Source organism: Equus caballus, chromosome 16, assembly GCF_041296265.1.
Source record: "Equus caballus isolate H_3958 breed thoroughbred chromosome 16, TB-T2T, whole genome shotgun sequence".
Classification (NCBI taxonomy): domain Eukaryota; kingdom Metazoa; phylum Chordata; class Mammalia; order Perissodactyla; family Equidae; genus Equus; species Equus caballus.
Genome location: NC_091699.1, coordinates 2611585 through 2679362, shown reverse-complemented (window position 1 = coordinate 2679362; position 67778 = coordinate 2611585).

The window sequence follows — 67778 nt, the reverse complement described above, 5'->3', positions numbered from 1 at the left end:
CCGCCATGGCTGGCAGGTGATCCCGGACTGTCCCCCAGGTGGTTCTGGCATAGCCAGCAGTTGATATTGGCCTGTCTGGCAGGTGGTTCCAGCGAGTCGAACAGGTGGCTCCGGCGTTCTTGGCAGGTGGTTCCGGTCTGTCCGGTAGGTGTTTCCGGCGTGTCTGGCACCTGCTTCCGGCACGTCTGAGAGGTGGTTCCGACATGCATGGCAGGTGATTCCGGAGTGTCCGCCAGGTGGTTCTGGCATACCCGGCAGGTGATTTTGGCGTGTGCGGCAGGGGTTTCTGGCAAGTCGAGCAGGTGGCTCCGGCATGCTCGGCAGGTGCTTCCGGCGTCTCCGGCACTTGGTTCTGGTGTGTCTGAGAGCTGGTTCCGGCATGTCTGGCAGATGATTCCGGAGTGTCCGCCAAGCGTTTCTGGCATACCCAGCAGGTGATTTTGGCGTGTCAGGGAGGTGGTACCGGTGAGTCGAGCAGGTGGTTCCGGCGTGCTCAGCAGGTGGTTCCGGCGGTTCTGGCAGGTGGTATCCGTCTGTTCGGGGTGTGGTTCCAGCATCTCATGAACACGTTTCTGGCACGTCTGAGATGTGGTTCCAGCCGGCCCGACAGGTGTTTCCGCAGTGTCCGCCAAGCGGTTCTGGCGTAGTTGGCAGGTGATTTTGGCATGACCGGCAGGTGGTTCCAGCAAGCCTGGCAGGTGATTCCAAAGTGTTCACCAACTGGTTGTGGCGTAGCCGGCAGGTGATTTTTGCGTGATCGGCAGGTGGTTCTGGCGAGTCGAGCAGGTGGTTCCGGCGTGCTCGGCTGGTGCTTCCGGGGTCATTGGCACGGGGTTCTGGCATGTCTGAGAGGTGGTTCCTGCATGCCCGGCAAGTGATTCCGGAGTGTTCGCCAAGTGGTTCTGGCATAGTCGGCAGGTGATTTTGGCATGTCCGGCAGGTGGTTCAGGCGAGTTGAGCAGGTGGTTCCAACGTGCTTGGCAGGTGCTTCCGGCGTCTCCGGCACGTGTTTCTGGCACATCTGACAGGTGGTTCCGGCATGCCCGAAAGGTGATTCCGGTCTGTCCGGTAGGTGGTTCCAGCCTGCACGGCATGTGGTTCTGGTACGTCTCAGAGGTGGTTGCGCATGCCCAACAGGTGATTCCGGACTGTCCGCCACATGGTTCTGGCACGTCTGAGAGGTGGTTCCGGCATGCCCGGCAGGTCATCCCAGAGAGTCCTCCAAGTGGTTCTGGCATAACACGCAGGTGATTTTGGCGTGTCTGGCAGGTTGTTCCGTTGTGCTTGGCAGGTGGTTCAGGCTTGGCCGGCAGGTGGTTCCAGACTGTCCAGGACGTGTTTCCAGCTTCTCCGGCAGGTGGTTCTGGTACGTCTGAGAGGTGGTTCCGCCATGGCTGGCAGGTGATTCCGGACCGTCCCCCAGGTGGTTCTGGCATATCCAGCAGTTGATATTGGCCTGTCCGGCAGGTGGTTCCAGCGAGTCGAACAGGTGGCTCCGGCGTGCTCGGCAGGTGGTTCCGGTCTGTCCGGTAGCTGATTCCGGCGTGTCCGGCACGTGCTTCCGGCACGTCTGAGAGGTGGTTCCGGCATGCGCGACAGGTGATTTCGGAGTGTCCGCCAGGTGGTTCTGGTGTACCCGGCAGGTGATTTTGGCGCGTCCGGCAGGTGTTTCTGGCAAGTCGAGCAGGTGGCTCCGGCATGCTCGGCAGGTGCTTCCGGCGTCTCCGGCACGTGGTTCTGGTGTGTCTGAGAGCTGGTTCCGGCATGTCCGGCAGATGATTCCGGAGTGTCCGCCAAGTGGTTCTGGCATACCCGGCTGGTGATTTGGGCATGTCAGGTAGGTGGTTCCGGCGAGTCGAGCAGGTGGCTCCGGCGTGCTCGGCAGGTTGTTCAGACGGGTCTGGCAGGTGTTTTCCGTCTGTTCGGGGTGTGGTTCCAGCATCTCATGCACATGGTTCTGGCACGTCTGAGATGTGGTTCCGGCCGGCCCGACAGGTGTTTCCACAGTGTCCGCCAAGTGGTACTGGCGTAGTTGGCAGGTGATTTTGGCATGACCGGCAGGTGGTTCCAGCAAGCCCAGCAGGTGATTCCGAAGTGTTCCCCAACTGGTTGTGGCGTAGCCGGCAGGTGATTTTTGCGTGTCCGGCAGGTGGTTCTGGCGAGTCGAGCAGGTGGTTCCGGCGTGCTCGGCAGGTGCTTCCGGGGTCATTGGCACGTGGTTCTGGCATATCTGAGAGGTGGTTCTGGCATGCCCGGCAGGTGATTCCGGAGTGTTCGCCAAGTGTTTCCGGCATAGCCGGCAGGTGATTTTGCATGTCCAGCGGTCGTTCCGGCGGGTCGAGCCGGTGGTTCCGGCGTGTCCGGCAGGTGGTTGCGGTCTGTCCGGCAGGTGGTTCTGTGGTGTCCGGCACGAGGTTCAGTCTGAGAGGCTGTGCCGGCATGCCCCTCACGTGATTCCGGCTTGTCCCCGAAGTGGTGCTGGTGTAGCGGGCAGGTGATTTTGGCGTGTCCGGCAGGTGGTTCAGGCGAGTTGAGCAGGTGGTTGCGACGTGCTCGGCAGGTGCTTCCGGCGTCTCCGGCACGTGTTTCTGGCACATCTGACTGGTGGTTCCGGCATGCCCAAAAGCTGATTCCGGTCTGTCCGGTAGGTGGTTCCGGCGTGCACGGCACGTGGTTCTGGTACGTGTCAGAGGTGGTTGCGTATGCCCAACAGGTGATTCCGGACTGTCCGCCGCGTGCTTCTGGCACGTCTGAGAGGTGGTTCCAACATGCCCGGCAGGTCATTTCGGAGAGTCGTCCAAGTGGTTCTGGCGTAGCCCGCAGGTGATTTTGGCGTGTCCGGCAGGTGGTTCCGCCGTGCTCGGCAGGTGGTTCAGGCATGGCCGTCACGTGGTTCCAGTCTGTACAGGACGTGTTTCCAGCTTCTCCGGCAGGTGGTTCTGGTACGTCTGAGAGGTGGTTCCGCCATGGCTGGCAGGTGATCCCGGACTGTCCCCCAGGTGGTTCTGGCATAGCCAGCAGTTGATATTGGCCTGTCCGGCAGGTGGTTCCAGCGAGTCGAACAGGTGGCTCCGGCGTTCTTGGCAGGTGGTTCCGGTCTGTCCGGTAGGTGTTTCCGGCGTTTCTGGCACGTCCTTCCGGCACGTCTGAGAGGTGGTTCCGACATGCACGGCACGTGATTCCGTAGTGTCCGCCAGGTGGTTCTGGCATACCCGGCAGGTGATTTTGGCGTGTCCGGCAGGTGTTTCTGGCGAGTCGAGCAGGTGGCTCCGGCATGGTCGGCAGGTGCTTCCGGCGTCTCCGGCACTTGGTTCTGGTGTGTCTGAGAGCTGGTTCCGGCATGTCCGGCAGATGATTCCGGAGTGTCCGCCAAGTGGTTCTGGCATACCCAGCAGGTGATTTTGGCGTGTCAGGGAGGTGGTACCGGTGAGTCGAGCACGTGGTTCCGGCGTGCTCAGCAGGTGGTTCAGGCGGTTCTGGCAGGTGGTATCCGTCTGTTCGGGGTGTGGTTCCAGCATCTCATGAACACGTTTCTGGCACGTCTGAGATGTGGTTCCAGCCGGCCCGACAGGTGTTTCTGCAGTGTCCGCCAAGCGGTTCTGGCGTAGTTGGCAGCTGTTTTTGGCATGACTGACACGTGGTTCCAGCAAGCCCGGCAGGTGATTCCGAAGTGTTCCCCAACTGGTTGTGGCGTAGCCGGCAGGTGATTTTTGCGTGTCCGGCAGGTGGTTCTGGCGAGTCGAGCAGGTGGTTCCGGCGTGCTCGGCAGGTGCTTCCGGGGTCATTGGCACGTGGTTCTGGCATATCTGAGAGGTGGCTCCGGCATGCCCGGCAGGTGATTCCGGAGTGTTCGCCAAGTGTTTCCGGCGTAGCCGGCAGGTGATTTTGCATGTCCAGCGGTCATTCCGGCGGGTCGAGCCGGTGGTTCCGGCGTGTCCGGCAGGTGGTTCCGGTCTGTCCGGCAGGTGGTTCTGTGGTGTCCGGCACGAGGTTCAGTCTGAGAGGCTGTGCCGGCATGCCCCTCACGTGATTCCGGCTTGTCCCCGAAGTGGTGCTGGTGTAGCGGGCAGGTGATTTTGGCGTGTCCGGCAGGTGTTTCTGGCGAGTCGAGCAGGCGGCTCCGGCATGCTCGGCAGGTGCTTCCGGCGTCTCCGGCACGTGGTTCTGGTGTGTCTGAGAGCTGGTTCTGGCATGTCCGGCAGATGATTCCGGAGTGTCCGCCAAGTGGTTCTGGCATACCCAGCAGGTGATTTTGGCGTGTCAGGGAGGTGGACCGGTGAGTCAAGCAGGTGGTTCCGGCGTGCTCAGCAGGTGGTTCAGGCGGTTCTGGCAGGTGGTATCCGTCTGTTCGGGGTGTGGTTCCAGCATCTCATGAACACGTTTCTGGCACGTCTGAGATGTGGTTCCAGCCGGCCCGACAGGTGTTTCCGCAGTGTCCGCCAAGCCGTTCTGGCGTAGTTGGCAGGTGATTTTGGCATGACCGTCAGGTGGTTCCAGCAAGCCTGGCAGGTGATTCCAAAGTGTTCACCAACTGGTTGTGGCGTAGCCGGCAGGTGATTTTTGCGTGATCGGCAGGTGGTTCTGGCGAGTCGAGCAGGTGGTTCCGGCGTGCTCGGATGGTGCTTCCGGGGTCATTGGCACGGGGTTCTGGCATGTCTGAGAGGTGGTTCCTGCATGCCCGGCAAGTGATTCCGGAGTGTTCGCCAAGTGGTTCTGGCATAGTCGGCAGGTGATTGTGGCATGTCCGGCAGGTGGTTGAGGCGAGTTGAGCAGGTGGTTCCAACGTGCTTGGCAGGTGCTTCCGGTGTCTCCGGCACGTGTTTCTGGCACATCTGACAGGTGGTTCCGGCATGCCCGAAAGGTGGTTCCGGTTTGTCCGGTAGGTGGTTCCAGCCTGCACGGCATGTGGTTCTGGTACGTCTCAGAGGTGGTTGCGCATGCCCAACAGGTGATTCCGGACTGTCCGCCACATGGTTCTGCCACGTCTGACAGGTGGTTCCGGCATGCCCGGCAGGTCATCCCAGAGAGTCCTCCAAGTGGTTCTGGCATAACACGCATGTGATTTTGGCGTGTCTGGCAGGTTGTTCCGTTGTGCTTGGCAGGTGGTTCAGGATTGGCTGGCAGGTGGTTCCAGACTGTCCAGGACGTGTTTCCAGCTTCTCCGGCAGGTGGTTCTGGTACGTCTGAGAGGTGGTTCCGCCATGGCTGGCAGGTGATTCCGGACCGTCCCCCAGGTGGTTCTGGCATAGCCAGCAGTTGATATTGGCCTGTCCGGCAGGTGGTTCCAGCGAGTCGAACAGGTGGCTCCGGCGTGCTCGGCAGGTGGTTCCGGTCTGTCCGGTAGGTGATTCCGGCGTGTCCGGCACGTGCTTCCGGCACGTCTGAGAGGTGGTTCCGGCATGCGCGACAGGAGGTTTCGGAGTGTCCGCCAGGTGGTTCTGGCGTACCCGGCAGGTGATTTTGGCGTGTCCGGCAGGTGTTTCTGGCGAGTCGAGCAGGTGGCTCCGGCATGCTTGGCAGGTGCTTCTGGCGTCTCCGGCACGTGGTTCTGGTGTGTCTGAGAGCTGGTTCCGGCATGTCCGGCAGATGATTCCGGAGTGTCCGCCAAGTGGTTCTGGCATACCCGGCTGGTGATTTGGGCATGTCAGGTAGGTGGTTCCGGCGAGTCGAGCAGGTGGCTCCGGCGTGCTCGGCAGGTTGTTCAGACGGGTCTGGCAGGTGTTTTCCGTCTGTTCGGGGTGTGGTTCCAGCATCTCATGCACATGGTTCTGGCACGTCTGAGATGTGGTTCCGGCCGGCCCGACAGGTGTTTCCACAGTGTCCGCCAAGTGGTACTGGCGTAGTTGGCAGTTGATTTTGGCATGACCAGCAGGTGGTTCCAGCAAGCCCGGCAGGTGATTCCGAAGTGTTCCCCAACTGGTTGTGGCGTAGCCGGCAGGTGATTTTTGCGTGTCCGGCAGGTGGTTCTGGCGAGTCGAGCAGGTGGTTCCGGCGTGCTGGCAGGTGCTTCCGGGGTCATTGGCACATGGTTCTGGCATATCTGAGAGGTGGTTCCGGCATGCCCGGCAGGTGATTCCGGAGTGTTCGCCAAGTGTTTCCGGCGTAGCCGGCAGGTGATTTTGCATCTCCAGCGGTCGTTCCGGTGGGTCGAGCCGGTGGTTCCGGCGTGTCCGGCAGGTGGTTCGGGTCTGTCCGGCAGGTGGTTCTGTGGTGTCCGGCACGAGGTTCAGTCTGAGAGGCTGTGCCGGCATGCCCCTCACGTGATTCCGGCTTGTCCCCGAAGTGGTGCTGGTGTAGCGGGCAGGTGATTTTGTCGTGTCCGGCAGGTGGTTCAGGCGAGTTGAGCAGGTGGTTGCGACGTGCTCGGCAGGTGCTTCCGGCGTCTCCGGCACGTGTTTCTGGCACATCTGACTGGTGGTTCCGGCATGCCCAAATGTCGATTCCGGGCTGTCCGGTAGGTGGTTCCGGCATGCACGGCACGTGGTTCTGGTACGTGTCAGAGGTGGTTGCGTATGCCCAACAGGTGATTCCGGACTGTCCGCCACGTGCTTCTGGCACGTCTGAGAGGTGGTTCCAACATGCCCGGCAGGTCATTTCAGAGAGTCGTCCAAGTGGTTCTGGCGTAGCCCGCAGGTGATTTTGGTGTGTCCGGCAGGTGGTTCCGCCGTGCTCGGCAGGTGGTTCAGGCATGGCCGTCACGTGGTTCCAGTCTGTCCAGGACGTGTTTCCAGCTTCTCCGGCAGGTGGTTCTGGTACGTTTGAGAGGTGGTTCCGCCATGGCTGGCAGGTGATCCCGGACTGTCCCCCAGGTGGTTCTGGCATAGCCAGCAGTTGATATTGGCCTGTCCGGCAGGTGGTTCCAGCGAGTCGAACAGGTGGCTCCGGCGTTCTTGCCAGGTGGTTCCGGTCTGTCCGGTAGGTGTTTCCGGCGTGTCTGGCGCGTGCTTCCGGCACGTCTGAGAGGTGGTTTCGGCATGCGCGGCAGGTGATCCCGTAGTGTCCGCCAGGTGGTTCTGTCATACCCGGCAGGTGATTTTGGCGTGACAGGGAGGTGGTACCGGTGAGTCGAGCAGGTGGTTCCGGCGTGCTCAGCAGGTGGTTCAGGCGGTTCTGGCAGGTGGTATCCGTCTGTTCAGGGTGTGGTTCCATCATCTCATGAACACGTTTCTGGCACGTCTGAGATGTTGTTCCAGCCGGCCCGACAGGTGATTCCGCAGTGTCCGCCAAGCGGTTCTGGCGTAGTTGGCAGGTGATTTTGGCATGGCTGGCAGGTGGTTCCAGCAAGCCTAGCTGGTGATTCCAAAGTGTTCACAAACTGGTTGTGGCGTAGCCGGCAGGTGATTTTTGCGTGATCGGCAGGTGGTTCTGGCGAGTCGAGCAGGTGGTTCCGGCGTGCTCGGCTGGTGCTTCCGGGGTCATTGGCACGGGGTTCTGGCATGTCTGAGAGGTGGTTCCTGCATGCCCGGCAAGTGATTCCGGAGTGTTCGCCAAGTGGTTCTGGCATAGTCGGCAGGTGATTTTGGCATGTCCGGCAGGTGGTTCAGGCGAGTTGAGCAGGTGGTTCCAACGTGCTTGGCAGGTGCTTCCGGCGTCTCCGGCACGTGTTTCTGGCGCATCTGACATGTGGTTACGGCATGCCCGAAAGGTGATTCCGGTCTGTCCGGTAGGTGGTTCCAGCCTGCACGGCATGTGGTTCTGGTACGTCTCAGAGGTGGTTGCGCATGCCCAACAGGTGATTCCGGACTGTCCGCCACATGGTTCTGGCACGTCTGAGAGGTGGTTCCGGCATGCCCGGCAGGTCATCCCAGAGAGTCCTCCAAGTGGTTCTGGCATAACACGCAGGTGATTTTGGCGTGTCTGGCAGGTTGTTCCGTTGTGCTTGGCAGGTGGTTCAGGCTTGGCCGGCAGGTGGTTCCAGACTGTCCAGGACGTGTTTCCAGCTTCTCCGGCAGGTGGTTCTGGTACGTCTGAGAGGTGGTTCCGCCATGGCTGGCAGGTGATTCCGGACCGTCCCCCAGGTGGTTCTGGCATAGCCAGCAGTTGATATTGGCCTGTCCGGCAGGTGGTTCCAGCGAGTCGAACAGGTGGCTCCGGCGTGCTCGGCAGGTGGTTCCGGTCTGTCCGGTAGCTGATTCCGGGGTGTCCGGCACGTGCTTCCGGCACGTCTGAGAGGTGGTTCCGGCATTCGCGACAGGTGATTCCGGAGTGTCCGCCAGGTGGTTCTGGCGTACCCGGCAGGTGATTTTGGCGTGTCCGGCAGGTGTTTCTGGCGAGTCGAGCAGGTGGCTCCGGCATGCTCGGCAGGTGCTTCCGGCGTCTCCGGCACGTGGTTCTGGTGTGTCTGAGAGCTGGTTCCGGCATGTCCGGCAGATGATTCCGGAGTGTCCGCCAAGTGGTTCTGGCATACCCGGCTGGTGATTTGGGCATGTCAGGTAGGTGGTTCCGGCGAGCCGAGCAGGTGGCTCCGGCGTGCTCGGCAGGTTGTTCAGACGGGTCTGACAGGTGTTTTCCGTCTGTTCAGGGTGTGGTTGCAGCATCTCATGCACATGGTTCTGGCACGTCTGAGATGTGGTTCCGGCCGGCCCGACAGGTGTTTCCACAGTGTCCGCCAAGTGGTACTGGCGTAGTTGGCAGGTGATTTTGGCATGACCGGCAGGTGGTTCCAGCAAGCCCGGCAGGTGATTCCGAAGTGTTCCCCAACTGGTTGTGGCGTAGCCGGCAGGTGATTTTTGCGTGTCCGGCAGGTGGTTCTGGCGAGTCGAGCAGGTGGTTCCGGCGTGCTCGGCAGGTGCTTCCGGGGTCATTGGCACGTGGTTCTGGCATATCTGAGAGGTGGTTCCGGCATGCCCGGCAGGTGATTCCGGAGTGTTCGCCAAGTGTTTCCGGCATAGCTGGCAGGTGATTTTGCATGTCCAGCGGTCGTTCCGGCGGGTCGAGCCGGTGGTTCCGGCGTGTCCAGCAGGTGGTTCCGGTCTGTCCGGCAGGTGGTTCTGTGGTGTCCGGCACGAGCTTCAGTCTGAGAGGCTGTGCCGGCATGCCCCTCACGTGATTCCGGCTTGTCCCCGAAGTGGTGCTGGTGTAGCGGGCAGGTGATTTTGGCGTGTCCGGCAGGTGGTTCAGGCGAGTTGAGAAGGTGGTCGCGACGTGCTCGGCAGGTGGTTCCGTCGTCTCCGGCACGTGTTTCTGGCACATCTGACTGGTGGTTCCGGCATGCCCAAAAGTGCATTCCGGTCTGTCCGGTAGGTGGTTCCGGCGTGCACGGCACGTGGTTCTGGTCCGTGTCAGAGGTGGTTGCATATGCCCAACAGGTGATTCCGGACTGTCCGCCACGTGCTTCTGGCACGTCTGAGAGGTGGTTCCAACATGCCCGGCAGGTCATTTAGGAGAGTCGTCCAAGTGGTTCTGGCGTAGCCCGCAGGTGATTTTGAGGTGTCCGGCAGGTGGTTCCACCGTGCTCGGCAGGTGGCTCAGGCATGGCCGTCACGTGGTTCCAGTCTGTCCAGGACGTGTTTCCAGCTTCTCTGGCAGGTGGTTCTGGTACGTCTGAGAGGTGGTTCCGCCATGGCTGGCAGGTGATCCCGGACTGTCCCCCAGGTGGTTCTGGCATAGCCAGCAGTTGATATTGGCCTGTCCGGCAGGTGGTTCCAGCGAGTCGAACAGGTGGCTCCGGCGTTCTTGGCAGGTGGTTCCGGTCTGTCCGGTAGGTGTTTCCTGCGTGTCTGGCACCTTCTTCCGGCACGTCTGAGAGGTGGTTCCGACATGCATGGCAGGTGATTCCGGAGTGTCCGCCAGGTGGTTCTGGCATACCCGGCAGGTGATTTTGGCGTGTGCGGCAGGTGTTTCTGGCGAGTCGAGCAGGTGTCTCCGGCATGCTCGGCAGGTGCTTCCGGCGTCTCCGGCACTTGGATCTGGTGTGTCTGAGAGCTGGTTCCGGCATGTCCGGCAGATGATTCCGGAGTGTCCGCCAAGTGGTTCTGGCATACCCAGCAGGTGATTTTGGCGTGTCAGGGAGGTGGTACCGGTGAGTCGAGCAGGTGGTTCCGGCGTGCTCAGCAGGTGGTTCAGGCGGTTCTGGCAGGTGGTATCCGTCTGTTCGGGGTGTGGTTCCAGCATCTCATGAACACGTTTCTGGCACCTCTGAGATGTGGTTCCAGCCGGCCCGACAGGTGTTTCCGCAGTGTCCGCCAAGCGGTTCTGGCGTAGTTGGCAGTTGATTTTGGCATGACCGGCAGGTGGTTCCAGCAAGCCCGGCAGGTGATTCCGAAGTGTTCCCCAACTGGTTGTGGCGTAGCCGGCAGGTGATTTTTGCGTGATCGGCAGGTGGTTCTGGCGAGTCGAGCAGGTGGTTCCGGCGTGCTCGGCTGGTGCTTACGGGGTCATTGGCACGGGGTTCTGGCATGTCTGAGAGGTGGTTCCTGCATGCCCGGCAAGTGATTCCGGAGTGTTCGCCAAGTGGTTCTGGCATAGTCGGCAGGTGATTTTGGCATGTCCGGCAGGTGGTTCAGGCGAGTTGAGCAGGTGGTTCCAACGTGCTTGGCAGGTGCTTCCGGCGTCTCCGGCACGTGTTTCTGGCACATCTGACAGGTGGTTCCGGCATGCCCGAAAGGTGATTCCGGTCTGTCCGGTAGGTGGTTCCAGCCTGCACGGCATGTGGTTCTGGTACATCTCAGAGGTGGTTGCGCATGCCCAACAGGTGATTCCGGACTGTCCGCCACATGGTTCTGCCACGTCTGAGAGGTGGTTCCGGCATGCCCGGCAGGTCATCCCAGAGAGTCCTCCAAGTGGTTCTGGCATAACACGCAGGTGATTTTGGCGTGTCTGGCAGGTTGTTCCGTTGTGCTTGGCAGGTGGTTCAGGCTTGGCCGGCAGGTGGTTCCAGACTGTCCAGGACGTGTTTCCAGGTTCTCCGGCAGGTGGTTCTGGTACGTCTGAGAGGTGGTTCCGCCATGGCTGGCAGGTGATTCCGGACCGTCCCCCAGGTGGTTCTGGCATATCCAGCAGTTGATATTGGCCTGTCCGGCAGGTGGTTCCAGCGAGTCGAACAGGTGGCTCCGGCGTGCTCGGCAGGTGGTTCCGGTCTGTCCGGTAGCTGATTCCGGCGTGTCCGGCACGTGCTTCCGGCACGTCTGAGAGGTGGTTCCGGCATGCACGACAGGTGATTTCGGAGTGTCCGCCAGGTGGTTCTGGCGTACCCGGCAGGTGATTTTGGCGTGTCCGGCAGGTGTTTCTGGCGAGTCGAGCAGGTGGCTCCGGCATGCTCGGCAGGTGCTTCCGGCGTCTCCGGCACGTGGTTCTGGTGTGTCTGAGAGCTGGTTCCGGCATGTCCGGCAGATGATTCCGGAGTGTCCGCCAAGTGGTTCTGGCATACCCGGCTGGTGATTTGGGCATGTCAGGTAGGTGGTTCCGGCGAGCCGAGCAGGTGGCTCCGGCGTGCTCGGCAGGTTGTTCAGACGGGTCTGGCAGGTGTTTTCCGTCTGTTCGGGGTGTGGTTCCAGCATCTCATGCACATGGTTCTGGCACGTCTGAGATGTGGTTCCGGCGGGCCCGACAGGTGTTTCCACAGTGTCCGCCAAGTGGTACTGGCGTAGTTGGCAGGCGATTTTGGCATGACCGGCAGGTGGTTCCAGCAAGCCCGGCAGGTGATTCCGAAGTGTTCCCCAACTGGTTGTGGCGTAGCCGGCAGGTGATTTTTGCGTGTCCGGCAGGTGGTTCTGGCGAGTCGAGCAGGTGGTTCCGGCGTGCTCGGCAGGTGCTTCCGGGGTCATTGGCACGTGGTTCTGGCATATGTGAGATGTGGTTCCGGCATGCCCGGCAGGTGATTCCGGAGTGTTCGCCAAGTGTTTCCGGCGTAGCCGGCAGGTGATTTTGCATGTCCAGCGGTCGTTCCGGCGGTTCGAGCCGGTGGTTCCGGCGTGTCCGGCAGGTGGTTGCGGTCTGTCCGGCAGGTGGTTCTGTGGTGTCCGGCACGAGGTTCAGTCTGAGAGGCTGTGCCGGCATGCCCCTCACGTGATTCCGGCTTGTCCCCGAAGTGGTGCTGGTGTAGCGGGCAGGTGATTTTGGCGTGTCCGGCAGGTGGTTCAGGCGAGTTGAGCAGGTGGTTGCGACGTGCTCGGCAGGTGCTTCCGGCGTCTCCGGCACGTGTTTCTGGCACATCTGACTGGTGGTTCCGGCATGCCCAAAAGTTGATTCCGGTCTGTCCGGTAGGTGGTTTCGGCGTGCACGGCACGTGGTTCTGGTACGTGTCAGAGGTGGTTGCGTATGCCCAACAGGTGATTCCGGACTGTCCGCCACGTGCTTCTGGCACGTCTGAGAGGTGGTTCCAACATGCCCGGCAGGTCATTTCGGAGAGTCGTCCAAGTGGTTCTGGTGTAGCCCGCAGGTGATTTTCGCGTGTCCAGCAGGTGGTTCCGCCGTGCTCGGCAGGTGGTTCAGGCATGGCCGTCACGTGGTTCCCGTCTGTCCAGGACGTGTTTCCAGCTTCTCCGGCAGGTGGTTCTGGTACGTCTGAGAGGTGGTTCCGCCATGGCTGGCAGGTGATCCCGGACTGTCCCCCAGGTGGTTCTGGCATAGCCAGCAGTTGATATTGGCCTGTCCGGCAGGTGGTTCCAGCGAGTCGAACAGGTGGCTCCGGCGTTCTTGGCAGGTGGTTCCGGTCTGTCCGGTAGGTGTTTCCGGCGTGTCTGGCACGTGCTTCCGGCACGTCTGAGAATTGGTTCCGACATGCGCGGCACGTGATTCTGTAGTGTCCGCCAGGTGGTTCTGGCATACCCGGCAGGTGATTTTGGCGTGTCCGGCAGGTGTTTCTGGCGAGTCGAGCAGGTGGCTCCGGCATGCTCGGCAGGTGCTTCCGACGTCTCCGGCACTTGGTTCTGGTGTGTCTGAGAGCTGGTTCAGGCATGTCCGGCAGATGATTCCGGAGTGTCCGCCAAGTGGTTCTGGCATACCCAGCAGGTGATTTTGGCGTGTCAGGGAGGTGGTACCGGTGAGTCGAGCAGGTGGTTCCGGCGTGCTCAGCAGGTGGTTCAGGCGGTTCTGGCAGGTGGTATCCGTCTGTTCGGGGTGTGGTTCCAGCATCTCATGAACACGTTTCTGGCACGTCTGAGATGTGGTTCCAGCCGGCCCGACAGGTGTTTCCGCAGTGTCCGGCAAGCGGTTCTGGCGTAGTTGGCAGGTGATTTTGGCATGACCGGCAGGTGGTTCCAGCAAGCCCGGCAGGTGATTCCGAAGTGTTCCCCAACTGGTTGTGGCGTAGCCGGCAGGTGATTTTTGCGTGTCCGGCAGGTGGTTCTGGCGAGTCGAGCAGGTGGTTCCGGCGTGCTCGGCAGGTGCTTCCGGGGTCATTGGCACGTGGCTCTGGCATATCTGAGAGGTGGTTCCGGCATGCCCGGCAGGTGATTCCGGAGTGTTCGCCAAGTGTTTCCGGCGTAGCCGGCAGGTGATTTTGCATGTCCAGCGGTCGTTCCGGCGGGTCGAGCCGGTGGTTCCGGCGTGTCCGGCAGGTGGTTCCGGTCTGTCCGGCAGGTGGTTCTGTGGTGTCCGGCACGAGGTTCAGTCTGAGAGGCTGTGCCGGCATGCCCCTCACGTGATTCCGGCTTGTCCCCGAAGTGGTGCTGGTGTAGCGGGCAGGTGATTTTGGCGTGTCCGGCAGGTGGTTCAGGCGAGTTGAGCAGGTGGTTGCGACGTGCTCGGCAGGTGCTTCCGGCGTCTCCGGCACGTGTTTCTGGCACATCTGACTGGTGGTTCCGGCATGCCCAAAAGTTGATTCCGGTCTGTCCGGTAGGTGGTTCCGGCGTGCACGGCACCTGGTTCTGGTACGTCTCAGAGGTGGTTGCATATGCCCAACAGGTGATTCCGGACAGTCCGCGACATGCTTCTGGCACGTCTGAGAGGTGGTTCCAACATGTCCGGCAGGTCATTTCGGAGAGTCGTCCAAGGGGTTCTGGCATAGCCCGCAGGTGATTTTGGCGTGTCCGGCAGGTGGTTCCGCCGTGCTCGGCAGGTGGTTCAGGCATGGCCGTCACGTGGTTCCAGTCTGTCCAGGACGTGTTTCCAGCTTCTCCGGCAGGTGGTTCTGGTACGTCTGAGAGGTGGTTCCGCCATGGCTGGCAGGTGATCCCGGACTGTCCCCCAGGTGGTTCTGGCATAGCCAGAAGTTGATATTGGCCTGTCCGGCAGGTGGTTCCAGCGAGTCGAACAGGTGGCTCCGGCGTTCTTGGCAGGTGGTTCCGGTCTGTCCGGTAGGTGTTTCCGGCGTTTCTGGCACGTGCTTCCGGCACGTCTGAGAGGTGGTTCTGACATAAATGGCAGGTGATTCCGGAGTCTCCGGCAGGTGGTTCTGGCATACCCGGCAGGTGATTTTGGCGTGTCCGGCAGGTGTTTCTGGAGAGTCGAGCAGGTGGCTCCGGCATGCTCGGCAGGTGCTTCCGGCGTCTCCGGCACTTGGTTCTGGTGTGTCTGAGAGCTGGTTCCGGCATGTCCGGCAGATGATTCCGGAGTGTCCGCCAAGTGGTTCTGGCATACCCAGCAGGTGATTTTTGCGTGATCGGCAGGTGGTTCTGGCGAGTCGAGCAGGTGGTTCCGGCGTGCTCGGCTGGTGCTTCCGGGGTCATTGGCACGGGGTTCTGGCATGTCTGAGAGGTGGTTCCTGCATGCCCGGCAAGTGATTCCGGAGTGTTCGCCAAGTGGTTCTGGCATAGTCGGCAGGTGATTTTGGCATGTCCGGCAGGTGGTTCAGGCGAGTTGAGCAGGTGGTTCCAACGTGCTTGGCAGGTGCTTCCGGCGTCTCCGGCACGTGTTTCTGGCACATCTGACAGGTGGTTCCGGCATGCCCGAAAGGTGATTCCGGACTGTCCGGTAGGTGGTTCCAGCCTGCACGGCATGTGGTTCTGGTACGTCTCAGAGGTGGTTGCGCATGGCTGACAGGTGATTCCAGACTGTCCGCCACATGGTTCTGGCACGTCTGAGAGGTGGTTCCGGCATGCCCGGCAGGTCATCCCAGAGAGTCCTCCAAGTGGTTCTGGCATAACACGCAGGTGATTTTGGCATGTCTGGCAGGTTGTTCCGTTGTGCTTGGCAGGTGGTTCAGGCTTGGCCGGCAGGTGGTTCCAGACTGTCCAGGACGTGTTTCCAGCTTCTCCGGCAGGTGGTTCTGGTACGTCTGAGAGGTGGTTCCGCCATGGATGGCAGGTGATTCCGGACCGTCCCCCAGGTGGTTCTGGCATAGCCAGCAGTTGATATTGGCCTGTCCGGCAGGTGGTTCCAGCGAGTCGAACAGGTGGCTCCGGCGTGCTCGGCAGGTGGTTCCGGTCTGTCCGGTAGGTGATTCCGGCGTCCCCGGCACGTGCTTCCGGCACGTCTGAGAGGTGGTTCCGGCATGCGCGACAGGTGGTTTCGGAGTGTCCGCCAGGTGGTTCTGGCGTACCCGGCAGGTGATTTTGGCGTGTCCGGAAGGTGTTTCTGGCGAGTCGAGCAGGTGGCTCCGGCATGCTCGGCAGGTGCTTCCGGCGTCTCCGGCACATGGTTCTGGTGTGTCTGAGCGCTGGTTCCGGCATCTCCGGCAGATGATCCCGGAGTGTCCGCCAAGTGGTTCTGGCATACCCGGCTGGTGATTTGGGCATGTCAGGTAGGTGGTTCCGGCGAGCCGAGCAGGTGGCTCCGGCGTGCTCGGCAGGTTGTTCAGACGGGTCTGGCAGGTGTTTTCCGTCTGTTCGGGGTGTGGTTCCAGCATCTCATGCACATGGTTCTGGCACGTCTGAGATGTGGTTCCGGCCGGCCCGACAGGTGTTTCCACAGTGTCCGCCAAGTGGTACTGGCGTAGTTGGCAGGTGATTTTCGCATGACCGGCAGGTGGTTCCAGCAAGCCCGGCAGGTGATTCCGAAGTGTTCCCCAACTGGTTGTGGCGTAGCTGGCAGGTGATTTTTGCGTGTCCGGCAGGTGGTTCTGGCGAGTCGAGCAGGTGGTTCCGGCGTGCTCGGCAGGTGCTTCCGGGGTCATTGGCACGTGGCTCTGGCATATCTGAGAGGTGGTTCCGGCATGCCCGGCAGGTGATTCCGGAGTGTTCGCCAAGTGTTTCCGGCGTAGCCGGCTGGTGATATTGCATGTCCAGCGGTCGTTCCGGCGGGTCGAGCCGGTGGTTCCGGCTTGTCCGGCAGGTGGTTCCGGTCTGTCCGGCAGGTGGTTCTGTGGTGTCCGGCACGAGGTTCAGTCTGAGAGGCTGTGCCGGCATGCCCCTCACGTGATTCCGGCTTGTCCCCGAAGTGGTGCTGGTGTAGCGGGCAGGTGATTTTGGCGTGTCCGGCAGGTGGTTCAGGCGAGTTGAGCAGGTGGTTGCGACGTGCTCGGCAGGTGCTTCCGGCGTCTCCGGCACGTGTTTCTGGCACATCTGACTGGTGGTTCCGGCATGCCCAAAAGTTGATTCCGGTCTGTCCGGTAGGTGGTTCCGGCGTGCACGGCACGTGGTTCTGGTACGTGTCAGAGGTGGTTGCGTATGCCCAACAGGTGATTCCGGACTGTCCGCCACGTGCTTCTGGCACGTCTGAGAGGTGGTTCCAACATGCCCGGCAGGTCATTTCGGAGAGTCGTCCAAGTGGTTCTGGCGTAGCCCGCAGGTGATTTTGGCGTGTCCGGCAGGTGGTTCCGCCGTGCTCGGCAGGTGGTTCAGGCATGGCCGTCACGTGGTTCCAGTCTGTCCAGGACGTGTTTCCAGCTTCTCCGGCAGGTGGTTCTGGTACGTCTGAGAGGTGGTTCCGCCATGGCTGGCAGGTGATCCCGGACTGTCCCCCAGGTGGTTCTGGCATAGCCAGCAGTTGATATTGGCCTGTCCGGCAGGTGGCTCCAGCGAGTCGAACAGGTGGCTCCGGCGTGCTCGGCAGGTGGTTCCAGTCTGTCCGGTAGGTGTTTCCGGCGTGTCTGGCACGTGCTTCCGGCACGTCTGAGAGGTGGTTTCGGCATGCGCGGCAGGTGATTCCGTAGTGTCCGCCAGGTGGTTCTGGCATACCCAGCAGGTGATTTTGGCGTGTCAGGGAGGTGGTACTGGTGAGTCGAGCAGGTGGTTCCGGCGTGCTCGGCAGGTGCTTCCGGCGTCTCCGGCACGTGGTTCTGGTGTTTCTGAGAGCTGGTTCTGGCATGTCCGGCAGATGATTCCGGAGTGTCCGCCATGTGGTTCTGGCATACCCAGCAGGTGATTTTGGCGTGTCAGGGAGGTGGTACCGGTGAGTCGAGCAGGTGGTTCCGGCGTGCTCAGCAGGTGGTTCAGGCGGTTCTGGCAGGTGGTATCCGTCTGTTCGGGGTGTGGTTCCAGCATCTCATGAACACGTTTCTGGCACGTGTGAGACGTGGTTCCAGCCGGCCCGACAGGTGTTTCCGCAGTGTCCGCCAAGCCGTTCTGGCGTAGTTGGCAGGTGATTTTGGCATGACCGGCGGGGGTTCCAGCAAGCCCGGCAGGTGATTCCAAAGTGTTCACCAACTGGTTGTGGCGTAGCCAGTAGGTGATTTTTGCGTGATCGGCAGGTGGTTCTGGCGAGTCGAGCAGGTGGTTCCGGCGTGCTCGGCTGGTGCTTCCGGGGTCATTGGCACGGGGTTCTGGCATGTCTGAGAGGTGGTTCCTGCATGCCCGGCAAGTGATTCCGGAGTGTTCGCCAAGTGGTTCTGGCATAGTCGGCAGGTGATTTTGGCCTGTCCGGCAGGTGGTTCAGGCGAGTTGAGCAGGTGGTTCCAACGTGCTTGGCAGGTGCTTCCGGCGTCTCCGGCACGTGTTTCTGGCACATCTGACTGGTGGTTCCGGCATGCCCGAAAGGTGATTCCGGTCTGTCCGGTAGGTGGTTCCAGCCTGCACGGCATGTGGTTCTGGTACGTCTCAGAGGTGGTTGCGCATGCCCAACAGGTGATTCCGGACTGTCCGCCACATGGTTCTGGCACGTCTGAGAGGTGGTTCCGGCATGCCCGGCAGGTCATCCCAGAGAGTCCTCCAAGTGGTTCTGGCATAACACGCAGGTGATTTTGGCGTGTCTGGCAGGTTGTTCCGTTGTGCTTGGCAGGTGGTTCAGGCTTGGCCGGCAGCTGGTTCCAGACTGTCCAGGACGTGTTTCCAGCTTCTCCGGCAGGTGGTTCTGGTACGTCTGAGAGGTGGTTCCGCCATGGATGGCAGGTGATTCCGGACCGTCCCCCAGGTGGTTCTGGCATAGCCAGCAGTTGATATTGGCCTGTCCGGCAGGTGGTTCCAGCGAGTCGAACAGGTGGCTCCGGCGTGCTCGGCAGGTGGTTCCGGTCTGTCCCGTAGGTGATACCGGCGTGTCCGGCACGTGCTTCCGGCACGTCTGAGAGGTGGTTCCGGCATGCGCGACAGGTGGTTTCGGAGTGTCCGCCAGGTGGTTCTGGCGTACCCGGCAGGTGATTTTGGCGTGTCCGGCAGGTGTTTCTGGCGAGTCGAGCAGGTGGCTCCGGCATGCTCGGCAGGTGCTTCCGGCGTCTCCGGCACGTGGTTCTGGTGTGTCTGAGAGCTGGTTCCGGCATGTCCGGCAGATGATTCCGGAGTGTCCGCCAAGTGGTTCTGGCATACCCGGCTGGTGATTTGGGCATGTCAGGTAGGTGGTTCCGGCGAGCCGAGCAGGTGGCTCCGGCGTGCTCGGCAGGTTGTTCAGACGGGTGTGGCAGGTGTTTTCCGTCTGTTCGGGGTGTGGTTCCAGCATCTCATGCACATGGTTCTGGCACGTCTGAGATGTGGTTCCGGCCGGCCCGACAGGTGTTTCCACAGTGTCCGCCAAGTGGTACTGGCGTAGTTGGCAGGTGATTTTGGCATGACCGGCAGGTGGTTCCAGCAAGCCCGGCAGGTGATTCCGAAGTGTTCCCCAACTGGTTGTGGCGTAGCCGGCAGGTGATTTTTGCGTGTCCGGCAGGTGGTTCTGGCGAGTCGAGCAGGTGGTTCCGGCGTGCTCGGCAGGTGCTTCCGGGGTCATTGGCACGTGGTTCTGGCATATCTGAGAGGTGGTTCCGGCATGCCCGGCAGGTGATTCCGGAGTGTTCGCCAAGTGTTTCCGGCGTAGCCGGCAGGTGATTTTGCATGTCCAGCGGTCGTTCCGGCGGGTCGAGCCGGTGGTTCCGGCGTGTGCGGCAGGTGGTTCCGGTCTGTCCGGCAGGTGGTTCTGTGGTGTCCGGCACGAGGTTCAGTCTGAGAGGCTGTGCCGGCATGCCCCTCACGTGATTCCGGCTTGTCCCCGAAGTGGTGCTGGTGTAGCGGGCAGGTGATTTTGGCGTGTCCGGCAGGTGGTTCAGGCGAGTTGAGCAGGTGGTTGCGACGTGCTCGGCAGGTGCTTCCGGCGTCTCCGGCACGTGTTTCTGGCACATCTGACTGGTGGTTCCGGCATGCCCGAAAGGTGATTCCGGTCTGTCCGGTAGGTGGTTCCAGCCTGCACGGCATGTGGTTCTGGTACGTCTCAGAGGTGGTTGCGCAGGCCCAACAGGTGATTCCGGACTGTCCGCCACATGGTTCTGGCACTTCTGATAGGTGGTTCCGGCATGCCCGGCATGTCATCCCAGAGAGTCCTCCAAGTGGTTCTGGCGTAGCCCGCAGGTGATTTTGGCGTGTCCGGCAGGTGGTTCCGCCGTGCTCGGCAGGTGGTTCAGGCATGGCCGTCACGTGGTTCCAGTCTGTCCAGGACGTGTTTCCAGCTTCTCCGGCAGGTGGTTCTGGTACGTCTGAGAGGTGGTTTCGCCATGGCTGGCAGGTGATCCCGGACTGTCCCCCAGGTGGTTCTGGCATAGCCAGCAGTTGATATTGGCCTGTCCGGCAGGTGGTTCCAGCGAGTCGAACAGGTGGCTCCGGTGTTCTTGGCAGGTGGTTCCAGTCTTTCCGGTAGGTGTTTCCGGCGTGTCCGGCACGTGCTTCCGGCCTGCGCGGCAGGTGATTCCGCAGTGTCCGCCAGGTGGTTCTGGCGTACCCGGCAGGTGATTTTGGCATGTCCGGCAGGTGTTTCTGGCGAATCGAGCAGGTGGCTCCGGCATGCTCGGCAGGTGCTTCCGGCGTCTCCGGCACTTGGTTCTGGTGTGTCTGAGAGCTGGTTCCGGCATGTCCGGCAGATGATTCCGGAGTGTCCGCCAAGTGGTTCTGGCATACCCAGCAGGTGATTTTGGCATGTCAGGGAGGTGGTACCGGTGAGTCGAGCAGGTGGTTCCGGCGTGCTCAGCAGGTGGTTCAGGCGGTTCTGGCAGGTGGTATCCGTCTGTTCGGCGTGTGGTTCCAGCATCTCATGAACACGTTTCTGGCACGTCTGAGACGTGGTTCCAGCCGGCCCGACAGGTGTTTCCGCAGTGTCCGCCAAGCGGTTCTGGCGTAGTTGGCAGGTGATTTTGGCATGACTGGCAGGTGGTTCCAGCAAGCCTGGCAGGTGATTCCAAAGTGTTCACCAACTGGTTGTGGCGTAGCCGGCAGGTGATTTTTGCGTGATCGGCAGGTGGTTCTGGCGAGTCGAGCAGGTGGTTCCGGCGTGCTCGGCTGGTGCTTCCGGGGTCATTGGCACGGGGTTCTGGCATGTCTGAGAGGTGGTTCCTGCATGCCCGGCAAGTGATTCCGGAGTGTTCGCCAAGTGGTTCTGGCATAGTCGGCAGGTGATTTTGGCATGTCCGGCAGGTGGTTCAGGCGAGTTGAGCAGGTGGTTCCAACGTGCTTGGCAGGTGCTTCCGGCGTCTCCGGCACGTGTTTCTGGCACATCTGACAGGTGGTTCCGGCATGCCCGAAAGGTGATTCCGGTCTGTCCGGTAGGTGGTTCCAGCCTGCACGGCATGTGGTTCTGGTACGTCTCAGAGGTGGTTGCGCATGCCCAACAGGTGATTCCGGACTGTCCGCCACATGGTTCTGGCACGTCTGAGAGGTGGTTCCGGCATGCCCGGCAGGTCATCCCAGAGAGTCCTCCAAGTGGTTCTGGCATAACACGCAGGTGATTTTGGCGTGTCTGGCAGGTTGTTCCGTTGTGCTTGGCAGGTGGTTCAGGCTTGGCCGGCAGGTGGTTCCAGACTGTCCAGGACGTGTTTCCAGCTTCTCCGGCAGGTGGTTCTGGTACGTCTGAGAGGTGGTTCCGCCATGGCTGGCAGGTGATTCCGGACCGTCCCCCAGGTGGTTCTGGCATAGCCAGCAGTTGATATTGGCCTGTCTGGCAGGTGGTTCCAGCGAGTCGAACAGGTGGCTCCGGCGTGCTCGGCAGGTGGTTCCGGTCTGTCCGGTAGGTGATTCCGGCGTGTCCGGCACGTGCTTCCGGCACGTCTGAGAGGTGGTTCCGGCATGCGCGGCAGGTGATTTTCGAGTGCCCGCCAGGTGGTTCTGGCGTACCCGGCAGGTGATTTTGGCGTGTCCGGCAGGTGTTTCTGGCGAGTCGAGCAGGTGGCTCCGGCATGCTCGGCAGGTGCTTCCGGCGTCTCCGGCACTTGGTTCTGGTGTGTCTGAGAGCTGGTTCCGGCATGTCCGGCAGATGATTCCGGAGTGTCCGCCAAGTGGTTCTGGCATACCAGGCTGGTGATTTGGGGATATCAGGTAGGTGGTTCCGGCGAGTCGAGCAGGTGGCTCCGGCGTGCTCGGCAGGTTGTTCAGACGGGTCTGGCAGGTGTTTTCCGTCTGTTCGGGGTGTGGTTCCTGCATCTCATGCACATGGTTCTGGCACGTCTGAGATGTGGTTCCGGCCGGCCCGACAGGTGTTTCCACAGTGTCCGCCCAGTGGTACTGGCGTAGTTGGCAGGTGATTTTGGCATGACCGGCAGGTGGTTCCAGCAAGCCCGGCAGGTGATTCCGAAGTGTTCCCCAACTGGTTGTGGCGTAGCCGGCAGGTGATTTTTGCGTGTCCGGCAGGTGGTTCTGGCGAGTCGAGCAGGTGGTTCCGGCGTGCTCGGCAGGTGCTTCCGGGGTCATTGGCACGTGGTTCTGGCATATCTGAGAGGTGGTTCCGGCATGCCCGGCAGGTGATTCCGGAGTGTTCGCCAAGTGTTTCCGGCGTAGCCGGCAGGTGATTTTGCATGTCCAGCGGTCGTTCCGGCGGGTCGAGCCGGTGGTTCCGGCGTGTCCGGCAGGTGGTTGCGGTCTGTCCGGCAGGTGGTTCTGTGGTGTCCGGCACGAGGTTCAGTCTGAGAGGCTGTGCCGGCATGCCCCTCACGTGATTCCGGCTTGTCCCCGAAGTGGTGCTGGTGTAGCGGGCAGGTGATTTTGGCGTGTCCGGCAGGTGGTTCAGGCGAGTTGAGCAGGTGGTTGCGACGTGCTCGGCAGGTGCTTCCGGCGTCTCCGGCACGTGTTTCTGGCACATCTGACTGGTGGTTCCGGCATGCCCAAATGTTGATTCCGGCCTGTCCGGTAGGTGGTTCCGGCGTGCACGGCACGTGGTTCTGGTACGTCTCAGAGGTGGTTGCGTATGCCCAACAGGTGATTCCGGACTGTCCGCCACGTGCTTCTGGCACGTCTGAGAGGTGGTTCCAACATGCCCGGCAGGTCATTTCGGAGAGTCGTCCAAGTGGTTCTGGCGTAGCCCGCAGGTGATTTTGGCGTGTCCGGCAGGTGGTTCCGCCGTGCTCGGCAGGTGGTTCAGGCATGGCCGTCACGTGGTTCCAGTCTGTCCAGGACGTGTTTCCAGCTTCTCCGGCAGGTGGTTCTGGTACGTCTGAGAGGTGGTTCCGCCATGGCTGGCAGGTGATCCCGGACTGTCCCCCAGGTGGTTCTGGCATAGCCAGCAGTTGATATTGGCCTGTCCGGCAGGTGGTTCCAGCGAGTCGAACAGGTGGCTCCGGCGTTCTTGGCAGGTGGTTCCGGTCTGTCCGGTAGGTGTTTCCGGCGTGTCTGGCACGTGCTTCCGGCACGTCTGAGAGGTGGTTCCGGCATGCGCGGCAGGTGATTCCGTAGTGTCCGCCAGGTGGTTCTGGCATACCCGGCAGTTGATTTTGGCGTGTCCGGCAGGTGTTTCTGGCGAGTCGAGCAGGCGGCTCCGGCATGCTCGGCAGGTGCTTCCGGCGTCTCCGGCACGTGGTTCTGGGGTGTCTGAGAGCTGGTTCCGGCATGTCCGGCAGATCATTCCGGAGTGTCCGCCAAGTGGTTCTGGCATACCCAGCAGGTGATTTTGGCGTGTCAGGGAGGTGGTACCGGTGAGTCGAGCAGGTGGTTCCGGCGTGCTCAGCAGGTGGTTCAGGCGGTTCTGGCAGGTGGTATCCGTCTGTTCGGGGTGTGATTCCAGCATCTCATGAACACGTTTCTGGCACGTCTGAGATGTTTTTCCAGCCGGCCCGACAGGTGTTTCCGCAGTGTCCGCCAAGCGGTTCTGGCGTAGTTGGCAGGTGATTTGGGCATGACCGGCAGGTGGTTCCAGCAAGCCTGGCAGGTGATTCCAAAGTGTTCACCAACTGGTTGTGGCGTAGCCGGCAGGTGATTTTTGCGTGATCGGCAGGTGGTTCTGGCGAGTCGAGCAGGTGGTTCCGGCGTGCTCGGCAGGTCATCCCAGAGAGTCCTCCAAGTGGTTCTGGCATAACACGCAGGTGATTTTGGCGTGTCTGGCAGGTTGTTCCGTTGTGCTTGGCAGGTGGTTCAGGCTTGGCTGGCAGGTGGTTCCAGACTGTCCAGGACGTGTTTCCAGCTTCTCCGGCAGGTGGTTCTGGTACGTCTGAGAGGTGGTTCCGCCATGGCTGGCAGGTGATTCCAGACCGTCCCCCAGGTGGTTCTGGCATAGCCAGCAGTTGATATTGGCCTGTCCGGCAGGTGGTTCCAGCGAGTCGAACAGGTGGCTCCGGCGTGCTCGGCAGGTGGTTCCGGTCTGTCCGGTAGGTGATTCCGGCGTGTCCGGCACGTGCTTCCGGCACGTCTGAGAGGTGGTTCCGGCATGCGCGACAGGTGATTTCGGAGTGTCCGCCAGGTGGTTCTGGCGTACCCGGCAGGTGATTTTGGCGTGTCCGGCAGGTGTTTCTGGCGAGTCGAGCAGGTGGCTCCGGCATGCTCGGCAGGTGCTTCCGCCGTCTCCGGCACGTGGTTGTGGTGTGTCTGAGAGCTGGTTCCGGCATGTCCGGGAGATGATTCCGGAGTGTCCGCCAAGTGGTTCTGGCATACCCGGCTGGTGATTTGGGCATGTCAGGTAGGTGGTTCCGGCGAGCCGAGCAGGTGGCTCCGGCGTGCTCGGCAGGTTGTTCAGACGGGTCTGGCAGGTGTTTTCCGTCTGTTCGGGGTGTGGTTCCAGCATCTCATGCACATGGTTCTGGCACGTCTGAGATGTGGTTCCGGCGGGCCCGACAGGTGTTTCCACAGTGTCCGCCAAGTGGTACTGGCGTAGTTGGCAGGCGATTTTGGCATGACCGGCAGGTGGTTCCAGCAAGCCCGGCAGGTGATTCCGAAGTGTTCCCCAACTGGTTGTGGCGTAGCCGGCAGGTGATTTTTGCGTGTCCGGCAGGTGGTTCTGGCGAGTCGAGCAGGTGGTTCCGGCGTGCTCGGCAGGTGCTTCCGGGGTCATTGGCACGTGGTTCTGGCATATGTGAGATGTGGTTCCGGCATGCCCGGCAGGTGATTCCGGAGTGTTCGCCAAGTGTTTCCGGCGTAGCCGGCAGGTGATTTTGCATGTCCAGCGGTCGTTCCGGCGGTTCGAGCCGGTGGTTCCGGCGTGTCCGGCAGGTGGTTGCGGTCTGTCCGGCAGGTGGTTCTGTGGTGTCCGGCACGAGGTTCAGTCTGAGAGGCTGTGCCGGCATGCCCCTCACGTGATTCCGGCTTGTCCCCGAAGTGGTGCTGGTGTAGCGGGCAGGTGATTTTGGCGTGTCCGGCAGGTGGTTCAGGCGAGTTGAGCAGGTGGTTGCGACGTGCTCGGCAGGTGCTTCCGGCGTCTCCGGCACGTGTTTCTGGCACATCTGACTGGTGGTTCCGGCATGCCCAAAAGTTGATTCCGGTCTGTCCGGTAGCTGGTTCCGGCGTGCACGGCACGTGGTTCTGGTACGTCTCAGAGGTGGTTGCGTATGCCCAACAGGTGATTCCGGACTGTCCGCCACGTGCTTCTGGCACGTCTGAGAGGTGGTTCCAACATGCCCGGCAGGTCATTTCGGAGAGTCGTCCAAGTGGTTCTGGCGTAGCCCGCAGGTGATTTTGGCGTGTCCGGCAGGTGGTTCCGCCGTGCTCGGCAGGTGGTTCAGGCATGGCCGTCACGTGGTTCCAGTCTGTCCAGGACGTGTTTCCAGCTTCTCTGGCAGGTGGTTCTGGTACGTCTGAGAGGTGGTTCCGCCATGGCTGGCAGGTGATCCCGGACTGTCCCCCAGGTGGTTCTGGCATAGCCAGCAGTTGATATTGGCCTGTCCGGCAGGTGGTTCCAGCGAGTCGAACAGGTGGCTCCGGCGTTCTTGGCAGGTGGTTCCGGTCTGTCCGGTAGGTGTTTCCGGCGTGTCTGGCACGTGCTTCCGGCACGTCTGAGAGGTGGTTCCGACATGCGTGGCAGGTGATTCCGGAGTGTCCGCCAGGTGGTTCTGGCATACCCGGCAGGTGATTTTGGCGTGTCCGGCAGGTGTTTCTGGCGAGTCGAGCAGGTGGCTCCGGCATGCTCGGCAGGTGCTTCCGGCGTCTCCGGCACTTGGTTCTGGTGTGTCTGAGAGCTGGTTCCGGCATGTCCGGGAGATGATTCCGGAGTGTCCGCCAAGTGGTTCTGGCATACCCAGCAGGTGATTTTGGCGTGTCAGGGAGGTGGTACCGGTGAGTCGAGCAGGTGGTTCCGGCGTGCTCAGCAGGTGGTTCAGGCGGTTCTGGCAGGTGGTATCCGTCTGTTCGGGGTGTGGTTCCAGCATCTCATGAACACGTTTCTGGCACGTCTGAGATGTTTTTCCAGCCGGCCCGACAGGTGTTTCCGCAGTGTCCGCCAAGCGGTTCTGGCGTAGTTGGCAGGTGATTTTGGCATGACTGGCAGGTGGTTCCAGCAAGCCTGGCAGGTGATTCCAAAGTGTTCACCAACTGGTTGTGGCGTAGCCGGCAGGTGATTTTTGCCTGATCGGCAGGTGGTTCTGGCGAGTCGAGCAGGTGGTTCCGGCGTGCTCGGCTGGTGCTTCCGGGGTCATTGGCACGGGGTTCTGGCATGTCTGAGAGGTGGTTCCTGCATGCCCGGCAAGTGATTCCGGAGTGTTCGCCAAGTGGTTCTGGCATAGTCGGCAGGTGATTTTGGCATGTCCGGCAGGTGGTTCAGGCGAGTTGAGCAGGTGGTTCCAACGTGCTTGGCAGGTGCTTCCGGCGTCTCCGGCACGTGTTTCTGGCACATCTGACAGGTGGTTCCGGCATGCCCGAAAGGTGATTCCGGTCTGTCCGGTAGGTGGTTCCAGCCTGCACGGCATGTGGTTCTGGTACGTCTCAGAGGTGGTTGCGCATGCCCAACAGGTGATTCCGGACTGTCCGCCACATGGTTCTGGCACGTCTGAGAGGTGGTTCCGGCATGCCCGGCAGGTCATCCCAGAGAGTCCTCCAAGTGGTTCTGGCATAACACGCAGGTGATTTTGGCGTGTCTGGCAGGTTGTTCCGTTGTGCTTGGCAGGTGGTTCAGGCTTGGCCGGCAGCTGGTTCCAGACTGTCCAGGACGTGTTTCCAGCTTCTCCGGCAGGTGGTTCTGGTACGTCTGAGAGGTGGTTCCGCCATGGATGGCAGGTGATTCCGGACCGTCCCCCAGGTGGTTCTGGCATAGCCAGCAGTTGATATTGGCCTGTCCGGCAGGTGGTTCCAGCGAGTCGAACAGGTGGCTCCGGCGTGCTCGGCAGGTGGTTCCGGTCTGTCCCGTAGGTGATACCGGCGTGTCCGGCACGTGCTTCCGGCACGTCTGAGAGGTGGTTCCGGCATGCGCGACAGGTGGTTTCGGAGTGTCCGCCAGGTGGTTCTGGCGTACCCGGCAGGTGATTTTGGCGTGTCCGGCAGGTGTTTCTGGCGAGTCGAGCAGGTGGCTCCGGCATGCTCGGCAGGTGCTTCCGGCGTCTCCGGCACGTGGTTCTGGTGTGTCTGAGAGCTGGTTCCGGCATGTCCGGCAGATGATTCCGGAGTGTCCGCCAAGTGGTTCTGGCATACCCGGCTGGTGATTTGGGCATGTCAGGTAGGTGGTTCCGGCGAGCCGAGCAGGTGGCTCCGGCGTGCTCGGCAGGTTGTTCAGACGGGTGTGGCAGGTGTTTTCCGTCTGTTCGGGGTGTGGTTCCAGCATCTCATGCACATGGTTCTGGCACGTCTGAGATGTGGTTCCGGCCGGCCCGACAGGTGTTTCCACAGTGTCCGCCAAGTGGTACTGGCGTAGTTGGCAGGTGATTTTGGCATGACCGGCAGGTGGTTCCAGCAAGCCCGGCAGGTGATTCCGAAGTGTTCCCCAACTGGTTGTGGCGTAGCCGGCAGGTGATTTTTGCGTGTCCGGCAGGTGGTTCTGGCGAGTCGAGCAGGTGGTTCCGGCGTGCTCGGCAGGTGCTTCCGGGGTCATTGGCACGTGGTTCTGGCATATCTGAGAGGTGGTTCCGGCATGCCCGGCAGGTGATTCCGGAGTGTTCGCCAAGTGTTTCCGGCGTAGCCGGCAGGTGATTTTGCATGTCCAGCGGTCGTTCCGGCGGGTCGAGCCGGTGGTTCCGGCGTGTGCGGCAGGTGGTTCCGGTCTGTCCGGCAGGTGGTTCTGTGGTGTCCGGCACGAGGTTCAGTCTGAGAGGCTGTGCCGGCATGCCCCTCACGTGATTCCGGCTTGTCCCCGAAGTGGTGCTGGTGTAGCGGGCAGGTGATTTTGGCGTGTCCGGCAGGTGGTTCAGGCGAGTTGAGCAGGTGGTTGCGACGTGCTCGGCAGGTGCTTCCGGCGTCTCCGGCACGTGTTTCTGGCACATCTGACTGGTGGTTCCGGCATGCCCGAAAGGTGATTCCGGTCTGTCCGGTAGGTGGTTCCAGCCTGCACGGCATGTGGTTCTGGTACGTCTCAGAGGTGGTTGCGCAGGCCCAACAGGTGATTCCGGACTGTCCGCCACATGGTTCTGGCACTTCTGATAGGTGGTTCCGGCATGCCCGGCATGTCATCCCAGAGAGTCCTCCAAGTGGTTCTGGCGTAGCCCGCAGGTGATTTTGGCGTGTCCGGCAGGTGGTTCCGCCGTGCTCGGCAGGTGGTTCAGGCATGGCCGTCACGTGGTTCCAGTCTGTCCAGGACGTGTTTCCAGCTTCTCCGGCAGGTGGTTCTGGTACGTCTGAGAGGTGGTTTCGCCATGGCTGGCAGGTGATCCCGGACTGTCCCCCAGGTGGTTCTGGCATAGCCAGCAGTTGATATTGGCCTGTCCGGCAGGTGGTTCCAGCGAGTCGAACAGGTGGCTCCGGTGTTCTTGGCAGGTGGTTCCAGTCTTTCCGGTAGGTGTTTCCGGCGTGTCCGGCACGTGCTTCCGGCCTGCGCGGCAGGTGATTCCGCAGTGTCCGCCAGGTGGTTCTGGCGTACCCGGCAGGTGATTTTGGCATGTCCGGCAGGTGTTTCTGGCGAATCGAGCAGGTGGCTCCGGCATGCTCGGCAGGTGCTTCCGGCGTCTCCGGCACTTGGTTCTGGTGTGTCTGAGAGCTGGTTCCGGCATGTCTGGCAGATGATTCCGGAGTGTCCGCCAAGTGGTTCTGGCATACCCAGCAGGTGATTTTGGCGTGTCAGGGAGGTGGTACCGGTGAGTCGAGCAGGTGGTTCCGGCGTGCTCAGCAGGTGGTTCAGGCGGTTCTGGCAGGTGGTATCCGTCTGTTCGGCGTGTGGTTCCAGCATCTCATGAACACGTTTCTGGCACGTCTGAGACGTGGTTGCAGCCGGCCCGACAGGTGTTTCCGCAGTGTCCGCCAAGCGGTTCTGGCGTAGTTGGCAGGTGATTTTGGCATGACTGGCAGGTGGTTCCAGCAAGCCTGGCAGGTGATTCCAAAGTGTTCACCAACTGGTTGTGGCGTAGCCGGCAGGTGATTTTTGCGTGATCGGCAGGTGGTTCTGGCGAGTCGAGCAGGTGGTTCCGGCGTGCTCGGCTGGTGCTTCCGGGGTCATTGGCACGGGGTTCTGGCATGTCTGAGATGTGGTTCCTGCATGCCCGGCAAGTGATTCCGGAGTGTTCGCCAAGTGGTTCTGGCATAGTCGGCAGGTGATTTTGGCATGTCCGGCAGGTGGTTCAGGCGAGTTGAGCAGGTGGTTGCGACGTGCTCGGCAGGTGCTTCCGGCGTCTCCGGCACGTGTTTCTGGCACATCTGACTGGTGGTTCCGGCATGCCCAAAAGTTGATTCCGGTCTGTCCGGTAGCTGGTTCCGGCGTGCACGGCACGTGGTTCTGGTACGTCTCAGAGGTGGTTGCGTATGCCCAACAGGTGATTCCGGACTGTCCGCCACGTGCTTCTGGCACGTCTGAGAGGTGGTTCCAACATGCCCGGCAGGTCATTTCGGAGAGTCGTCCAAGTGGTTCTGGCGTAGCCCGCAGGTGATTTTGGCGTGTCCGGCAGGTGGTTCCGCCGTGCTCGGCAGGTGGTTCAGGCATGGCCGTCACGTGGTTCCAGTCTGTCCAGGACGTGTTTCCAGCTTCTCCGGCAGGTGGTTCTGGTACGTCTGAGAGGTGGTTCCGCCATGGCTGGCAGGTGATCCCGGACTGTCCCCCAGGTGGTTCTGGCATAGCCAGCAGTTGATATTGGCCTGTCCGGCAGGTGGTTCCAGCGAGTCGAACAGGTGGCTCTGGCGTTCTTGGCAGGTGGTTCCGGTCTGTCCGGTAGGTGTTTCCGGCGTGTCTGGCACGTGCTTCCGGCACGTCTGAGAGGTGGTTCCGACATGCGTGGCAGGTGATTCCGGAGTGTCCGCCAGGTGGTTCTGGCATACCCGGCAGGTGATTTTGGCGTGTCCGGCAGGTGTTTCTGGCGAGTCGAGCAGGTGGCTCCGGCATGCTCGGCAGGTGCTTCCGGCGTCTCCGGCACTTGGTTCTGGTGTGTCTGAGAGCTGGTTCCGGCATGTCCGGGAGATGATTCCGGAGTGTCCGCCAAGTGGTTCTGGCATACCCAGCAGGTGATTTTGGCGTGTCAGGGAGGTGGTACCGGTGAGTCGAGCAGGTGGTTCCGGCGTGCTCAGCAGGTGGTTCAGGCGGTTCTGGCAGGTGGTATCCGTCTGTTCGGGGTGTGGTTCCAGCATCTCATGAACACGTTTCTGGCACGTCTGAGATGTTTTTCCAGCCGGCCCGACAGGTGTTTCCGCAGTGTCCGCCAAGCGGTTCTGGCGTAGTTGGCAGGTGATTTTGGCATGACTGGCAGGTGGTTCCAGCAAGCCTGGCAGGTGATTCCAAAGTGTTCACCAACTGGTTGTGGCGTAGCCGGCAGGTGATTTTTGCCTGATCGGCAGGTGGTTCTGGCGAGTCGAGCAGGTGGTTCCGGCGTGCTCGGCTGGTGCTTCCGGGGTCATTGGCACGGGGTTCTGGCATGTCTGAGAGGTGGTTCCTGCATGCCCGGCAAGTGATTCCGGAGTGTTCGCCAAGTGGTTCTGGCATAGTCGGCAGGTGATTTTGGCATGTCCGGCAGGTGGTTCAGGCGAGTTGAGCAGGTGGTTCCAACGTGCTTGGCAGGTGCTTCCGGCGTCTCCGGCACGTGTTTCTGGCACATCTGACAGGTGGTTCCGGCATGCCCGAAAGGTGATTCCGGTCTGTCCGGTAGGTGGTTCCAGCCTGCACGGCATGTGGTTCTGGTACGTCTCAGAGGTGGTTGCGCATGCCCAACAGGTGATTCCGGACTGTCCGCCACATGGTTCTGGCACGTCTGAGAGGTGGTTCCGGCATGCCCGGCAGGTCATCCCAGAGAGTCCTCCAAGTGGTTCTGGCATAACACGCAGGTGATTTTGGCGTGTCTGGCAGGTTGTTCCGTTGTGCTTGGCAGGTGGTTCAGGCTTGGCCGGCAGGTGGTTCCAGACTGTCCAGGAGGTGTTTCCAGCTTCTCCGGCAGGTGGTTCTGGTACGTCTGAGAGGTGGTTCCGCCATGGCTGGCAGGTGATTCCGGACCGTCCCCCAGGTGGTTCTGGCATAGCCAGCAGTTGATATTGGCCTGTCTGGCAGGTGGTTCCAGCGAGTCGAACAGGTGGCTCCGGCGTGCTCGGCAGGTGGTTCCGGTCTGTCCGGTAGGTGATTCCGGCGTGTCCGGCACGTGCTTCCGGCACGTCTGAGAGGTGGTTCCGGCATGCGCGGCAGGTGATTTTCGAGTGCCCGCCAGGTGGTTCTGGCGTACCCGGCAGGTGATTTTGGCGTGTCCGGCAGGTGTTTCTGGCGAGTCGAGCAGGTGGCTCCGGCATGCTCGGCAGGTGCTTCCGGCGTCTCCGGCACTTGGTTCTGGTGTGTCTGAGAGCTGGTTCCGGCATGTCCGGCAGATGATTCCGGAGTGTCCGCCAAGTGGTTCTGGCATACCAGGCTGGTGATTTGGGGATATCAGGTAGGTGGTTCCGGCGAGTCGAGCAGGTGGCTCCGGCGTGCTCGGCAGGTTGTTCAGACGGGTCTGGCAGGTGTTTTCCGTCTGTTCGGGGTGTGGTTCCAGCATCTCATGCACATGGTTCTGGCACGTCTGAGATGTGGTTCCGGCCGGCCCGACAGGTGTTTCCACAGTGTCCGCCCAGTGGTACTGGCGTAGTTGGCAGGTGATTTTGGCATGACCGGCAGGTGGTTCCAGCAAGCCCGGCAGGTGATTCCGAAGTGTTCCCCAACTGGTTGTGGCGTAGCCGGCAGGTGATTTTTGCGTGTCCGGCAGGTGGTTCTTGCGAGTCGAGCAGGTGGTTCCGGCGTGCTCGGCAGGTGCTTCCGGGGTCATTGGCACGTGGTTCTGGCATATCAGAGAGGTGGTTCCGGCATGCCCGGCAGGTGATTCCGGAGTGTTCGCCAAGTGTTTCCGGCGTAGCCGGCAGGTGATTTTGCATGTCCAGCGGTCGTTCCGGCGGGTCGAGCCGGTGGTTCCGGCGTGTCCGGCAGGTGGTTCCGGTCTGTCCGGCAGGTGGTTCTGTGGTGTCCGGCACGAGGTTCAGTCTGAGAGGCTGTGCCGGCATGCCCCTCACGTGATTCCGGCTTGTCCCCGAAGTGGTGCTGGTGTAGCGGGCAGGTGATTTTGGCGTGTCCGGCAGGTGGTTCAGGCGAGTTGAGCAGGTGGTTGCGACGTGCTCGGCAGGTGCTTCCGGCGTCTCCGGCACGTGTTTCTGGCACATCTGACTGGTGGTTCCGGCATGCCCAAATGTTGATTCCGGCCTGTCCGGTAGGTGGTTCCGGCGTGCACGGCACGTGGTTCTGGTACGTCTCAGAGGTGGTTGCGTATGCCCAACAGGTGATTCCGGACTGTCCGCCACGTGCTTCTGGCACGTCTGAGAGGTGGTTCCAACATGCCCGGCAGGTCATTTCGGAGAGTCGTCCAAGTGGTTCTGGCGTAGCCCGCAGGTGATTTTGGCGTGTCCGGCAGGTGGTTCCGCCGTGCTCGGCAGGTGGTTCAGGCATGGCCGTCACGTGGTTCCAGTCTGTCCAGGACGTGTTTCCAGCTTCTCCGGCAGGTGGTTCTGGTACGTCTGAGAGGTGGTTCCGCCATGGCTGGCAGGTGATCCCGGACTGTCCCCCAGGTGGTTCTGGCATAGCCAGCAGTTGATATTGGCCTGTCCGGCAGGTGGTTCCAGCGAGTCGAACAGGTGGCTCCGGCGTTCTTGGCAGGTGGTTCCGGTCTGTCCGGTAGGTGTTTCCGGCGTGTCTGGCACGTGCTTCCGGCACGTCTGAGAGGTGGTTCCGGCATGCGCGGCAGGTGATTCCGTAGTGTCCGCCAGGTGGTTCTGGCATACCCGGCAGTTGATTTTGGCGTGTCCGGCAGGTGTTTCTGGCGAGTCGAGCAGGCGGCTCCGGCATGCTCGGCAGGTGCTTCCGGCGTCTCCGGCACGTGGTTCTGGGGTGTCTGAGAGCTGGTTCCGGCATGTCCGGCAGATCATTCCGGAGTGTCCGCCAAGTGGTTCTGGCATACCCAGCGGGTGATTTTGGCGTGTCAGGGAGGTGGTACCGGTGAGTCGAGCAGGTGGTTCCGGCGTGCTCAGCAGGTGGTTCAGGCGTTTCTGGCAGGTGGTATCCGTCTGTTCGGGGTGTGATTCCAGCATCTCATGAACACGTTTCTGGCACGTCTGAGATGTTTTTCCAGCCGGCCCGACAGGTGTTTCCGCAGTGTCCGCCAAGCGGTTCTGGCGTAGTTGGCAGGTGATTTGGGCATGACCGGCAGGTGGTTCCAGCAAGCCTGGCAGGTGATTCCAAAGTGTTCACCAACTGGTTGTGGCGTAGCCGGCAGGTGATTTTTGCGTGATCGGCAGGTGGTTCTGGCGAGTCGAGCAGGTGGTTCCGGCGTGCTCGGCTGGTCATCCCAGAGAGTCCTCCAAGTGGTTCTGGCATAACACGCAGGTGATTTTGGCGTGTCTGGCAGGTTGTTCCGTTGTGCTTGGCAGGTGGTTCAGGCTTGGCTGGCAGGTGGTTCCAGACTGTCCAGGACGTGTTTCCAGCTTCTCCGGCAGGTGGTTCTGGTACGTCTGAGAGGTGGTTCCGCCATGGCTGGCAGGTGATTCCAGACCGTCCCCCAGGTGGTTCTGGCATAGCCAGCAGTTGATATTGGCCTGTCCGGCAGGTGGTTCCAGCGAGTCGAACAGGTGGCTCCGGCGTGCTCGGCAGGTGGTTCCGGTCTGTCCGGTAGGTGATTCCGGCGTGTCCGGCACGTGCTTCCGGCACGTCTGAGAGGTGGTTCCGGCATGCGCGAGAGGTGATTTCGGAGTGTCCGCCAGGTGGTTCTGGCGTACCCGGCAGGTGATTTTGGCGTGTCCGGCAGGTGTTTCTGGCGAGTCGAGCAGGTGGCTCCGGCATGCTCGGCAGGTGCTTCCGGCGTCTCCGGCACGTGGTTCTGGTGTGTCTGAGAGCTGGTTCCGGCTTGTCCGGCAGATGATTCCGGAGTGTCCGCCAAGTGGTTCTGGCATACCCGGCTGGTGATTTGGGCATGTCAGGTAGGTGGTTCCGGCGAGCCGAGCAGGTGGCTCCGGCGTGCTCGGCAGGTTGTTCAGACGGGTCTGGCAGGTGTTTTCCGTCTGTTCGGGGTGTGGTTCCAGCATCTCATGCACATGGTTCTGGCACGTCTGAGATGTGGTTCCGGCGGGCCCGACAGGTGTTTCCACAGTGTCCGCCAAGTGGTACTGGCGTAGTTGGCAGGCGATTTTGGCATGACCGGCAGGTGGTTCCAGCAAGCCCGGCAGGTGATTCCGAAGTGTTCCCCAACTGGTTGTGGCGTAGCCGGCAGGTGATTTTTGCGTGTCCGGCAGGTGGTTCTGGCGAGTCGAGCAGGTGGTTCCGGCGTGCTCGGCAGGTGCTTCCGGGGTCATTGGCACGTGGTTCTGGCATATGTGAGATGTGGTTCCGGCATGCCCGGCAGGTGATTCCGGAGTGTTCGCCAAGTGTTTCCGGCGTAGCCGGCAGGTGATTTTGCATGTCCAGCGGTCGTTCCGGCGGTTCGAGCCGGTGGTTCCGGCGTGTCCGGCAGGTGGTTGCGGTCTGTCCGGCAGGTGGTTCTGTGGTGTCCGGCACGAGGTTCAGTCTGAGAGGCTGTGCCGGCATGCCCCTCACGTGATTCCGGCTTGTCCCCGAAGTGGTGCTGGTGTAGCGGGCAGGTGATTTTGGCGTGTCCGGCAGGTGGTTCAGGCGAGTTGAGCAGGTGGTTGCGACGTGCTCGGCAGGTGCTTCCGGCGTCTCCGGCACGTGTTTCTGGCACATCTGACTGGTGGTTCCGGCATGCCCAAAAGTTGATTCCGGTCTGTCCGGTAGCTGGTTCCGGCGTGCACGGCACGTGGTTCTGGTACGTCTCAGAGGTGGTTGCGTATGCCCAACAGGTGATTCCGGACTGTCCGCCACGTGCTTCTGGCACGTCTGAGAGGTGGTTCCAACATGCCCGGCAGGTCATTTCGGAGAGTCGTCCAAGTGGTTCTGGCGTAGCCCGCAGGTGATTTTGGCGTGTCCGGCAGGTGGTTCCGCCGTGCTCGGCAGGTGGTTCAGGCATGGCCGTCACGTGGTTCCAGTCTGTCCAGGACGTGTTTCCAGCTTCTCCGGCAGGTGGTTCTGGTACGTCTGAGAGGTGGTTCCGCCATGGCTGGCAGGTGATCCCGGACTGTCCCCCAGGTGGTTCTGGCATAGCCAGCAGTTGATATTGGCCTGTCCGGCAGGTGGTTCCAGCGAGTCGAACAGGTGGCTCCGGCGTTCTTGGCAGGTGGTTCCGGTCTGTCCGGTAGGTGTTTCCGGCGTGTCTGGCACGTGCTTCCGGCACGTCTGAGAGGTGGTTCCGACATGCGTGGCAGGTGATTCCGGAGTGTCCGCCAGGTGGTTCTGGCATACCCGGCAGGTGATTTTGGCGTGTCCGGCAGGTGTTTCTGGCGAGTCGAGCAGGTGGCTCCGGCATGCTCGGCAGGTGCTTCCGGCGTCTCCGGCACTTGGTTCTGGTGTGTCTGAGAGCTGGTTCCGGCATGTCCGGGAGATGATTCCGGAGTGTCCGCCAAGTGGTTCTGGCATACCCAGCAGGTGATTTTGGCGTGTCAGGGAGGTGGTACCGGTGAGTCGAGCAGGTGGTTCCGGCGTGCTCAGCAGGTGGTTCAGGCGGTTCTGGCAGGTGGTATCCGTCTGTTCGGGGTGTGGTTCCAGCATCTCATGAACACGTTTCTGGCACGTCTGAGATGTTTTTCCAGCCGGCCCGACAGGTGTTTCCGCAGTGTCCGCCAAGCGGTTCTGGCGTAGTTGGCAGGTGATTTTGGCATGACTGGCAGGTGGTTCCAGCAAGCCTGGCAGGTGATTCCAAAGTGTTCACCAACTGGTTGTGGCGTAGCCGGCAGGTGATTTTTGCCTGATCGGCAGGTGGTTCTGGCGAGTCGAGCAGGTGGTTCCGGCGTGCTCGGCTGGTGCTTCCGGGGTCATTGGCACGGGGTTCTGGCATGTCTGAGAGGTGGTTCCTGCATGCCCGGCAAGTGATTCCGGAGTGTTCGCCAAGTGGTTCTGGCATAGTCGGCAGGTGATTTTGGCATGTCCGGCAGGTGGTTCAGGCGAGTTGAGCAGGTGGTTCCAACGTGCTTGGCAGGTGCTTCCGGCGTCTCCGGCACGTGTTTCTGGCACATCTGACAGGTGGTTCCGGCATGCCCGAAAGGTGATTCCGGTCTGTCCGGTAGGTGGTTCCAGCCTGCACGGCATGTGGTTCTGGTACGTCTCAGAGGTGGTTGCGCATGCCCAACAGGTGATTCCGGACTGTCCGCCACATGGTTCTGGCACGTCTGAGAGGTGGTTCCGGCATGCCCGGCAGGTCATCCCAGAGAGTCCTCCAAGTGGTTCTGGCATAACACGCAGGTGATTTTGGCGTGTCTGGCAGGTTGTTCCGTTGTGCTTGGCAGGTGGTTCAGGCTTGGCCGGCAGGTGGTTCCAGACTGTCCAGGAGTTGTTTCCAGCTTCTCCGGCAGGTGGTTCTGGTACGTCTGAGAGGTGGTTCCGCCATGGCTGGCAGGTGATTCCGGACCGTCCCCCAGGTGGTTCTGGCATAGCCAGCAGTTGATATTGGCCTGTCTGGCAGGTGGTTCCAGCGAGTCGAACAGGTGGCTCCGGCGTGCTCGGCAGGTGGTTCCGGTCTGTCCGGTAGGTGATTCCGGCGTGTCCGGCACGTGCTTCCGGCACGTCTGAGAGGTGGTTCCGGAATGCGCGGCAGGTGATTTTCGAGTGCCCGCCAGGTGGTTCTGGCGTACCCGGCAGGTGATTTTGGCGTGTCCGGCAGGTGTTTCTGGCGAGTCGAGCAGGTGGCTCCGGCATGCTCGGCAGGTGCTTCCGGCGTCTCTGGCACTTGGTTCTGGTGTGTCTGAGAGCTGGTTCCGGCATGTCCGGCAGATGATTCCGGAGTGTCCGCCAAGTGGTTCTGGCATACCAGGCTGGTGATTTGGGGATATCAGGTAGGTGGTTCCGGCGAGTCGAGCAGGTGGCTCCGGCGTGCTCGGCAGGTTGTTCAGACGGGTCTGGCAGGTGTTTTCCGTCTGTTCGGGGTGTGGTTCCAGCATCTCATGCACATGGTTCTGGCACGTCTGAGATGTGGTTCCGGCCGGCCCGACAGGTGTTTCCACAGTGTCCGCCCAGTGGTACTGGCGTAGTTGGCAGGTGATTTTGGCATGACTGGCAGGTGGTTCCAGCAAGCCCGGCAGGTGATTCCGAAGTGTTCCCCAACTGGTTGTGGCGTAGCTGGCAGGTGATTTTTGCGTGTCCGGCAGGTGGTTCTTGCGAGTCGAGCAGGTGGTTCCGGCGTGCTCGGCAGGTGCTTCCGGGGTCATTGGCACGTGGTTCTGGCATATCAGAGAGGTGGTTCCGGCATGCCCGGCAGGTGATTCCGGAGTGTTCGCCAAGTGTTTCCGGCGTAGCCGGCAGGTGATTTTGCATGTCCAGCGGTCGTTCCGGCGGGTCGAGCCGGTGGTTCCGGCGTGTCCGGCAGGTGGTTGCGGTCTGTCCGGCAGGTGGTTCTGTGGTGTCCGGCACGAGGTTCAGTCTGAGAGGCTGTGCCGGCATGCCCCTCACGTGATTCCGGCTTGTCCCCGAAGTGGTGCTGGTGTAGCGGGCAGGTGATTTTGGCGTGTCCGGCAGGTGGTTCAGGCGAGTTGAGCAGGTGGTTGCGACGTGCTCGGCAGGTGCTTCCGGCGTCTCCGGCACGTGTTTCTGGCACATCTGACTGGTGGTTCCGGCATGCCCAAATGTTGATTCCGGCCTGTCCGGTAGGTGGTTCCGGCGTGCACGGCACGTGGTTCTGGTACGTCTCAGAGGTGGTTGCGTATGCCCAACAGGTGATTCCGGACTGTCCGCCACGTGCTTCTGGCACGTCTGAGAGGTGGTTCCAACATGCCCGGCAGGTCATTTCGGAGAGTCGTCCAAGTGGTTCTGGCGTAGCCCGCAGGTGATTTTGGCGTGTCCGGCAGGTGGTTCCGCCGTGCTCGGCAGGTGGTTCAGGCATGGCCGTCACGTGGTTCCAGTCTGTCCAGGACGTGTTTCCAGCTTCTCCGGCAGGTGGTTCTGGTACGTCTGAGAGGTGGTTCCGCCATGGCTGGCAGGTGATCCCGGACTGTCCCCCAGGTGGTTCTGGCATAGCCAGCAGTTGATATTGGCCTGTCCGGCAGGTGGTTCCAGCGAGTCGAACAGGTGGCTCCGGCGTTCTTGGCAGGTGGTTCCGGTCTGTCCGGTAGGTGTTTCCGGCGTGTCTGGCACGTGCTTCCGGCACGTCTGAGAGGTGGTTCCGGCATGCGCGGCAGGTGATTCCGTAGTGTCCGCCAGGTGGTTCTGGCATACCCGGCAGTTGATTTTGGCGTGTCCGGCAGGTGTTTCTGGCGAGTCGAGCAGGCGGCTCCGGCATGCTCGGCAGGTGCTTCCGGCGTCTCCGGCACGTGGTTCTGGGGTGTCTGAGAGCTGGTTCCGGCATGTCTGGCAGATCATTCCGGAGTGTCCGCCAAGTGGTTCTGGCATACCCAGCGGGTGATTTTGGCGTGTCAGGGAGGTGGTACCGGTGAGTCGAGCAGGTGGTTCCGGCGTGCTCAGCAGGTGGTTCAGGCGTTTCTGGCAGGTGGTATCCGTCTGTTCGGGGTGTGATTCCAGCATCCCATGAACACGTTTCTGGCACGTCTGAGATGTTTTTCCAGCCGGCCCGACAGGTGTTTCCGCAGTGTCCGCCAAGCGGTTCTGGCGTAGTTGGCAGGTGATTTGGGCATGACCGGCAGGTGGTACCAGCAAGCCTGGCAGGTGATTCCAAAGTGTTCACCAACTGGTTGTGGCGTAGCCGGCAGGTGATTTTTGCGTGATCGGCAGGTGGTTCTGGCGAGTCGAGCAGGTGGTTCCGGCGTGCTCGGCTGGTCATCCCAGAGAGTCCTCCAAGTGGTTCTGGCATAACACGCAGGTGATTTTGGCGTGTCTGGCAGGTTGTTCCGTTGTGCTTGGCAGGTGGTTCAGGCTTGGCTGGCAGGTGGTTCCAGACTGTCCAGGACGTGTTTCCAGCTTCTCCGGCAGGTGGTTCTGGTACGTCTGAGAGGTGGTTCCGCCATGGCTGGCAGGTGATTCCAGACCGTCCCCCAGGTGGTTCTGGCATAGCCAGCAGTTGATATTGGCCTGTCCGGCAGGTGGTTCCAGCGAGTCGAACAGGTGGCTCCGGCGTGCTCGGCAGGTGGTTCCGGTCTGTCCGGTAGGTGATTCCGGCGTGTCCGGCACGTGCTTCCGGCACGTCTGAGAGGTGGTTCCGGCATGCGCGACAGGTGATTTCGGAGTGTCCGCCAGGTGGTTCTGGCGTACCCGGCAGGTGATTTTGGCGTGTCCGGCAGGTGTTTCTGGCGAGTCGAGCAGGTGGCTCCGGCATGCTCGGCAGGTGCTTCCGGCGTCTCCGGCACGTGGTTCTGGTGTGTCTGAGAGCTGGTTCCGGCATGTCCGGCAGATGATTCCGGAGTGTCCGCCAAGTGGTTCTGGCATACCCGGCTGGTGATTTGGGCATGTCAGGTAGGTGGTTCCGGCGAGTCGAGCAGGTGGCTCCAGCGTGCTCGGCAGGTTGTTCAGACGGGTCTGGCAGGTGTTTTCCGTCTGTTCGGGGTGTGGTTCCAGCATCTCATGCACATGGTTCTGGCACGTCTGAGATGTGGTTCCTGCGGGCCCGACAGGTGTTTCCACAGTGTCCGCCAAGTGGTACTGGCGTAGTTGGCAGGCGATTTTGGCATGACCGGCAGGTGGTTCCAGCAAGCCCGGCAGGTGATTCCGAAGTGTTCCCCAACTGGTTGTGGCGTAGCCGGCAGGTGATTTTTGCGTGTCCGGCAGGTGGTTCTGGCGAGTCGAGCAGGTGGTTCCGGCGTGCTCGGCAGGTGCTTCCGGGGTCATTGGCACGTGGTTCTGGCATATGTGAGATGTGGTTCCGGCATGCCCGGCAGGTGATTCCGGAGTGTTCGCCAAGTGTTTCCGGCGTAGCCGGCAGGTGATTTTGCATGTCCAGCGGTCGTTCCGGCGGTTCGAGCCGGTGGTTCCGGCGTGTCCGGCAGGTGGTTGCGGTCTGTCCGGCAGGTGGTTCTGTGGTGTCCGGCACGAGGTTCAGTCTGAGAGGCTGTGCCGGCATGCCCCTCACGTGATTCCGGCTTGTCCCCGAAGTGGTGCTGGTGTAGCGGGCAGGTGATTTTGGCGTGTCCGGCAGGTGGTTCAGGCGAGTTGAGCAGGTGGTTGCGACGTGCTCGGCAGGTGCTTCCGGCGTCTCCGGCACGTGTTTCTGGCACATCTGACTGGTGGTTCCGGCATGCCCAAAAGTTGATTCCGGTCTGTCCGGTAGCTGGTTCCGGCGTGCACGGCACGTGGTTCTGGTACGTCTCAGAGGTGGTTGCGTATGCCCAACAGGTGATTCCGGACTGTCCGCCACGTGCTTCTGGCACGTCTGAGAGGTGGTTCCAACATGCCCGGCAGGTCATTTCGGAGAGTCGTCCAAGTGGTTCTGGCGTAGCCCGCAGGTGATTTTGGCGTGTCCGGCAGGTGGTTCCGCCGTGCTCGGCAGGTGGTTCAGGCATGGCCGTCACGTGGTTCCAGTCTGTCCAGGACGTGTTTCCAGCTTCTCCGGCAGGTGGTTCTGGTACGTCTGAGAGGTGGTTCCGCCATGGCTGGCAGGTGATCCCGGACTGTCCCCCAGGTGGTTCTGGCATAGCCAGCAGTTGATATTGGCCTGTCCGGCAGGTGGTTCCAGCGAGTCGAACAGGTGGCTCCGGCGTTCTTGGCAGGTGGTTCCGGTCTGTCCGGTAGGTGTTTCCGGCGTGTCTGGCACGTGCTTCCGGCACGTCTGAGAGGTGGTTCCGACATGCGTGGGAGGTGATTCCGGAGTGTCCGCCAGGTGGTTCTGGCATACCCGGCAGGTGATTTTGGCGTGTCCGGCAGGTGTTTCTGGCGAGTCGAGCAGGTGGCTCCGGCATGCTCGGCAGGTGCTTCCGGCGTCTCCGGCACTTGGTTCTGGTGTGTCTGAGAGCTGGTTCCGGCATGTCCGGGAGATGATTCCGGAGTGTCCGCCAAGTGGTTCTGGCATACCCAGCAGGTGATTTTGGCGTGTCAGGGAGGTGGTACCGGTGAGTCGAGCAGGTGGTTCCGGCGTGCTCAGCAGGTGGTTCAGGCGGTTCTGGCAGGTGGTATCCGTCTGTTCGGGGTGTGGTTCCAGCATCTCATGAACACGTTTCTGGCACGTCTGAGATGTTTTTCCAGCCGGCCCGACAGGTGTTTCCGCAGTGTCCGCCAAGCGGTTCTGGCGTAGTTGGCAGGTGATTTTGGCATGACTGGCAGGTGGTTCCAGCAAGCCTGGCAGGTGATTCCAAAGTGTTCACCAACTGGTTGTGGCGTAGCCGGCAGGTGATTTTTGCCTGATCGGCAGGTGGTTCTGGCGAGTCGAGCAGGTGGTTCCGGCGTGCTCGGCTGGTGCTTCCGGGGTCATTGGCACGGGGTTCTGGCATGTCTGAGAGGTGGTTCCTGCATGCCCGGCAAGTGATTCCGGAGTGTTCGCCAAGTGGTTCTGGCATAGTCGGCAGGTGATTTTGGCCTGTCCGGCAGGTGGTTCAGGCGAGTTGAGCAGGTGGTTCCAACGTGCTTGGCAGGTGCTTCCGGCGTCTCCGGCACGTGTTTCTGGCACATCTGACAGGTGGTTCCGGCATGCCCGAAAGGTGATTCCGGTCTGTCCGGTAGGTGGTTCCAGCCTGCACGGCATGTGGTTCTGGTACGTCTCAGAGGTGGTTGCGCATGCCCAACAGGTGATTCCGGACTGTCCGCCACATGGTTCTGCCACGTCTGAGAGGTGGTTCCGGCATGCCCGGCAGGTCATCCCAGAGAGTCCTCCAAGTGGTTCTGGCATAACACGCAGGTGATTTTGGCGTGTCTGGCAGGTTGTTCCGTTGTGCTTGGCAGGTGGTTCAGGCTTGGCCGGCAGGTGGTTCCAGACTGTCCAGGACGTGTTTCCAGCTTCTCCGGCAGGTGGTTCTGGTACGTCTGAGAGGTGGTTCCGCCATGGCTGGCAGGTGATTCCAGACCGTCCCCCAGGTGGTTCTGGCATAGCCAGCAGTTGATATTGGCCTGTCCGGCAGGTGGTTCCAGCGAGTCGAACAGGTGGCTCCGGCGTGCTCGGCAGGTGGTTCCGGTCTGTCCGGTAGGTGATTCCGGCGTGTCCGGCACGTGCTTCCGGCACGTCTGAGAGGTGGTTCCGGCATGCGCGACAGGTGATTTCGGAGTGTCCGCCAGGTGGTTCTGGCGTACCCGGCAGGTGATTTTGGCGTGTCCGGCAGGTGTTTCTGGCGAGTCGAGCAGGTGGCTCCGGCATGCTCGGCAGGTGCTTCCGGCGTCTCCGGCACGTGGTTCTGGTGTGTCTGAGAGCTGGTTCCGGCATGTCCGGCAGATGATTGCGGAGTGTCCGCCAAGTGGTTCTGGCATACCCGGCTGGTGATTTGGGCATGTCAGGTAGGTGGTTCCGGCGAGTCGAGCAGGTGGCTCCGGCGTGCTCGGCAGGTTGTTCAGACGGGTCTGGCAGGTGTTTTCCGTCTGTTCGGGGTGTGGTTCCAGCATCTCATGCACATGGTTCTGGCACATCTGAGATGTGGTTCCGGCCGGCCCGACAGGTGTTTCCACAGTGTCCGCCAAGTGGTACTGGCGTAGTTGGCAGGCGATTTTGGCATGACCGGCAGGTGGTTCCAGCAAGCCCGGCAGGTGATTCCGAAGTGTTCCCCAACTGGTTGTGGCGTAGCCGGCAGGTGATTTTTGCGTGTCCGGCAGGTGGTTCTGGCGAGTCGAGCAGGTGGTTCCGGCGTGCTCGGCAGGTGCTTCCGGGGTCATTGGCACGTGGTTCTGGCATATGTAAGATGTGGTTCCGGCATGCGCGGCAGGTGATTCCGGAGTGTTCGCCAAGTGTTTCCGGCGTAGCCGGCAGGTGATTTTGCATGTCCAGCGGTCGTTCCGGCGGTTCGAGCCGGTGGTTCCGGCGTGTCCGGCAGGTGGTTCCGGTCTGTCCGGCAGGTGGTTCTGTGGTGTCCGGCACGAGGTTCAGTCTGAGAGGCTGTGCCGGCATGCCCCTCACGTGATTCCGGCTTGTCCCCGAAGTGGTGCTGGTGTAGCGGGCAGGTGATTTTGGCGTGTCCGGCAGGTGGTTCAGGCGAGTTGAGCAGGTGGTTGCGACGTGCTCGGCAGGTGCTTCCGGCGTCTCCGGCACGTGTTTCTGGCACATCTGACTGGTGGTTCCGGCATGCCCAAAAGTTGATTCCAGTCTGTCCGGTAGCTGGTTCCGGCGTGCACGGCACGTGGTTCTGGTACGTCTCAGAGGTGGTTGCGTATGCCCAACAGGTGATTCCGGACTGTCCGCCACGTGCTTCTGGCACGTCTGAGAGGTGGTTCCAACATGCCCGGCAGGTCATTTCGGAGAGTCGTCCAAGGGGTTCTGGCGTAGCCCGCAGGTGATTTTGGCGTGTCCGGCAGGTGGTTCCGCCGTGCTCGGCAGGTGGTTCAGGCATGGCCGTCACGTGGTTCCAGTCTGTCCAGGACGTGTTTCCAGCTTCTCCGGCAGGTGGTTCTGGTACGTCTGAGAGGTGGTTCCGCCATGGCTGGCAGGTGATCCCGGACTGTCCCCCAGGTGGTTCTGGCATAGCCAGCAGTTGATATTGGCCTGTCCGGCAGGTGGTTCCAGCGAGTCGAACAGGTGGCTCCGGCGTTCTTGGCAGGTGGTTCCGGTCTGTCCGGTAGGTGTTTCCGGCGTGTCTGGCACGTGCTTCCGGCACGTCTGAGAGGTGGTTCCGACATGCGTGGCAGGTGATTCCGGAGTGTCCGCCAGGTGGTTCTGGCATACCCGGCAGGTGATTTTGGCGTGTCCGGCAGGTGTTTCTGGCGAGTCGAGCAGGTGGCTCCGGCATGCTCGGCAGGTGCTTCCGGCGTCTCCGGCACTTGGTTCTGGTGTGTCTGAGAGCTGGTTCCGGCATGTCCGGGAGATGATTCCGGAGTGTCCGCCAAGTGGTTCTGGCATACCCAGCAGGTGATTTTGGCGTGTCAGGGAGGTGGTACCGGTGAGTCGAGCAGGTGGTTCCGGCGTGCTCAGCAGGTGGTTCAGGCGGTTCTGGCAGGTGGTATCCGTCTGTTCGGGGTGTGGTTCCAGCATCTCATGAACACGTTTCTGGCACGTCTGAGATGTTTTTCCAGCCGGCCCGACAGGTGTTTCCGCAGTGTCCGCCAAGCGGTTCTGGCGTAGTTGGCAGGTGATTTTGGCATGACTGGCAGGTGGTTCCAGCAAGCCTGGCAGGTGATTCCAAAGTGTTCACCAACTGGTTGTGGCGTAGCCGGCAGGTGATTTTTGCCTGATCGGCAGGTGGTTCTGGCGAGTCGAGCAGGTGGTTCCGGCGTGCTCGGCTGGTGCTTCCGGGGTCATTGGCACGGGGTTCTGGCATGTCTGAGAGGTGGTTCCTGCATGCCCGGCAAGTGATTCCGGAGTGTTCGCCAAGTGGTTCTGGCATAGTCGGCAGGTGATTTTGGCATGTCCGGCAGGTGGTTCAGGCGAGTTGAGCAGGTGTTTCCAACGTGCTTGACAAGTGCTTCCGGCGTCTCCGGCACGTGTTTCTGGCACATCTGACAGGTGGTTCCGGCATGCCCGAAAGGTGATTCCGGTCTGTCCGGTAGGTGGTTCCAGCCTGCACGGCATGTGGTTCTGGTACGTCTCAGAGGTGGTTGCGCATGCCCAACAGGTGATTCCGGACTGTCCGCCACATGGTTCTGGCACGTCTGAGAGGTGGTTCCGGCATGCCCGGCAGGTCATCCCAGAGAGTCCTCCAAGTGGTTCTGGCATAACACGCAGGTGATTTTGGCGTGTCTGGCAGGTTGTTCCGTTGTGCTTGGCAGGTGGTTCAGGCTTGGCCGGCAGGTGGTTCCAGACTGTCCAGGACGTGTTTCCAGCTTCTCCGGCAGGTGGTTCTGGTACGTCTGAGAGGTGGTTCCGCCATGGCTGGCAGGTGATTCCGGACCGTCCCCCAGGTGGTTCTGGCATGGCCAGCAGTTGATATTGGCCTGTCCGGCAGGTGGTTCCAGCGAGTCGAACAGGTGGCTCCGGCGTGCTCGGCAGGTGGTTCCGGTCTGTCCGGTAGGTGATTCCGGCGTGTCCGGCACGTGCTTCCGGCACGTCTGAGAGGTGGTTCCGGCATGCGCGACAGGTGATTTCGGAGTGTCCGCCAGGTGGTTCTGGCGTACCCGGCAGGTGATTTTGGCGTGTCCGGCAGGTGTTTCTGGCGAGTCGAGCAGGTGGCTCCGGCATGCTCGGCAGGTGCTTCCGGCGTCTCCGGCACGTGGTTCTGGTGTGTCTGAGAGCTGGTTCCGGCATGTCCGGCAGATGATTGCGGAGTGTCCGCCAAGTGGTTCTGGCATACCCGGCTGGTGATTTGGGCATGTCAGGTAGGTGGTTCCGGCGAGTCGAGCAGGTGGCTCCGGCGTGCTCGGCAGGTTGTTCAGACGGGTCTGGCAGGTGTTTTCCGTCTGTTCGGGGTGTGGTTCCAGCATCTCATGCACATGGTTCTGGCACGTCTGAGATGTGGTTCCGGCCGGCCCGACAGGTGTTTCCACAGTGTCCGCCAAGTGGTACTGGCGTAGTTGGCAGGCGATTTTGGCATGACCGGCAGGTGGTTCCAGCAAGCCCGGCAGGTGATTCCGAAGTGTTCCCCAACTGGTTGTGGCGTAGCCGGCAGGTGATTTTTGCGTGTCCGGCAGGTGGTTCTGGCGAGTCGAGCAGGTGGTTCCGGCGTGCTCGGCAGGTGCTTCCGGGGTCATTGGCACGTGGTTCTGGCATATGTAAGATGTGGTTCCGGCATGCGCGGCAGGTGATTCCGGAGTGTTCGCCAAGTGTTTCCGGCGTAGCCGGCAGGTGATTTTGCATGTCCAGCGGTCGTTCCGGCGGTTCGAGCCGGTGGTTCCGGCGTGTCCGGCAGGTGGTTCCGGTCTGTCCGGCAGGTGGTTCTGTGGTGTCCGGCACGAGGTTCAGTCTGAGAGGCTGTGCCGGCATGCCCCTCACGTGATTCCGGCTTGTCCCCGAAGTGGTGCTGGTGTAGCGGGCAGGTGATTTTGGCGTGTCCGGCAGGTGGTTCAGGCGAGTTGAGCAGGTGGTTGCGACGTGCTCGGCAGGTGCTTCCGGCGTCTCCGGCACGTGTTTCTGGCACATCTGACTGGTGGTTCCGGCATGCCCAAAAGTTGATTCCGGTCTGTCCGGTAGCTGGTTCCGGCGTGCACGGCACGTGGTTCTGGTACGTCTCAGAGGTGGTTGCGTATGCCCAACAGGTGATTCCGGACTGTCCGCCACGTGCTTCTGGCACGTCTGAGAGGTGGTTCCAACATGCCCGGCAGGTCATTTCGGAGAGTCGTCCAAGGGGTTCTGGCGTAGCCCGCAGGTGATTTTGGCGTGTCCGGCAGGTGGTTCCGCCGTGCTCGGCAGGTGGTTCAGGCATGGCCGTCACGTGGTTCCAGTCTGTCCAGGACGTGTTTCCAGCTTCTCCGGCAGGTGGTTCTGGTACGTCTGAGAGGTGGTTCCGCCATGGCTGGCAGGTGATCCCGGACTGTCCCCCAGGTGGTTCTGGCATAGCCAGCAGTTGATATTGGCCTGTCCGGCAGGTGGTTCCAGCGAGTCGAACAGGTGGCTCCGGCGTTCTTGGCAGGTGGTTCCGGTCTGTCCGGTAGGTGTTTCCGGCGTGTCTGGCACGTGCTTCCGGCACGTCTGAGAGGTGGTTCCGACATGCGTGGCAGGTGATTCCGGAGTGTCCGCCAGGTGGTTCTGGCATACCCGGCAGGTGATTTTGGCGTGTCCGGCAGGTGTTTCTGGCGAGTCGAGCAGGTGGCTCCGGCATGCTCGGCAGGTGCTTCCGGCGTCTCCGGCACTTGGTTCTGGTGTGTCTGAGAGCTGGTTCCGGCATGTCCGGGAGATGATTCCGGAGTGTCCGCCAAGTGGTTCTGGCATAACCGGCTGGTGATTTGGGCATGTCATGTAGGTGGTTCCGGCGAGTCGAGCAGGTGGCTCCGGCGTGCTCGGCAGGTTGATCAGACGGGTCTGGCAGGTGTTTTCCGTCTGTTCGGGGTGTGGTTCCAGCATCTCATGCACATGGTTCTGGCACGTCTGAGATGTGGTTCCGGCCGGCCCGACAGGTGTTTCCACAGTGTCCGCCAAGTGGTACTGGCGTAGTTGGCAGGTGATTTTGGCATGACCGGCAGGTGGTTCCAGCAAGCCCGGCAGGTGATTCCGAAGTGTTCCCCAACTGGTTGTGGCGTAGCCGGCAGGTGATTTTTGCGTGTCCGGCAGTGGGTTCTGGCGAGTCGAGCAGATGGTTCCGGCGTGCTCGGCAGGTTCATCCGGGGTCATTGGCACGTGGTTCTGGCATATCTGAGAGGTGGTTCCGGCATGCCCGGCAGGTGATTCCGGAGTGTTCGCCAAGTGTTTCCGGCATAGCCAGCAGGTGATTTTGCATGTCCAGCGGTCGTTCCGGCGGGTCGAGCCGGTGGTTCCGGCGTGTCCGGCAGGTGGTTCCGGTCTGTCCGGCAGGTGGTTCTGTGGTGTCCGGCACGAGGTTCAGTCTGAGAGGCTGTGCCGGCATGCCCCTCACGTGATTCCGGCTTGTCCCCGAAGTGGTGCTGGTGTAGCGGGCAGGTGATTTTGGCGTGTCCGGCAGGTGGTTCAGGCGAGTTGAGCAGGTGGTTGCGACGTGCTCGGCAGGTGCTTCCGGCGTCTGCGGCACGTGTTTCTGGCACATCTGACTGGTGGTTCCGGCATGCCGAAAAGTCGATTCCGGTCTGTCTGGTGGGTGGTTCCGGCGTGCACGGCACGTGGTTGTGGTACGTCTCAGAGGTGGTTGCGTATGCCCAACAGGTGATTCCGGACTGTCCGCCACGTGCTTCTGGCACGTCTTAGAGGTGGTTCCAACATGCCCGGCAGGTCATTTCGGAGAGTTGTCCAAGTGGTTCTGGCGTAGCCCGCAGGTGATTTTGGCGTGTCCGGCAGGTGGTTCCGCCGTGCTCGGCAGGTGGTTCAGGCATGGCCGTCACGTGGTTCCAGTCTGTCCAGGACGTGTTTCCAGTTTCTACGGCAGGTGTTTCTGGTACGTCTGAGAGGTGGTTCCGCCATGGCTGGCAGGTGATCCCGGACTGTCCCCCAGGTGGTTCTGGCATAGACAGCAGTTGATATTGGCCTGTCCGGCAGGTGGTTCCAGAGAGTCGAACAGGTGGCTCCGGCGTTCTTGGCAGGTGGTTCCGGTCTGTCCGGTAGGTGTTTCCGGCGTGTCTGGCACGTGCTTCCGGCACGTCTGAGAGGTGGTTCCGACATGCATGGCAGGTGATTCCGGAGTGTCCGCCAGGTGGTTCTGGCATACCCGGCAGGTGATTTTGGCGTGTCCGGCACGTGTTTCTGGCGAGTCGAGCAGGTGGCTCCGGCATGCTCGGCAGGTGCTTCCGGCGTCTCCGGCACTTGGTTCTGGTGTGTCTGAGAGCTGGTTCCGGCATGTCCGGCAGATGATTCCGGAGTGTCCGCCAAGTGGTTCTGGCATACCCAGCAGGTGATTTTGGCGTGTCAGGGAGGTGGTACCGGTGAGTCGAGCAGGTGGTTCCGGCGTGCTCAGCAGGTGGTTCAGGCGGTTCTGGCAGGTGGTATCCGTCTGTTCGGGGTGTGGTTCCAGCATCTCATGAACACGTTTCTGGCACGTCTGAGATGTGGTTCCAGCCGGCCCGACAGGTGTTTCCGCAGTGTCCGCCAAGCGGTTCTGGCGTAGTTGGCAGGTGATTTTGGCATGACTGGCAGGTGGTTCCAGCAAGCCTGGCAGGTGATTCCAAAGTGTTCACCAACTGGTTGTGGCGTAGCCGGCAGGTGATTTTTGCGTGATCGGCAGGTGGTTCTGGCGAGTCGAGCAGGTGGTTCTGGCGTGCTCGGCTGGTGCTTCCGGGGTCATTGGCACGGGGTTCTGGCATGTCTGAGAGGTGGTTCCTGCATGCCCGGCAAGTGATTCCGGAGTGTTCGCCAAGTGGTTCTGGCATAGTCGGCAGGTGATTTTGGCATGTCCGGCAGGTGGTTCAGGCGAGTTGAGCAGGTGGTTCCAACGTGCTTGGCAGGTGCTTCCGGCGTCTCCGGCACGTGTTTCTGGCACATCTGACAGGTGGTTCCGGCATGCCCGAAAGGTGATTCCGGTCTGTCCGGTAGGTGGTACCAGCCGGCACGGCATGTGGTTCTGGTACGTCTCAGAGGTGGTTGCGCATGCCCAACAGGTGATTCCGGACTGTCCGCCACATGGTTCTGGCACGTCTGAGAGGTGGTTCCGGCATGCCCGGCAGGTCATCCCAGAGAGTCCTCCAAGTGGTTCTGGCATAACACGCAGGTGATTTTGGCGTGTCTGGCAGGTTGTTCCGTTGTGCTCGGCAGGTGGTTCAGGCTTGGCCGGCAGGTGGTTCCAGACTGTCCAGGACGTGTTTCCAGCTTCTCCGGCAGGTGGTTCTGGTACGTCTGAGAGGTGGTTCCGCCATGGCTGGCAGGTGATTCCGGACCGTCCCCCAGGTGGTTCTGGCTTAGCCAGCAGTTGATATTGGCCTGTCCGGCATGTGGTTCCAGCGAGTCGAACAGGTGGCTCCGGTTGCTCGGCAGGTGGTTCCGGTCTGTCCGGTAGGTGATTCCGGCGTGTCCGGCACGTGCTTCCGGCACGTCTGAGAGGTGGTTCCGGCATGCGCGACAGGTGATTTCGGAGTGTCCGCCAGGTGGTTCTGGCGTACCCGGCAGGTGATTTTGGCGTGTCCGGCAGGTGTTTCTGGCGAGTCGAGCAGGTGGCTCCGGCATGCTCGGCAGGTGCTTCCGGCGTCTCCGGCACGTGGTTCTGGTGTGTCTGAGAGCTGGTTCCGGCATGTCCGGCAGATGATTCCGGAGTGTCAGCCAAGTGGTTCTGGCATACCCGGCTGGTGATTTGTTCATGTCAGGTAGCTGGTTCCGGCGAGTCGAGCAGGTGGCTCCGGCGTGCTCGGCAGGTTGTTCAGACGGGTCTGGCAGGTGTTTTCCGTCTGTTCGGGGTGTGGTTCCAGCATCTCATGCACATGGTTCTGGCACGTCTGAGATGTGGTTCCGGCCGGCCCGACAGGTGTTTCCACAGTGTCCGCCAAGTGGTACTGGCGTAGTTGGCAGGTGATTTTGGCATGACCGGCAGGTGGTTCCAGCAAGCCCGGCAGGTGATTCCGAAGTGTTCCCCAAGTGGTTGTGGCGTAGCCGGCAGGTGATTTTTGCGTGTCCGGCAGGTGGTTCTGGCGAGTCGAGCAGGTGGTTCCGGCGTGCTCGGCAGGTGCTTCCGGGGTCATTGGCACGTGGTTCTGGCATATCTGAGAGGTGGTTCCGGCATGCCCGGCAGGTGATTCCGGAGTGTTCGCCAAGTGTTTCCAGCGTAGCTGGCAGGTGATTTTGCATGTCCAGCGGTCGTTCCGGCGGGTCGAGCCGGTGGTTCCGGTGTGTCCGGCAGGTGGTTCCGGTCTGTCCGGCAGGTGGTTCTGTGGTGTCCGGCACGAGGTTCAGTCTGAGAGGCTGTGCCGGCATGCCCCTCACGTGATTCAGGCTTGTCCCCGAAGTGGTGCTGGTGTAGCGGGCTGGTGATTTTGGCGTGTCCGGCAGGTGGTTCAGGCGAGTTGAGCAGGTGGTTGCGACGTGCTCGGCAGGTGGTTCCGGCGTCTCCGGCACGTGTTTCTGGCACATCTGACTGGTGGTTCCGGCATGCCCAAAAGCTGATTCCGGTCTGTCCGGTAGGTGGTTCCGGCGTGCACGGCACGTGGTTCTGGTACGTGTCAGAGGTGGTTGCGTATGCCCAACAGGTGATTCCGGACTGTCCGCCGCGTGCATCTGGCACGTCTGAGAGGTGGTTCCAACATGCCCGGCAGGTCATTTCGGAGAGTCGTCCAAGTGGTTCTGGCGTAGCCCGCAGGTGATTTTGGCGTGTCCGGCAGGTGGTTCCGCCGTGCTCGGCAGGTGGTTCAGGCATGGCCGTCACGTGGTTCCAGTCTGTCCAGGACGTGTTTCCAGCTTCTCCGGCAGGTGGTTCTGGTACGTCTGAGAGGTGGTTCCGCCATGGCTGGCAGGTGATCCCGGACTGTCCCCCAGGTGGTTCTGGCATAGCCAGCAGTTGATATTGGCCTGTCCGGCAGGTGGTTCCAGCGAGTCGAACAGGTGCCTCCGGCGTTCTTGGCAGGTGGTTCCGGTCTGTCCGGTAGGTGTTTCCGGCGTGTCTGGCACGTGCTTCCGGAACGTCTGAGAGGTGGTTCCGACATGCGTGGCAGGTGATTCCGGAGTGTCTGCCAGGTGGTTCTGGCATACCCGGCAGGTGATTTTGGCGTGTCCGGCAGGTGTTTCTGGCGAGTCGAGCAGGTGGCTCCGGGATGCTCGGCAGGTGCTTCCGGCGTCTCCGGCACTTGGTTCTGGTGTGTCTGAGAGCTGGTTCCGGCATGTCCGGCAGATGATTCCGGAGTGTCCGCCAAGTGGTTCTGGCATACCCGGCAGGTGATTTTGGCGTGTCAGGGAGGTGGTACCGGTGAGTCGAGCAGGTGGTTCCGGCGTGCTCAGCAGGTGGTTCAGGCGGTTCTGGCAGGTGGTATCCGTCTGTTCGGGGTGTGGTTCCAGCATCTCATGAACACGCTTCCGGCACGTCTGAGATGTGCTTCCGGCCGGCCCGACAGGTGTTTCCGCAGTGTCCGCCAAGCGGTTCTGGCGTAGTTGGCAGGTGATTTTGGCATGACCGGCAGGTGGTTCCAGCAAGCCTGGCAGGTGATTCCAAAGTGTTCACCAACTGGTTGTGGCGTAGCCGGCAGGTGATTTTTGCGTGATCGGCAGGTGGTTCTGGCGAGTCGAGCAGGTGGTTCTGGCGTGCTCGGCTGGTGCTTCCGGGGTCATTGGCACGGGGTTCTGGCATGTCTGAGAGGTGGTTCCTGCATGCCCGGCAAGTGATTCCGGAGTGTTCGCCAAGTGGTTCTGGCATAGTCGGCAGGTGATTTTGGCATGTCCGGCAGGTGGTTCAGGCGAGTTGAGCAGGTGGTTCCAACGTGCTTGGTAGGTGCTCCCGGCGTCTCCGGCACGTGTTTCTGGCACATCTGACAGGTGGTTCCGGCATGCCCGAAAGGTGATTCCGGTCTGTCCGGTAGGTGGTTCCAGCCGGCACGGCATGTGGTTCTGGTACGTCTCAGAGGTGGTTGCGCATGCCCAACAGGTGATTCCGGACTGTCCGCCACATGGTTCTGGCACGTCTGAGAGGTGGTTCCGGCATGCCCGGCAGGTCATCCCAGAGAGTCCTCCAAGTGGTTCTGGCATAACACGCAGGTGATTTTGGCGTGTCTGGCAGGTTGTTCCGTTGTGCTCGGCAGGTGGTTCAGGCTTGGCCGGCAGGTGGTTCCAGACTGTCCAGGACGTGTTTCCAGCTTCTCCGGCAGGTGGTTCTGGTACGTCTGAGAGGTGGTTCCGCCATGGCTGGCAGGTGATTCCGGACCGTCCCCCAGGTGGTTCTGGCTTAGCCAGCAGTTGATATTGGCCTGTCCGGCATGTGGTTCCAGCGAGTCGAACAGGTGGCTCCGGTTGCTCGGCAGGTGGTTCCGGTCTGTCCGGTAGGTGATTCCGGCGTGTCCGGCACGTGCTTCCGGCACGTCTGAGAGGTGGTTCCGGCATGCGCGACAGGTGATTTCGGAGTGTCCGCCAGGTGGTTCTGGCGTACCCGGCAGGTGATTTTGGCGTGTCCGGCAGGTGTTTCTGGCGAGTCGAGCAGGTGGCTCCGGCATGCTCGGCAGGTGCTTCCGGCGTCTCCGGCACGTGGTTCTGGTGTGTCTGAGAGCTGGTTCCGGCATGTCCGGCAGATGATTCCGGAGTGTCAGCCAAGTGGTTCTGGCATACCCGGCTGGTGATTTGTTCATGTCAGGTAGCTGGTTCCGGCGAGTCGAGCAGGTGGCTCCGGCGTGCTCGGCAGGTTGTTCAGACGGGTCTGGCATGTGTTTTCCGTCTGTTCGGGGTGTGGTTCCAGCATCTCATGCACATGGTTCTGGCACGTCTGAGATGTGGTTCCGGCCGGCCCGACAGGTGTTTCCACAGTGTCCGCCAAGTGGTACTGGCGTAGTTGGCAGGTGATTTTGGCATGACCGGCAGGTGGTTCCAGCAAGCCCGGCAGGTGATTCCGAAGTGTTCCCCAACTGGTTGTGGCGTAGCCGGCAGGTGATTTTTGCGTGTCCGGCAGGTGGTTCTGGCGAGTCGAGCAGGTGGTTCCGGCGTGCTCGGCAGGTGCTTCCGGGGTCATTGGCACGTGGTTCTGGCATATCTGAGAGGTGGTTCCGGCATGCCCGGCAGGTGATTCCGGAGTGTTCGCCAAGTGTTTCCAGCGTAGCTGGCAGGTGATTTTGCATGTCCAGCGGTCGTTCCGGCGGGTCGAGCCGGTGGTTCCGGTGTGTCCGGCAGGTGGTTCCGGTCTGTCCGGCAGGTGGTTCTGTGGTGTCCGGCACGAGGTTCAGTCTGAGAGGCTGTGCCGGCATGCCCCTCACGTGATTCAGGCTTGTCCCCGAAGTGGTGCTGGTGTAGCGGGCTGGTGATTTTGGCGTGTCCGGCAGGTGGTTCAGGCGAGTTGAGCAGGTGGTTGCGACGTGCTCGGCAGGTGGTTCCGGCGTCTCCGGCACGTGTTTCTGGCACATCTGACTGGTGGTTCCGGCATGCCCAAAAGCTGATTCCGGTCTGTCCGGTAGGTGGTTCCGGCGTGCACGGCACGTGGTTCTGGTACGTGTCAGAGGTGGTTGCGTATGCCCAACAGGTGATTCCGGACTGTCCGCCGCGTGCATCTGGCACGTCTGAGAGGTGGTAACAATATGCCCGGCAGGTCATTTCGGAGAGTCGTCCAAGTGGTTCTGGCGTAGCCCGCAGGTGATTTTGGCGTGTCCGGCAGGTGGTTCCGCCGTGCTCGGCAGGTGGTTCAGGCATGGCCGTCACGTGGTTCCAGTCTGTCCAGGACGTGTTTCCAGCTTCTCCGGCAGGTGGTTCTGGTACGTCTGAGAGGTGGTTCCGCCATGGCTGGCAGGTGATCCCGGACTGTCCCCCAGGTGGTTCTGGCATAGCCAGCAGTTGATATTGGCCTGTCCGGCAGGTGGTTCCAGCGAGTCGAACAGGTGCCTCCGGCGTTCTTGGCAGGTGGTTCCGGTCTGTCCGGTAGGTGTTTCCGGCGTGTCTGGCACGTGCTTCCGGAACGTCTGAGAGGTGGTTCCGACATGCGTGGCAGGTGATTCCGGAGTGTCTGCCAGGTGGTTCTGGCATACCCGGCAGGTGATTTTGGCGTGTCCGGCAGGTGTTTCTGGCGAGTCGAGCAGGTGGCTCCGGGATGCTCGGCAGGTGCTTCCGGCGTCTCCGGCACTTGGTTCTGGTGTGTCTGAGAGCTGGTTCCGGCATGTCCGGCAGATGATTCCGGAGTGTCCGCCAAGTGGTTCTGGCATACCCGGCAGGTGATTTTGGCGTGTCAGGGAGGTGGTACCGGTGAGTCGAGCAGGTGGTTCCGGCGTGCTCAGCAGGTGGTTCAGGCGGTTCTGGCAGGTGGTATCCGTCTGTTCGGGGGTGGTTCCAGCATCTCATGAACACGCTTCCGGCACGTCTGAGATGTGCTTCCGGCCTGCCCGACAGGTGTTTCCGCAGTGTCCGCCAAGCGGTTCTGGCGTAGTTGGCAGGTGATTTTGGCATGACCGGCAGGTGGTTCCAGCAAGCCTGGCAGGTGATTCCAAAGTGTTCACCAACTGGTTGTGGCGTAGCCGGCAGGTGATTTTTGCGTGATCGGCAGGTGGTTCTGGCGAGTCGAGCAGGTGGTTCCGGCGTGCTCGGCTGGTGCTTCCGGGGTCATTGGCACGGGGTTCTGGCATGTCTGAGAGGTGGTTCCTGCATGCCCGGCAAGTGATTCCGGAGTGTTCGCCAAGCGGTTCTGGCATAGTCGGCAGGTGATTTTGGCATGTCCGGCAGGTGGTTCAGGCGAGTTCAGCAGGTGGTTCCAACGTGCTTGGCAGGTGCTTCCGGCGTCTCCGGCACGTGTTTCTGGCACATCTGACAGGTGGTTCCGGCATGCCCGAAAGGTGATTCCGGTCTGTCCGGTAGGTGGTTCCAGCCTGCACGGCATGTGGTTCTGGTACGTCTCAGAGGTGGTTGCGCATGCCCAAAAGGTGATTCCGGACTGTCCGCCACATGGTTCTGGCACGTCTGAGAGGTGGTTCCGGCATGCCCGGCAGGTCATCCCAGAGAGTCCTCCAAGTGGTTCTGGCATAACACGCAGGTGATTTTGGCGTGTCTGGCAGGTTGTTCCGTTGTGCTTGGCAGGTGGTTCAGGCTTGGCCGGCAGCTGGTTCCAGACTGTCCAGGACGTGTTTCCAGCTTCTCCGGCAGGTGGTTCTGGTACGTCTGAGAGGTGGTTCCGCCATGGCTGGCAGGTGATTCCGGACCGTCCCCCAGGTGGTTCTGGCATAGCCAGCAGTTGATATTGGCCTGTCCGGCAGGTGGTTCCAGCGATTCGAAAAGGTGGCTCCGGCGTGCTCGGCAGGTGGTTCCGGTCTGTCCGGTAGGTGATTCCGGCGTGTCCGGCACGTGCTTCCGGCACGTCTGAGAGGTGGTTCCGGCATGCGCGACAGGTGGTTTCAGAGTGTCCGCCAGGTGGTTCTGGCGTACCCGGCAGGTGATTTTGGCGTGTCCGGCAGGTGTTTCTGGCGAGTCGAGCAGGTGGCTCCGGCATGCTTGGCGGGTGCTTCCGGCGTCTCCGGCACGTGGTTCTGGTGTGTCTGAGAGCTGGTTCCGGCATGTCCGGCAGATGATTCCGGAGTGTCCGCCAAGTGGTTCTGGCATACCCGGCTGGTGATTTGGGCATGTCAGGTAGGTGGTTCCGGCGAGTCGAGCAGGTGGCTCCGGCGTGCTCGGCAGGTTGTTCAGGCGGTTCTGGCAGGTGGTATCCGTCTGTTCGGTGTGTGGTTCCAGCATCTCATGAATACGTTTCTGGCACATCTGAGATGTGGTTCCAGCCGGCCCGACAGGTGTTTCCGCAGTTTCCGCCAAGCGGTTCTGGCGTAGTTGGCAGGTGATTTTGGCATGACCGGCAGGTGGTTCCAGCAAGCCCGGCAGGTGATTCCGAAGTGTTCCCCAACTGGTTGTGGCGTAGCCGGCAGGTGATTTTTGCGTGTCCGGCAGGTGGTTCTGGCGAGTCGAGCAGGTGGTTCCGGCGTGCTCGGCAGGTGCTTCCGGGGTCATTGGCACATGGTTCTGGCATATCTGAGAGGTGGTTCCGGCATGCCCGGCAGGTGATTCCGGAGTGTTCGCCAAGTGTTTCCGGCGTAGCCGGCAGGTGATTTTGCATGTCCAGCGGTCGTTCCGGCGGGTCGAGCCTGTGGTTCCGGCGTGTCCGGCAGGTGGTTCCGGTCTGTCCGGCAGGTGGTTCTGTGGTGTCCGGCACGAGGTTCAGTCTGAGAGGCTGTGCCGGCATGCCCCTCACGTGATTCCGGCTTGTCCCCGAAGTGGTGCTGGTGTAGCGGGCAGGTGATTTTGGCGTGTCCGGCAGGTGGTTCAGGCGAGTTGAGCAGGTGGTTGCGACGTGCTCGGCAGGTGCTTCCGGCGTCTCCGGCACGTGTTTCTGGCACATCTGACTGGTGGTCCCGGCATGCCCAAATGTCGATTCCGGGCTGTCCGGTAGGTGGTTCCGGCATGCACGGCACGTGGTTCTGGTACGTGTCAGAGGTGGTTGCGTATGCCCAACAGGTGATTCCGGACTGTCCGCCACGTGCTTCTGGCACGTCTGAGAGGTGGTTCCAACATGCCTGGCAGGTCATTTCGGAGAGTCGTCCAAGTGGTTCTGGCGTAGCCCGCAGGTGATTTTGGCGTGTCCGGCAGGTGGTTCCGCCGTGCTCGGCAGGTGGTTCAGGCATGGCCGTCACGTGGTTCCAGTCTGTCCAGGACGTGTTTCCAGCTTCTCCGGCAGGTGGTTCTGGTACGTCTGAGAGGTGGTTCCGCCATGGCTGGCAGGTGATCCCGGACTGTCCCCCAGGTGGTTCTGGCATAGCCAGCAGTTGATATTGGCCTGTCCGGCAGGTGGTTCCAGCGAGTCGAACAGGTGGCTCCGGCGTTCTTGCCAGGTGGTTCCGGTCTGTCTGGTAGGTGTTTCCGGCGTGTCTGGCACGTGCTTCCGGCGCGTCTGAGAGGTGGTTTTGGCATGCGCGGCATGTGATTCCGTAGTGTCCGCCAGGTGGTTCTGGCATACCCGGCAGGTGATTTTGGCGTGTCAGGGAGGTGGTACCGGTGAGTCGAGCAGGTGGTTCCGGCGTGCTCAGCAGGTGGTTCAGGCGGTTCTGGCAGGTGGTATCCGTCTGTTCAGGGTGTGGTTCCATCATCTCATGAACACGTTTCTGGCACGTCTGAGATGTGGTTCCAGCCGGCCCGACAGGTGTTTCCGCAGTGTCCGCCAAGCGGTTCTGGCGTAGTTGGCAGGTGATTTTGGCATGGCTGGCAGGTGGTTCCAGCAAGCCTAGCTGGTGATTCCAAAGTGTTCACCAACTGGTTGTGGCGTAGTCGGCAGGTGATTTTTGCGTGATCGGCAGGTGGTTCTGGTGAGTCGAGCAGGTGGTTCCGGAGTGCTCGGCTGGTGCTTCGGGGTCATTGGCACGGGGTTCTGGCATGTCTGAGAGGTGGTTCCTGCATGCCCGGCAAGTGATTCCGGAGTGTTCGCCAAGTGGTTCTGGCATAGTCGGCAGGTGATTATGGCATGTCAGGCAGGTGGTTCAGGCGAGTTGAGCAGGTGGTTCCAACGTGCTTGGCAGGTGCTTCCGGCGTCTCCGGCACGTGTTTCTGGCGCATCTGACATGTGGTTACGGCATGCCCGAAAGGTGATTCCGGTCTGTCCGGTAGGTGGTTCCAGCCTGCACGGCATGTGGTTCTGGTACGTCTCAGAGGTGTTTGCACATGCCCAACAGGTGATTCCGGACTGTCCGCCACATGGTTCTGGCACGTCTGAGAGGTGGTTCCGGCATGCCCGGCAGGTCATCCCAGAGAGTCCTCCAAGTGGTTCTGGCATAACACGCAGGTGATTTTGGCGTGTCTGGCAGGTTGTTCCGTTGTGCTTGGCAGGTGGTTCAGGCTTGGCCGGCAGGTGGTTCCAGACTGTCCAGGACGTGTTTCCAGCTTCTCCGGCAGGTGGTTCTGGTACGTCTGAGAGGTGGTTCCGCCATGGCTGGCAGGTGATTCCGGACCGTCCCCCAGGTGGTTCTGGCATAGCCAGCAGTTGATATTGGCCTGTCCGGCAGGTGGTTCCAGCGAGTCGAACAGGTGGCTCCGGCCTGCTCGACAGGTGGTTCCGGTCTGTCCGGTAGGTGATTCCGGCGTGTCCCTCACGTGCTTCCGGCACGTCTGAGAGGTGGTTCTGACATGCATGGCAGGTGATTCCGGAGTGTCCGCCAGGTGGTTCTGGCATACCCGGCAGATGATTTTGGCGTGTCCGGCAGGTGTTTCTGGAGAGTCGAGCAGGTGGCTCCGGCATGCTCGGCAGGTGTTTCCGGCGTCTCCGGCACTTGGTTCTGGTGTGTCTGAGAGCTGGTTCCGGCATGTCCGGCAGATGATTCCGGAGTGTCCGCCAAGTGGTTCTGGCATACCCAGCAGGTGATTTTGGCGTGTCAGGGAGGTGGTACCGGTGAGTCGAGCACGTGGTTCCGGCGTGCTCAGCAGGTGGTTCAGGCGGTTCTGGCAGGTGGTATCCGTCTGTTCGGGGTGTGGTTCCAGCATCTCATGAACACGTTTCTGGCACGTCTGAGATGTGTTTCCAGCCAGCCCGACAGGTGTTTCCGCAGTGTCCGCCAAGCGGTTCTGGCGTAGTTGGCAGGTGATTTTGGCATGACTGGCAGGTGGTTCCAGCAAGCCTGGCAGGTGATTCCAAAGTGTTCACCAACTGGTTGTGGCGTAGCCGGCAGGTGATTTTTGCGTGATCGGCAGGTGGTTCTGGCGAGTCGAGCAGGTGGTTCCGGAGTGCTCGGCTGGTGTTTCCGGGGTCATTGGCAAGGGGTTCTGGCATGTCTGAGAGGTGGTTCCTGCATGCCCGGCAATTGATTCCGGAGTGTTCGCCAAGTGGTTCTGGCATAGTCGGCAGGTGATTTTGGCATGTCCGGCAGGTGGTTCAGGCGAGTTGAGCAGGTGGTTCCAACGTGCTTGGCAGGTGCTTCCGGCGTCTCCGGCACGTGTTTCTGGCGCATCTGACATGTGGTTCCGGCATGCCCGAAAGGTGATTCCGGTCTGTCCGGTAGGTGGTTCCAGCCTGCACGGCATGTGGTTCTGGTACGTCTCAGAGGTGGTTGCGCATGCCCAACAGGTGATTCCGGACTGTCCGCCACATGGTTCTGGCACGTCTGAGAGGTGGTTCCGGCATGCCCGGCAGGTCATCCCAGAGAGTCCTCCAAGTGGTTCTGGCATAACACGCAGGTGATTTTGGCGTGTCTGGCAGGTTGTTCCGTTGTGCTTGGCAGCTGGTTCAGGCTTGGCCGGCAGGTGGTTCCAGACTGTCCAGGACGTGTTTCCAGCTTCTCCGGCAGGTGGTTCTGGTACGTCTGAGAGGTGGTTCCGCCATGGCTGGCAGGTGATTCCAGACCGTCCCCCAGGTGGTTCTGGCATAGCCAGCAGTTGATATTGGCCTGTCCGGCAGGTGGTTCCAGCGAGTCGAACAGGTGGCTCCGGCGTGCTCGGCAGGTGGTTCCGGTCTGTCCGGTAGGAGATTCCGGGGTGTCCGGCACGTGCTTCCGGCACGTCTGAGAGGTGGTTCCGGCATTCGCGACAGGTGATTTCGGAGTGTCCGCCAGGTGGTTCTGGCGTACCCGGCAGGTGATTTTGGCGTGTCCGGCAGGTGTTTCTGGCGAGTCGAGCAGGTGGCTCCGGCATGCTCGGCAGGTGCTTCCGGCGTCTCCGGCACGTGGTTCTGGTGTGTCTGAGAGCTGGTTCCGGCATGTCCGGCAGATGATTCCGGAGTGTCCGCCAAGTGGTTCTGGCATACCCGGCTGGTGATTTGGGCATGTCAGGTAGGTGGTTCCGGCGAGTCGAGCAGGTGGCTCCGGCGTGCTCGGCAGGTTGTTCAGACGGGTCTGACAGGTGTTTTCCGTCTGTTCGGGGTGTGGTTGCAGCATCTCATGCACATGGTTCTGGCACGTCTGAGATGTGGTTCCTGCCGGCCCGACAGGTGTTTCCACAGTGTCCGCCAAGTGGTACTGGCGTAGTTGGCAGGTGATTTTGGCATGACCGGCAGGTGGTTCCAGCAAGCCCGGCAGGTGATTCCGAAGTGTTCCCCAACTGGTTGTGGCGTAGCCGGGAGGTGATTTTTGCGTGTCCGGCAGGTGGTTCTGGCGAGTCGAGCAGGTGGTTCCGGCGTGCTCGGCAGGTGCTTCCGGGGTCATTGGCACGTGGTTCTGGCATATCTGAGAGGTGGTTCCGGCATGCCCGGCAGGTGATTCCGGAGTGTTCGCCAAGTGTTTCCGGCATAGCCGGCAGGTGATTTTGCATGTCCAGCGGTCGTTCCGGCGGGTCGAGCCGGTGGTTCCGGCGTGTCCAGCAGGTGGTTCCGGTCTGTCCGGCAGGTGGTTCTGTGGTGTCCGGCACGAGCTTCAGTCTGAGAGGCTGTGCCGGCATGCCCCTCACGTGATTCCGGCTTGTCCCCCAAGTGGTGCTGGTGTAGCGGGCAGGTGATTTTGGCGTGTCCGGCAGGTGGTTCAGGCGAGTTGAGAAGGTGGTCGCGACGTGCTCGGCAGGTGCTTCCGGCGTCACCGGCACGTGTTTCTGGCACATCTGAGTGGTGGTTCCGGCATGCCCAAAATTGCATTCCGGTCTGTCCAGTAGGTGGTTCCGGCGTGCACGGCACGTGGTTCTGGTCCGTGTCAGAGGTGGTTGCGTATGCCCAACAGGTGATTCCGGACTGTCCGCCACGTGCTTCTGGCACGTCTGAGAGGTGGTTCCAACATGCCCGGCAGGTCATTTCGGAGAGTCGTCCAAGTGGTTCTGGCGTAGCCCGCAGGTGATTTTGAGGTGTCCGGCAGGTGGTTCCGCCGTGCTCGGCAGGTGGTTCAGGCATGGCCGTCACGTGGTTCCAGTCTGTCCAGGACGTGTTTCCAGCTTCTCCGGCAGGTGGTTCTGGTACGTCTGAGAGGTGGTTCCGCCATGGCTGGCAGGTGATCCCGGACTGTCCCCCAGGTGGTTCTGGCATAGCCAGCAGTTGATATTGGCCTGTCTGGCAGGTGGTTCCAGCGAGTCGAACAGGTGGCTCCGGCGTTCTTGGCAGGTGGTTCCGGTCTGTCCGGTAGGTGTTTCCGGCGTGTCTGGCACCTGCTTCCGGCACGTCTGAGATGTGGTTCCGACATGCATGGCAGGTGATTCCGGAGTGTCCGCCAGGTGGTTCTGGCATACCCGGCAGATGATTTTGGCGTGTCCGGCAGGTGTTTCTGTCGAGTCGAGCAGGTGGCTCCGGCATGCTCGGCAGGTGCTTCCGGCGTCTCCGGCACTTGGTTCTGGTGTGTCTGAGAGCTGGTTCCGGCATGTCCGGCAGATGATTCCGGAGTGTCCGCCAAGTGGTTCTGGCATACCCAGCAGGTGATTTTGGCGTGTCAGGGAGGTGGTACCGGTGAGTCGAGCACGTGGTTCCGGCGTGCTCAGCAGGTGGTTCAGGCGGTTCTGGCAGGTGGTATCCGTCTGTTCGGGGTGTGGTTCCAGCATCTCATGAACACGTTTCTGGCACGTCTGAGATGTGGTTCCAGCCGGCCCGACAGGTGTTTCCGCAGTGTCTGCCAAGCGGTTCTGGCGTAGTTGGCAGGTGATTTTGGCATGACTGGCAGGTGGTTCCAGCAAGCCTGGCAGGTGATTCCAAAGTGTTCACCAACTGGTTGTGGCGTAGCCGGCAGGTGATTTTTGCCTGATCGGCAGGTGGTTCTGGCGAGTCGAGCAGGTGGTTCCGGCGTGCTCGGCTGGTGCTTCCGGGGTCATTGGCACGGGGTTCTGGCATGTCTGAGAGGTGGTTCCTGCATGCCCGGCAAGTGATTCCGGAGTGTTCGCCAAGTGGTTCTGGCATAGTCGGCAGGTGATTTTGGCATGTCCGGCAGGTGGTTCAGGCGAGTTGAGCAGGTGGTTCCAACGTGCTTGGCAGGTGCTCCCGGCGTCTCCGGCACGTGTTTCTGGCACATCTGACAGGTGGTTCCGGCATGCCCGAAAGGTGATTCCGGTCTGTCCGGTAGGTGGTTCCAGCCTGCACGGCATGTGGTTCTGGTACGTCTCAGAGGTGGTTGCGCATGCCCAAAAGGTGATTCCGGACTGTCCGCCACATGGTTCTGGCACGTCTGAGAGGTGGTTCCGGCATGCCCGGCAGGTCATCCCAGAGAGTCCTCCAAGTGGTTCTGGCATAACACGCAGGTGATTTTGGCGTGTCTGGCAGGTTGTTCCGTTGTGCTTGGCAGCTGGTTCAGGCTTGGCCGGCAGGTGGTTCCAGACTGTCCAGGACGTGTTTCCAGCTTCTCCGGCAGGTGGTTCTGGTACGTCTGAGAGGTGGTTCCGCCATGGCTGGCAGGTGATTCCGGACCGTCCCCCAGGTGGTTCTGGCATAGCCAGCAGTTGATATTGGCCTGTCCGGCAGGTGGTTCCAGCGAGTCGAACAGGTGGCTCCGGCGTGCTCGGCAGGTGGTTCCGGTCTGTCCGGTAGGAGATTCCGGGGTGTCCGGCACGTGCTTCCGGCACGTCTGAGAGGTGGTTCCGGCATTCGCGACAGGTGATTTCGGAGTGTCCGCCAGGTGGTTCTGGCGTACCCGGCAGGTGATTTTGGCGTGTCCGGCAGGTGTTTCTGGCGAGTCGAGCAGGTGGCTCCGGCATGCTCGGCAGGTGCTTCCGGCGTCTCCGGCACGTGGTTCTGGTGTGTCTGAGAGCTGGTTCCGGCATGTCCGGCAGATGATTCCGGAGTGTCCGCCAAGTGGTTCTGGCATACCCGGCTGGTGATTTGGGCATGTCAGGTAGGTGGTTCCGGCGAGTCGAGCAGGTGGCTCCGGCGTGCTCGGCAGGTTGTTCAGACGGGTCTGACAGGTGTTTTCCGTCTGTTCGGGGTGTGGTTGCAGCATCTCATGCACATGGTTCTGGCACGTCTGAGATGTGGTTCCTGCCGGCCCGACAGGTGTTTCCACAGTGTCCGCCAAGTGGTACTGGCGTAGTTGGCAGGTGATTTTGGCATGACCGGCAGGTGGTTCCAGCAAGCCCGGCAGGTGATTCCGAAGTGTTCCCCAACTGGTTGTGGCGTAGCCGGGAGGTGATTTTTGCGTGTCCGGCAGGTGGTTCTGGCGAGTCGAGCAGGTGGTTCCGGCGTGCTCGGCAGGTGCTTCCGGGGTCATTGGCACGTGGTTCTGGCATATCTGAGAGGTGGTTCCGGCATGCCCGGCAGGTGATTCCGGAGTGTTCGCCAAGTGTTTCCGGCATAGCCGGCAGGTGATTTTGCATGTCCAGCGGTCGTTCCGGCGGGTCGAGCCGGTGGTTCCGGCGTGTCCAGCAGGTGGTTCCGGTCTGTCCGGCAGGTGGTTCTGTGGTGTCCGGCACGAGCTTCAGTCTGAGAGGCTGTGCCGGCATGCCCCTCACGTGATTCCGGCTTGTCCCCCAAGTGGTGCTGGTGTAGCGGGCAGGTGATTTTGGCGTGTCCGGCAGGTGGTTCAGGCGAGTTGAGAAGGTGGTCGCGACGTGCTCGGCAGGTGCTTCCGGCGTCACCGGCACGTGTTTCTGGCACATCTGAGTGGTGGTTCCGGCATGCCCAAAAGTGCATTCCGGTCTGTCCAGTAGGTGGTTCCGGCGTGCACGGCACGTGGTTCTGGTCCGTGTCAGAGGTGGTTGCGTATGCCCAACAGGTGATTCCGGACTGTCCGCCACGTGCTTCTGGCACGTCTGAGAGGTGGTTCCAACATGCCCGGCAGGTCATTTCGGAGAGTCGTCCAAGTGGTTCTGGCGTAGCCCGCAGGTGATTTTGAGGTGTCCGGCAGGTGGTTCCGCCGTGCTCGGCAGGTGGTTCAGGCATGGCCGTCACGTGGTTCCAGTCTGTCCAGGACGTGTTTCCAGCTTCTCCGGCAGGTGGTTCTGGTACGTCTGAGAGGTGGTTCCGCCATGGCTGGCAGGTGATCCCGGACTGTCCCCCAGGTGGTTCTGGCATAGCCAGCAGTTGATATTGGCCTGTCTGGCAGGTGGTTCCAGCGAGTCGAACAGGTGGCTCCGGCGTTCTTGGCAGGTGGTTCCGGTCTGTCCGGTAGGTGTTTCCGGCGTGTCTGGCACCTGCTTCCGGCACGTCTGAGATGTGGTTCCGACATGCATGGCAGGTGATTCCGGAGTGTCCGCCAGGTGGTTCTGGCATACCCGGCAGATGATTTTGGCGTGTCCGGCAGGTGTTTCTGTCGAGTCGAGCAGGTGGCTCCGGCATGCTCGGCAGGTGCTTCCGGCGTCTCCGGCACTTGGTTCTGGTGTGTCTGAGAGCTGGTTCCGGCATGTCCGGCAGATGATTCCGGAGTGTCCGCCAAGTGGTTCTGGCATACCCAGCAGGTGATTTTGGCGTGTCAGGGAGGTGGTACCGGTGAGTCGAGCACGTGGTTCCGGCGTGCTCAGCAGGTGGTTCAGGCGGTTCTGGCAGGTGGTATCCGTCTGTTCGGGGTGTGGTTCCAGCATCTCATGAACACGTTTCTGGCACGTCTGAGATGTGGTTCCAGCCGGCCCGACAGGTGTTTCCGCAGTGTCTGCCAAGAGGTTCTGGCGTAGTTGGCAGGTGATTTTGGCATGACTGGCAGGTGGTTCCAGCAAGCCTGGCAGGTGATTCCAAAGTGTTCACCAACTGGTTGTGGCGTAGCCGGCAGGTGATTTTTGCCTGATCGGCAGGTGGTTCTGGCGAGTCGAGCAGGTGGTTCCGGCGTGCTCGGCTGGTGCTTCCGGGGTCATTGGCACGGGGTTCTGGCATGTCTGAGAGGTGGTTCCTGCATGCCCGGCAAGTGATTCCGGAGTGTTCGCCAAGTGGTTCTGGCATAGTCGGCAGGTGATTTTGGCATGTCCGGCAGGTGGTTCAGGCGAGTTGAGCAGGTGGTTCCAACGTGCTTGGCAGGTGCTCCCGGCGTCTCCGGCACGTGTTTCTGGCACATCTGAAAGGTGGTTCCGGCATGCCCGAAAGGTGATTCCGGTCTGTCCGGTACGTGGTTCCAGCCTGCACGGCATGTGGTTCTGGTACGTCTCAGAGGTGGTTGCGCATGCCCAACAGGTGATTCCGGACTGTCCGCCACATGGTTCTGGCACGTCTGAGAGGTGGTTCCGGCATGCCCGGCAGGTCATCCCAGAGAGTCCTCCAAGTGGTTCTGGCATAACACGCAGGTGATTTTGGCGTGTCTGGCAGGTTGTTCCGTTGTGCTTGGCAGGTGGTTCAGGCTTGGCCGGCAGGTGGTTCCAGACTGTCCAGGACGTGTTTCCAGCTTCTCCGGCAGGTGGTTCTGGTACGTCTGAGAGGTGGTTCCGCCATGGCTGGCAGGTGATTCCGGACCGTCCCCCAGGTGGTTCTGGCATAGCCAGCAGTTGATATTGGCCTGTCCGGCAGGTGGTTCCAGCGAGTCGAACAGGTGGCTCCGGCGTGCTCGGCAGGTGGTTCCAGTCTGTCCGGTAGCTGATTCCGGCGTGTCCGGGACGTGCTTCCGGCACGTCTGAGAGGTGGTTCCGGCATGTGCGACAGGTGATTTCGGAGTGTCCGCCAGGTGGTTCTGGCGTACCCGGCAGGTGATTTTGGCGGGTCCGGCAGGTGTTTCTGGCGAGTCGAGCAGGTGGCTCCGGCATGCTCGGCAGGTGCTTCCGGCGTCTCCGGCACGTGGTTCTGGTGTGTCTGAGAGCTGGTTCCGGCATGTCCGGCAGATGATTCCGGAGTGTCCGCCAAGTGGTTCTGGCATACCCGGCTGGTGATTTGGGCATGTCAGGTAGGTGGTTCCGGCGAGTCGAGCAGGTGGCTCCGGCGTGCTCGGCAGGTTGTTCAGACGGGTCTGGCAGGTGTTTTCCGTCTGTTCGGGGTGTGGTTCCAGCATCTCATGCACATGGTTCTGGCACGTCTGAGATGTGGTTCCGGCCGGCCCGACAGGTGTTTCCGCAGTGTCCGCCAAGTGGTACTGGCGTAGTTGGCAGGTGATTTTGGCATGACCGGCAGGTGGTTCCTGCAAGCCCGGCAGGTGATTCCGAAGTGTTCCCCAACTGGTTGTGGCGTAGCCGGCAGGTGATTTTTGCGTGTCCGGCAGGTGGTTCTGGCGAGTCGAGCAGGTGGTTCCGGCGTGCTCGGCAGGTGCTTCAGGGGTCATTGGCACGTGGCTCTGGCATATCTGAGAGGTGGTTCCGGCATGCCCGGCAGGTGATTCCGGAGTGTTCGCCAAGTGTTTCCGGCGTAGCCTGCAGGTGATTTTGCATGTCCAGCGGTCGTTCCGGCGGGTCGAGCCGGTGGTTCCGGCGTGTCCGGCAGGTGGTTCCGGTCTGTCCGGCAGGTGGTTCTGTGGTGTCCGGCACGAGGTTCAGTCTGAGAGGCTGTGCCGGCATGCCCCTCACGTGATTCCGGCTTGTCCCCGAAGTGGTGCTGGTGTAGCGGGCAGGTGATTTTGGCGTGTCCGGCAGGTGGTTCAGGCGAGTTGAGCAGGTGGTTGCGACGTGCTCGGCAGGTGCTTCCGGCGTCTCCGGCACATGTTTCTGGCACATCTGACTGGTGGTTCCGGCATGCCCAAAAGTTGATTCCGGTCTGTCCGGTAGCTGGTTCCGGCGTGCACGGCACGTGGTTCTGGTACGTGTCAGAGGTGGTTGCGTATGCCCAACAGGTGATTCCGGACTGTCCGCCACGTGCTTCTGGCACGTCTGAGAGGTGGTTCCAACATGCCCGGCAGGTCATTTCGGAGAGTCGTCCAAGGGGTTCTGGCGTAGCCCGCAGGTGATTTTGGCGTGTCCGGCAGGTGGTTCCGCCGTGCTCAGCAGGTGGCTCAGGCATGGCCGTCACGTGGTTCCAGTCTGTCCAGGACGTGTTTCCAGCTTCTCCGGCAGGTGGTCTGGTACGTCTGAGAGGTGGTTCCGCCATGGCTGGCAGGTGATCCCGGACTGTCCCCCAGGTGGTTCTGGCATAGCCAGCAGTTGATATTGGCCTGTCCGGCAGGTGGTTCCAGCGAGTCGAACAGGTGGCTCCGGCGTTCTTGGCAGGTGGTTCCGGTCTGTCCGGTAGGTGATTCCGGCGTTTCAGGCACGTGCTTCCGGCACGTCTGAGAGGTGGTTCCGGCATGCACGACAGGTGGTTTCGGAGTGTCTGCCAGGTGGTTCTGGCGTACCCGGCAGCTGATTTTGGCGTGTCCGGCAGGTTTTTCTGGCGAGTCGAGCAGGTGGCTCCGGCATGCTCGGCAGGTGCTTCCGGCGTCTCCGGCACGTGGTTCTGGTGTGTCTGAGAGCTGGTTCCAGCATGTCCGGCAGATGATTCCGGAGTGTCCGCCAAGTGGTTCTGGCATACCCGGCTGGTGATTTGGGCATGTCAGGTAGGTGGTTCCGGCGAGTCGAGCAGGTGGCTCCGGCGTGCTCGGCAGGTTGTTCAGGCGGGTCTGGCAGGTGTTCTCCGTCTGTTCGGGGTGTGGTTCCAGCATGTCATGCACATGGTTCTGGCACGTCTGAGATGTGGTTCCGGCCGGCCCGACAGGTGTTTCCACAGTGTCCGCCAAGTGGTACTGGCGTAGTTGGCAGGTGATTTTGGCATGACCGGCAGGTGGTTCCAGCAAGCCCGGCAGGTGATTCCGAAGTGTTCCCCAAC